The following is a 71,171-nucleotide window of genomic DNA, read 5'->3' as shown; positions in this document are numbered from 1 at the left end:
CATGAAAAATTACGGAAAATTAAAAAAACGGTATATGTTGGCAACAAATATGAAATTTGATCGTAATAGTTTTTTAAAATTTTTAAAAAACTAAAATTTAATAATATCACAAAATGGCAAAAATTAATAGCGACCACCCATTTTTAGTGAAATTTAGATTTTTTAACGTTCCGGGACAAAAAATATTAAAATATTAAAAATTTTCATAACCTTTAAAAATGGCTTAAAATAAATGTGGTCACCCATTGTGAGGGAAATTTTTATTTTTTTTTGGGTGAAAAAAAAATTAAAAAAATATAAAATTTCAAAACTGCAAAGAATTGCCTAGAAAACATGTGGCCATCAACTTGCAGTGAAATTTAAATTTTTTTAGGTGGCCAAAAAAATTAGAATTTAAAAATTTTCGAAACTTCACGGAATGGCTTATAATACTGTGGCTACCCACTTTTAGTTATATTTAATTTTTTTAACATGCCCTAAAAATTATTAAAATAAAGAAGGACAATAATTTTGGAAACTTTACCTAATAGCTTAGACTACCTGTGTCCACCCAATTTTAGTATGGAAAAAAAATTTTATTTCACGGAAAAAATTTTATATTAAAAAATAATAATTTAAAATTTCTAAAAATTTTTAAATTTCAAAACTTTACAGAATGTCTTAGAATATCGGTGGCCACCAACTTTTAGTGAAATTTTTTTTTTTAGGTCCCAAAAAAAATTTAACAATAATAACAAATTTTCTCTTACAAAACTTTACAGAATGACTTAGAATACCTGTGGCCACCCACTTTCAGTGAAATTTAAATTTTTGTACGTGGTCAAAAAAAATTTATTCAAAATGAATGCGATTCATATAGTGATGTTTGATACCTGTGGCCACCCATATCGTGCTCATATATTGATGTTTCATATCAAAATGAATGGGATTCATAGTATATTTGTTCGTAGGAAATTGCACGTCATAAGCACTCGACATTGGCTCATTTCAAGGAAACATTTTCTCAGTCTTTCCATCAAAATAGTAAGCTTCGTCATGTACATCATTATGTGTCCGTAATACGTGTCAATAGTTCTTTACATATTCGCATAACCTTCCTACTTGTCAGTATAAACGTGGAGGTCATTCATATAGAAGACAAGCCTCTTCCTCGTCTTCGTCCCCGGCCCTTTCCTCTTCCCCTGTCCCGTCATCTAACCCTCAACCACAATATGGTCCGTCACAATATGGACACGTTGGCCCTTCCTCCAACACTCAACAACATGTTACGGAACTTGGCCACATGCGAACTGAATCTCCTCCAGTTCAATCTCCTTTAGCTCCCTCTCCTTCCGTTCCACCCCATTATTCGGCGGAACAATCGAATATTGACGGAAACACAGGTCAAGAAGATAATCGATTCTTCATATGCCCATTTGGAGATTCGTAAGTACTTCATTTTTATTTTAGTATATGTAATATTTAGGGCTTTAGATATTGATGTCAACTGAATTGTCGATATTGCACAATATCCGTATGATTGCAGATTCACGGATGCTCCGTCTGTTGTGAGAGAATTGAACAAAATAGTAAGAAACTTTTGGATGGGAGAGTATATTACTTACAGAAGTGTTCCACAAGAAGTGAAAGAAATGTGGTGGAATGAGTTCAAGGTAAGTTTTACATATTTTATTTTCTCACCAATTAAGTTTGGTGTAGTATATTCATGGTCAAGAATGATGTAAAGGGAGCAGAACAACTCTGTAGTTTTCGATACCTAAAGGACCAGATATTTTCCCCGACATGAACTTTACAAAATCTGTCTATATTTGTCTGGTGCATGGTTATGGATATGTGATCATCATAATAACTTTCAATTTGTGTTTTTATTCATTGCAGCGGAAGTTCAAGTGGGAGGAAGCGGAAGACAATGAAGTGAGAAGAATTTTCTATAAGAAAAACGGTGATTTTATGCGAAATGTCATGAATAGAGCGAAGATCAAGCAAGTGAAGCCGTCTTTCTTTACAGCTGACAATTGGGCGGCAATTAATAGATTTTGGGCATCTGAACAAAGTCGGCAACTCTGTGAGCAGAATAAGAAAAATCGATCTTCTAGTTCTAGTGATGGGTCAGCCATATATGCTGGGGGCTCTATCAACATTGCGGAGCATCGCAAATGACTGGTAAATCTGTTAAATGAGTTATAAGTTAATTTAATTCAATTACTCATGTTTACATTTTGTAGGCACAAGAATTGGGGACGGAACCGACATTTGCAGCTACATTTGAATGCACATTTCAAAAGAAAGATAAGATATGGACTGGCGATCGAGCAAAAGCCGTTAAGGTATTTAAGGTTATACTTTGGCTTATATGTAAACTATAATGAAAACCGTGAATGCTTTCAATATTTATGGTAGATATATATATAGTGATTTTATTTTCATCTACATTGTTAATGTAGGAAAAATATGATGAACTTTTAATGAGCAGTGCTAGTGGTAGTGATGATTATCCTGAGTCCGGGCCATCAGTTGATAATATGGCATTATGGATGGAGGCAACGGGTGGGGTGAAAAAAGGGAAAATATTTGGGATGGGATCGTTGTCAAGGATATACATGCCGAATAATCCTGGAAGTTCATCATCCACTTTAGATCTGGTCGAAGGAAGTCACGACAAGACGAGCAATTGACCCAAGAAGTGCATCGTCTGAATAATTTACTTGTTCAGAAGGACGAACAAATAAATAACTTGGAACAACAAATGAGACTCGTTATGCGACACCTTAACCTCAATCGCTATGACGATCCTTCTGTACCTCCGGCCAATCCAATAGGTGATGGGCACAATGATGACCAACACATTGATGCCGAGAATGATGATGATGATGATGATGATGATGATGATTTTCTCCAGACTTTCTAGTTAAAATTCTCAAAATCGGGGGTAAGCTTGCTTCGTAATCTTGGTTTTTCATAATTTCACTCATATTCATATATATAAGAACATTTATATTCGTCCTGAAACGTATTTTTGTTAACCCTCTTGTTATTTTACACCTAGTTCTACATCCATGCATAAACGCTTCTTTTATATTATGGACTGATTTATGTATCGACATTTCCTCAGGTCTCGACAAAAGTGACTACTTTTGGTGTCCTGCCATCGTACCAAAGCTGCGTCTTCTTGTGTATGGTTTTTCTTAGTCTTCTATGGTTGTCCCGTCTCTTAGTTCATGTTTTGAATGTATTGTAAGATTGGATATCAAATAGCATCATGTCAGACTCTGCAACTTTCCTTCAGTTATTTGTTTCAATTATATGTCATTATGGCTTGTTTGTCAGAATCTATGATTTGTTCGTTTTTCTGTTTCAATTATATGTCATTGTCTCCTTTGTTTGATATGGACAAGAATTTATGGCCGAAATGATGTAAAAATAGCGACGAATATTTTAAGCCGAATTTTGCGATCATTACAGTTCGTCGCTAATTTGCGACGAATACATTTTGCAATGAATTTTGCAACGAAATTTGCGACGAATTTTGCGACGAAATTAGCGACGAAATTTGCGACGGTTCGTCGCAAATTTGCGACGAAATATTTGCAACGGATTGTATTCGTGGCTAATTTGCAACTAATTTTGCGACGAATTTTGCGACGAATCTGCGACGAATTTGAGACGAATTTGCGACGAATTTTGCGACGAAATTTGCGACGAATTTGCGACGAATTTTGCGACGGATAGCGTTCGTCGCAAATTTGCGACGAAATATCTGCGACGAATTTTGCGACGGATTGTATTCGTGGCTAATTTGCGACTAATTTTGCGACAAATTTTGCGACGAATTTATTTTCGTTGCAATTTTGCGACGAACTTTTAAATTTTCCGTCGCAAAATTTTGCGACGACCTAGTAGCGACGGAATTTTTTCCGTCGCAAAATTCGTCGCAAATTCGATTTGCGACGGATTTTTGCAAATTTTCCGTCGCAAATTTCGTCGCTAATCCGGTGTTTTTTTGTAGTGAGCTGGCACCACCATTCTATGCTTGGCGTCTCTCTCTCCCCCCCTCCCTCGAGCCTCTATCAAGCTCGCTCTCTCTCTCTCTCTCTCTCTCTCTCTCTCTCTCTCAAGGCAGAGGTTGTGACCTCCAATTGAAGACCTTCACCGCAAATCACAAGTCGTCTGCCTCAAGCTACCCAAATAGAAGGTTCCCTGAGGCCTAGCAACCTTCTGAAGAGAGAGACAGAAGCGACTTGATGAAGAAGGCGAGCCATGGAAGGCGGTACGGTGACGTAGAGGCGCAGAGACTTGAGGGATAGAAAGGAGTTGGCGTTTGGACTTTTTTGAGTAAATCCATCTTACATTAAGGACGTATATTAATCTTTCTAAGGTAATGGGCAACATGCATGCAATTGCTCCCTAATTTAGACTCCGTTTATTTCACGAAATATGAATAATTTAAAAAATATTTTTCGAAAAACGATCCCTTATATCGCTTATGAAAATTAAATAACACAAAATATTTTCATTGTCTATGAAAATAGTTACATATAAATTATCATCGATAATGAAAACATTTTTCATTGCCTAATTATTTCAAGTGATCATTTTTGTGGAAAATGTTTTTGAAATCATTTATTTTCCGCAAACCAAATGGAGCCTTATAAAATCTTTATCCTTCTATTATAAAAGGTGGTGGGTATCAAAACATAAAAGTTGGCAAACTATTCAAACTAGATTTGGTGACTACACACGAATTGGTAACTTACTCGAAGAAGATGTTAGTGAGTCGCTCAAAAGAACGTTTTGGGTGAGCTTGTAAACAAATTGAATAAGAGTTAGTTAACTCGATACTGAATTTGCTGCACTGATCCCCTAAACACATCATAAAAGCTATGAATACTCCCAGTAGTTTCAAAGGCGTGCTCAAGCCAAAGGTTCAAAGAAGGGGCAATAGCTATAAGTAGTCATATGAGAATTTCATGCTTAATTAATGTTGTGGGAACACACACTCTAATTCAAGCCAAGCTAGTAACATTGGCATCTCACATCATATAAAAAGGACCTTGCTTTCTGAATTTTATGTACACTATATGTCAAGTTTACCTTAGGAGCGTGGGACCATGTAAGAGAACAAACAACAGAATACAAACAGCACCTCGAAAATGCTATGGCAAGAATGACACTGTACAACAAGCATTCTTCACTGTACATTCTTATCATGAACTCCTGTTGTTTTTAGCGGTTCCAGATAAGCGCGATAAAATGTCAGCCTCCAAGACTGTACGAACGACGACAACTTTGGTTATAATAATGATCTTTGACTTGATCAATGGATCCAAGCAAATTGACCTGCACAAGAGCCGATCTCCGATACCATAACATCGAAATATCTTCTTCCACCTGCTGTGAGACGTAACTCTCACCATTGGTCACTATGCTTAAATAATTTCTACAATTTTCCATATTATTCGCCTTTGGCAATCACCATAGATCCACGGGTCTTGCACGAAAACTTGTTGATGGTGAAAATAATGCTAGCATTTGTCATAATTCCAACAGAAATAAGATTCTTGGTAAGACCAGGAATATGCATCACATCTAGAAATTCTTGTTTGTACCATTTTTCATCTCTGGGAAAAGTGCCAAAAAAGTCCTAAACCATTTGCATTAGTGCTAATTTAGTCCTAAACCTTTTTTTTGTGCCAATTCAGTCCTAAATCTTTTGCATTGGTGCCAATTTAGTCCTAAACCTTTTTTTGGTGCCAATTAAGTCCTAAACCTTTTAAATTGGTGCCAATTCAGTCATAAACCTTTTGTTTTTGTGCCAATTTAGTCATTCCGGTCAATTTTGATCGAAATTTACCGACGTGGACGCCTGCTGGCCGACGGCCGGTCACTGGCGCCGACATGGCGCCGACGTGGACAACTTTAATAATATTTTTAATATTTTTTTGAATTTTTATTTTTTTTTCCATTTTTTTCTTTTTTTCCACTTTTTTTTTTTTGGTCTCTCTCCCTCCTTCGGCGACCGGCCAAAGGCCGGCGAGCTCGACCTCGCCGGCCACTGGCGAGGACGGCCTCGCCGCGGCCTCCAGCGAGGTCGCTAGGCGAGGCTCAACCTCGTCGGATCTGGCGATGTCGAGCCTCGCCCGACCAAGGCGAGGCTCGAGCCCTCGCCGGAGGCCGCGGCGAGGGCGAGCCTCGCCATGGTCGGGCAAGGCCCGACCTCGCCGGATCTGGCGAGGTCGGGCCTCGCCTAGCGACCTCGCCGAATCTCGGCGAGGTTGAGCCTCGCCCGACCAAGGCGAGGCTCGCCCTCGCGCGCCTCCGGCGAGGTCGCGGGTGAGGCCCGACCTCGCCGGATCCAGCGAGGTCGGGCCTCGCCCGACCATGGCGAGGCTCGCCCTCGCCCGACCAAGGCGAGGCTCGCCTCGCTGCGGCCTCTGGCGAGGTCGCCGGGCGAGGCTCGCCCTCGCCGCGGCCTCCAACGAGGTCGGCCCGGCGAGCTCGACCTCGCCGGATCCGGTGAGGTCGGCCCTCGCCCGACCATGGCAAGGCTCGCCCTCGCCGCGGCCTCCGGCGAGGGCTCGAGCCTCGTCCGCCGACCTCGCCGAGGGCCGCGGCGAGGCCGCCCTCGCCGGTGGCCGGCGAGGTCGAGCTCGCCCGGCCTCGGCCTCACGGCCGGCCGCCGACCTCGCGGCCTCGGCCTCGGCCGGTCGCCGGACCGGCAACCGGCCAGAGGAAGGAGGGAGAGAGACCAAAAAAAAAAGTTAAAAAAGGAAATAAAAATAAAAATTCAAAAAAATATTAAAATATTATTAAAGTTGTCCACGTCGACGCCGGTGACCGACCGCCGGCCGGCGGGCGTCCACGTTGGCAAATTCCGGTCAAAATTGACCGGAAGAACTAAATTGGCACAAAAACAAAAGGTTTAGGACTGAATTGGCACCAATTTAAAAGGTTTAGGACTAAATTGGCACAAAAACAAAAGATTTAAGACTGAATTGGCATCAATTTAAAAGGTTTAGGACTAAATTAGCACCAATGCAAAAGGTTTAGGACTGAATTGGCACCAAAAAAAGGTTTAGGACTAAATCGACACTAATGCAAAAGGTTTAGGACTTTTTTGGCACTTTTCCCTTCATCTCTAGAATCACCTTTCCGCGGCCAACAATATCAAGCGTTGTGTCATCTCACATTCGCACTGTATCTCCCTGATGTGGCTCATAATAATAGAACCAATCTTTATGAGGCATCATGTGAAAAGATGCTTCAGTATCAATTATCCATGCACTGCAGTCACCATGAGCTGAATTGCAGACGAGATACATGTCTCCCGTGCTACTGTCAACATCCTTCTTTGTACTAGAGAATGGTGCCCCATCTCGCTTCTTTGGACTTATACTTTTTCTTCAGCAATCCTTCTTCAAGTGTCCAACCTTTTTGCTCTTCTAATACTTTATTTCCGATCGATCTCAGCTTTGAGATCTTCCTCTAGACTTATCCATGTCACAAAATATGGATTTGGATCATTCATTGTTCATTCCTCTAATGAAAAGAGTCTCATTCATTACACTATCAGAACCTACTCTCCTCATCTCCCAGACAATAGAGCAACTACAACGCTCTCAAAGGATAGTGCACTAACATCAGTATGCCAATCAAAACAATTATACGTTCCCATGAATTCAACAGTGAACACAACAAGGTACATGCTTTATCTTCCCCATCAAGATTAACATCAATAGATGTAAGTTGCCCACAAATAGTATTAAACTCATTTAAGTATGCAGAAAAGGAATCACCTTCACTCATCCGAAGGTTGTACAATCGCTTCCACAGAAAGAACCTGTTCACGAGTGACTTGCTCTGATAAAGGCTTCCCAACTTCATTTAAAGATCCTTCGGCATCTTCTCATAAGTCACATTCACTGGGACATTATCAGCAAGACATAGCCAGATCAGGTATTGCACCTTCCGATCGCTGCTAATCCACTCCTTCAATTCAGTGGATGTCGACTCCTTCATCTTCTCCTTGGGACTCTCGTCAAGTTTATCATCTTCGATTACATGTCACAAATCTCTGTCCACAACCAAGGCCTCTATCTTCAATTTTCGTAACTCAAAACCCTTTTCTCCGAACTTCCGTACTTCAATCCGTGATTGATTAGTCAACATCTTTCCAAAATTCGATTTTTTGAATCTCTCTTCGGCAGGAAACCCTAATCTCAAACATTGCTCCGATATCAAATGTTAAGATTAGGAGCACAAACATAATGAAATAAAGAATAAAGGCATGAAAGAGAAATCGAGATACAAGGTTTATCCTGGTCCACCCTTAAACTAAGGCTACATCCAGTAGAGGATTCCATTATAATTATCTCAATTACAAGAGAAAGAGATTATATATATATAGGCGGCACAATAGTTATTCATGGGTCCAAGCTCAAACTATCAATAAAATACGGGCCCAAACTACAAAACCCCCCGTGCCTTCCTTTTTATGGGGAGTAGGAACCACAACTCAACAGTCGCACCCCGTGCCCATCCCTAATTCCACCGTCGTGATTCGTTGGAAGCCCGCGCCGAGTCAAGAGACATGGAAGTTATATTGCAAGTACGTCCAAACATTTGCGTGGAATAATCTTGAAATACCATTCTTATCAAGATATTGAACATGTGACTAATATTGTCTTAGACTCATTTTACTAAAAAAATTTCTCCCGGATCTCGGCTCCATCTCATCTATTGGTTATGTGAGTCCAACACGAATCAAACTGACACGGTTAAGGGGTGTTTGGTTCAGCTTTGGGAAGGGGCTTTGAGCCTCGAAAGCCCCTTCCCAAAATGCTGGAGTGTTTGGTTCAGCATTTGGCCTAGCATTGGCCAAATGCTAGCATTCCACGAATGCTACTGTTCACCCTTTTTTTTTTTTTTTGAGTTGAAGCTGTTCTTCACAGGCAGCCTGGCGAGGGTGGCCGGCGAGGAGAAGGGCCGGCGAGGTCGCCCGGGGTCGGGCGACCGCCCGGCAGCGACGCCGTCCCAGGCGACGGCCTCCTGGGTCGCGCGACCTCGGGCGGCCGTCGCCCGGGTCGCGCGACCCAGGCGGCCGTCGCTCGAGGTCGCGCGACCCAGCGGCCGTCGCCCGAGGTCGCACAACCCCCGCCGAGGGTCGCCCGGCCTCGGCGACCGCCGGCGGCGGCAGATCTGGCTCGCCTGGGGTCGCCCAACCCTAGGCGACGGCCGCCGGCGGCCGGAGGCCCTCGCCGGCGGCCGTAGACCCTCGCCGGCGGCCGTAGGCCCTCACTGGCGGCCAACTCCGGCGATGGTAGGTTTTGTTTTTTTTTTTTAATAAATAAAATAATTCTCAAAGTCCATTTGCAAAAAAAAATTCACCAAACACAATATTTTGGCCAAAGTAGCTTTACAAAATATTTTTACCAAACACCATTTGCATTTTCCCAATGGACTTTCACCCAAAGGTATTTGCATTCCCCCAAGTAGCATTTTCAAAGTTGAACCAAACAGGGTGTGGGCAAGAATTTCTTGTTTACTAAGTTAAACCACATCTCATATCAAGAACATCGAGTTAAAGACTGAGATAATTGTTGCAGAGTTTGTAATGTGAATGAGGAAAAAAAAGGTCCCACGAATGAAAAATATAAGGAAACTATTTGGTTTAAATATGAGAATTTCTATGCAACTGTTGTTTGAAGTCGTAGGGTCTCAAGTGGATAGTGCGTATTGGATAGGCATGATTATATGTAATCTTGACATCCCACTTGGATGTATGGGCTTCACTTGTCTCAAAAATATTTTATTTGCAAAAACATCGAAATTCACGAAAAGTTATGGTTAACAAATTTCGAAATTGCATTTAAATAAATAGTAACTTTTTGGACAAACATGACCATTGGAAATTCAATGGTTTTGTTGATTCATGAGACACATTGCTTCGATGTTCTTTTCCTCCATTCAAATACTATTTCAATTTTTGTGTGTTTATGTTGAGGGAGTTTGGAAAGTTGGTTCCAGACTCTTTCGTATTTCAATTTGCTTCTTTATGTAATAAGAAAAACAATACACAATGCAACATGGTAACATGATGATCTCATCAAGTCAACAGCAAGATAGCTAAGCTAAGCTTCTTCTTTTTTTGAATTTCACTAATGTATTTTCTTCTCCAAAAGCAATGTGGGGTTTTTTTTTTTTGCAATCAATGCACCGCGTAAGGCATGCATGTACAAACACAACTTTGATATATAAACTAATTATCTATGATGCGAAATCACTGGTGTTCTTGTGAAATTTGAATTTCTAGCGATCATATCTCTCTTGTCTCGTTATGGCCTTCTCGAAACTTGTGGGCTACAAACCCATTGACGACTAGAGACCCAACAACGATAACGAAAGCATGTGAATCGGAGCTCATTGATCTCTCCATGTCAATCGATGCCTATCGTGACTGACCTTAAGAAATTGGAGGCCACAGACCTTTCCAAGAGCGAGCTAGAAATTTCACTGGCCATGATGCATTGGCTAGATTGATCACATCACGAGTTTATTCGTCAATTCTAGCAGCTTTAGTGGGTTATAGTTGCGTATTGTATGCTTTTGCTTGGTGTGAAACGAATCCCACGGTACGTGGGAGTATTTCATTTTCTTGACTCAAGAGACTTCATCAACCAAGAGCTAAGCCATCTGGATACACTCGAAACTTTTTAAAACAATTGAAAATTGGCTGTGTCCTCGATCGGAAAAAATTTCTTCTAACCGATTTGTTATTGATAGGATTCTGATATGCCCCACGTATAATAAATAAGAAGAATCGAAACGTGGGCTCACCATCAAGAAGACCGACCTAGTGGTAAAAGGAGTCACCCGTTTTCTATGAGATTATGACCCATGATTTCGATTCGCGTCAAAAGTGAACTTCTGAATGGCTCGTGTTGCGCTGCCTAACCACGACATATCAAGTGTGGACAGACCTTCCGGCTACTAGTATCTTGGTTGAGCTGTAACGACGAACGTGGCAACCTCAATTTTTCGAGTCGCGGGTGGTGCGAAGTAGTAATAACTCAAATCTCGCGGCTGTGTGACCTTAGGTAACCATTAGAGGGAGTTGTTAAGCCGGACAATTCGTCAACCACAAATTCGAGCATCTCTCTATTTCTTGCTCTTCATTCGTGTTGCATCCGAGCAATTAGAGATATTATTCATGCGACCGTTTCTGCAGGACTTTTCTCCATCTATTGGAAATACAAAAATTAATAAATAAATAAGGGAAATATTGCAATTGAACGATGCAAATGTTCATACAAAATACTTTATAGCATAATTATTTATGTTCCATAAAAATTCTTTTTAAAACTTTTTCTTAGAAAGGCCGAATGTTCTGCTCATGAAAAACCCCAAAATACTTCGAATTAGGAATGTTAACATAGCGACATATAGGCACACATATATAGGGTCCGAAGGCAATTAAATCGAACTCCATCAAATTGTACATGAGAGAGAATCTACTCTGCATACCCTCACGGTTACCTCGGCAAAGGCCGTTCACCCTTTCCGTGGGGGCAAGTCGGTTTGGCGGCCCCGTACCGCGATTTCTTTTTTTTTTTTTTGGTCAGAAAAGGAAGCCATTTCATTCACGTTAAACAATTGATAAGTACACCCAAAGAGCTTCTGAGCATAACAAATCTCAAAGGGCTTATGGTGGATTGAAAATTCAGTTGAGTGGGAGGATATTATGGACTTGAGCTTTAACGATCTAGTCCGCCACCTTGTTCTGGGTCCGTGCACAGTGGGCCAACCGGAGGCCTTTTACTCTGATAAGCAAGTCTTTACTCTCTCTGATCAACGCGTGGACTTCCCAAGAAACCTGATCTGTGCCTTGAAGCATTCTAACTAAAAAGAGATTGTCTGACTCCAACTCTATCTCTTTACATTCTATCTCTTCAAAGCCACATGAGTTTAGCCACTTCAATGCTTCCAACAGAGCTAATGTTTCGGCATGGAGGGGAGATCGAACCTGCACAGAGCTCGCGAATCCGTCAATCAGCATTCCGGAGGAGTCTCGGCACACCCACGACACCGCACCAGCCCCTTCTCTCTTCAGAAACGCTCCATCTACATTTATTTTCAGCGATCCCGAGCGTGGTGGAATCCAAGAAATCTGTGAGTTCTCCTTTCTTTTCCCTTTTCCTATGGGTTTAGAGCTCCAACGAGTAATTTTGTCGTTCATTGCGCAAGCATCCGCGACAAACTCCTCGGATCTGGTTTGGTGCCCCTGAATATGAAATTGTTACGAGATTTCCATATGTGCCAAAGAATAGCTGTGACAAGCTCTAGGTTTGGCTCATCCCTTTTGGTGCTTCGGTAATTTAGTAACCATTGATCAATTCGATTGAGTCCATGACTCGAAATCCTGACTTGTACCCGCGAATCTGACCAGATTTCTTGAGTCCATGAACAGAGGAGGAACAAGTGCTCAAGAGTTTCTCGATTCTGCTGGCAAAGAGGGCAAATTGGGTCAGGGATTATGTTTCTTTTGAGAAGGTTATCCTTTGTAGGCAAGGCGTTTTGGCAAATACTCCATAAAAACATCTTGAGTTTTGGTGGGACATCTAGTTTCCATAATTTATTCCAAAGTTCTGATGGGGGCTGGTAGGAAGAGGAGGGTTGTTGTATGCATGATAACGGATCGTCTTGTCTGAGTTGGTTATACCCATTTTTCACTGAATACAACCCCGATTTAGTCCCTGTCCAGACCACTCTATCCGCCTCATTTTCCTTCGGTAAAGGAATAGATGTTATCTCCTTCACTACTCTGTCATCAAACAGTCGCCTAAGTGTCTGCTCATCCCAATTGGGCACATTCTTGTCTATAAGATCAGCAACAAACACTGGGTCATTGCAATTCGCTGGGCCTCCAATAACCCCTTATGGTAACCACTTATCCTCCCTCACGCTAATGGATTCACCATTCCCTACAGACTACATAGTCGACTTCGTAATGGCATCCCTACCCATGATCAAGCTCTGCCAGCCCCACGATGGTCTAGTTCCCTTCCCCGCATGCCAGAAATCGGTATTAGGAAAATAAATTCCTTTTAAAAGTTTGCTCCATAATGCGGATGGAGACTGAATGATCCTCCAGGCTTGCTTCCCCAACATGGCCTTATTGAAGGTGATCAAATCCCTGAAACCCAAGCCTCCTTTGTCCTTTCTTGTTTTAAGTAACTCCCATTTTTTCCAATGTATACCAGCTTTTGATTCCCCATTCCTCCACCAAAAGGCAGCAATTTTTCGCTGCAATGCACGACAAATAGATAAGGGAATTTTGAAAATGGACATCGCATATTGTGGTATCGCTTGAATCACAGCCTTTAGAAGCACTTCTTTCCCTGCCTTTGAATCAAATTTTCCTTCCGCCCTTCCAGTTTCATATTGACCCTAGCCAGAATCCATGCAAACATGTCTTTCTTTGAATTTCCCCAATCCGACGGTATTCCCAAATATTTTCCTGTTTTTTCTATTTTCGGGACACGCAATTCTTGGGCCATATTCTGTCTTAATCTCAAAGGGCAACCGGAGCTAAAGAAAATACCTTATTTATTTAGGTTAATAGTTTGGCCAGTAGCATAACAATATTGGTTTAAAACCGTAGCCACATTTTGACATTCGCTCACTGTACCATCAAAAAAAAAGATAGAGTCATCAGCAAAAAGCAAATGAGTGAGTGTTGGGCAAAATCTATTTAATCTGATCCCTCTTATAATATTTGCCTTTGATGCTTGTTTCATGAGCAAAGAGAGTACGTTTGCTATGATAATGAACAAGTATGGGGAGAGAGGGTCACCTTGCCTAATTCCTCTCGATGGCTGAAAGTATGGTAAAGATTCGCCATTGAATTTGACGCTAAAGGATACTGTAGTAACACATTGCATAATCCACGATACCCATTTCCTGTAAAACCCCATCTTTAACATACAAGCTTCGAGAAAATCCCATTCTATTCTGTCATAGGCTTTTTGCATGTCTGGTTTTAGAATTGCCTGGAATTTCTTCTTCCTCTTTCTAATTCGGAGCTGATGAAGTACCTCTTGGACTACCAGGATATTATCCTGAATCTGCCGGCCACCAATGAAAGCACTCTGTTCTATCTCGATCAATTGGGGAAGCCAAGGTTTCAAGCGATTTGCCAAAACCTTTGATATAATCTTGTACACAAAGTTGCAGAGGCTAATAGGTCTATATTGGCTGAGATTGTCTGGATTAGGAACTTTTGGTATAAGAGAAATTAGAGTTCTGTTAATGGATGGGCCAACACTCCGCTACTCATGAAATCTCTCACCATTCTGACGATATCAGCATGAATATCCCCCCAATGATGTTGATAAAACTGTGCATTAAGTCCATCGGCCCCGGCGCTTTCAATGCTCCCATTTGGAAAACAGCATCCTTGACTTCTTGTAAAGTTATGTCCGCTATTAATGCTTCATTAATCTCTTCCCCAACAAGACTAGGACACTGCTCAAGAACTGGTTGAAAATCATGAGGGCCTACTAATTTGTACAGATCCTTGAAAAAATCTGTTGTTACTTGTTTAAGAATGTGGGGATCCCTACTCCATTCCCCTTCTGATATCATCAGCATCGAAATTTTATTTCTCTGTCTTCTCTGAATTGTGGCAGCATGAAAGTATTTGGTGTTTTTGTCTCCCCATTTCAGCCACGAGATTCGAGATCTCAATCCTCAGTACATTTCTTCTTGTCTCCATAAGTCATGAATTCTTTCTTTAATCTGTTTCACTCTCTCGTTATCATTCTGGGTATTAGTGCCATTTGTGATAATCTGGAGTTCCATCTTCAACTGGGTGATTTGCTTTTGTGCATTAGAGAACTTTTTCTTGCTCCAACTTGTCAAAGCCGTTGTCGCCTCTTTTAATTTTCGCAAAAGGCTCTGATTCAGCATATTTGAGGATGTCCAGGCCTTTTTAACAACATCTCCATACTCCTCATCTTCAACCCAGAATGTCTCATATTTAAACTCCTTCCGGCGTTTCACTCTTTCAGCTTCCAAAGACAATAGAATCGGGCTGTGGTCTGACCCAATCGCAGGCAATGCATAGGCTTCTGCATTTGGAAATAATATCCTCCAATCGATATTGCACAGGACCCGATCCAATCTTTCCTTCACATAGGCTTCCCCTTCACGATTGTTAGCCCAAGTAAATGTGCGCATCCTTTGCATTCAAGATCCATTAAAGAACAGTTATTCAGGAACTCCTGAAATGCATTCAATCTATAATGTTCAGCCATTCTTCTACCCACCTTTTCCCAATGATAAAGGATTTCATTAAAGTCCCCTAAACAAATCCAAGGAAGGTTATTAAGAGAACTCAAACCTTTCAATTCCTCCCACAATCTCAGCCTCTCTGGGAACGTGTTTGGTGCATGTACCAATGTGATTCTCATTCTCGTCTTGCATTCATCATCTTCATAAATGATATTGACAAACTCATCGGAATATGACTCCACGGTGACCGACACCCCACTACTCCACATCATTGCCATCCCACCTACAATACCTCTGGGATTTACCACAAAACAATGCTAGAAATTAAGCCTACGTTTCAGCCGGAGCACCACTGGTTGTTGGTTTTTAGTTTCCATAAGAAATAGTAACCTGGGCCTTTCTTGAGTCACTAGGACTCTTAAAGCTCGAATTGTCAGAGGTGTGCCCAACCCCTGACAATTCCAACATAGAAGCTTTATATGTACCCCGGTGGCTTATTAGGGCTAGCCACCAAAGCCTAATTTCTAGAATTCTCAGAGACTTGTATCGGAGTGTCCAATAACCTAGTTTCATCCAGTGACGTAGAGTTCTTCACCTGAGTATCATAAGGATTATACCTCCTCGCCTTTTTGTTACCTGGTAGTTTGCTCCCAATCAACTTTTTCTTTTGAGTTCCTGCCAAGGGCAGATCTGGGACAGGAATAGGGATCTCCCTGGTTGAGTTAGGTCCCTAGCTTTGCTGATTGACATGGCCGTGGGAGTTAGTTACTGGAACATAGGTAATAACTTGTGTCACATCAGCAGGAATTTCTGGTATAATTTCGTCATCCATATCCTCATCCCCCTTTTCATCGTTAAAGAGCTTCCAGAAAGGGCTGAACTCATTAGCTTCAGCTTTGAGCCAATGGCCAAAGCGCACATCTATTCCTGCTTCAAATTTTTCCTCATCGAAAGGGAGTATCTCACAATGCTTAGCATAATGCCCAATTCTGTCACAAGAATAGCAGAAATGTGGTAACCTTTCGTACTTGAAATCCACCCAATGTTTCTTGCCTTTATAGTTCACAATAGTTCCTGGCATCAAAGGTTCCAGTAGATGAATATTCACCCTCGCCTTACCCATTTTCGACGTAGCAAAGCTCCTGCCATCAACCTTCACTGCGTCTACATATCCCAGAGTTAGTGCTGTTTTTCGGATAGCTTTCTCGGAAAGAAGCTCGAAAGGTAGCCCATAAATATGAACCCAAAAGGTACAATGTGTAAAGACATAACGGTTTGACGAGGCAAGAATTCCTTTATTTTCTTCGATTTTGCTTGGGTTGCGAAAGTAGGTGTTGTGTTTTGCCGTGCGTAAAAAGAATAAAAAGGCAGCAACCATCCCATTAACCAAATCTAGTTGCACAAAAAGAAAGCTAGAGGATCAAAATTTGCACAAATAAACGAGTTAGATGGCAAAATGTTGGCATATCCAATAATATAAACCCCCACACGAATGTTAGGTCAAGGACATCATCCACAATGTGAATGCTCCTTTTTTCTCTAGCTCGCTGACAAACAACTAGGTTGACAAACCAGCGACGGAACCAGGTTTGAATCCGTCATTACTTTTGATTGAGCGTGAACTTGATTTTGCCTTGATTTTCTCTCGACGGTACTTCCCTCGTCCTATTATTCCTTCTAGTAGGTCGTCGTCGTCGTCGTCTGCTCACGCCATTGACTTCACATTCTCAAGTCACCGAGAGAGAGAAGTGATGATGGCGGTGATGGCAATGATCATTGGAGTCTTTGGCTGGTAAGGATCAACTTGAGGGACCTTTTCTGGAGACAAGACCTTCCTATTGAACTCCAATTAGTGACAAAAAATTAATCAATTGGACTAATCACAAGTGTTAATCGATCGAATTTTGATGGATTTTTTCGTGTTCGGAGTTGAATTTATATACGTAGTTGTTTATTTGGTTAACTCCATTGTATGAATGAAATTTTGCTACCAAGTCCTATACTTAACAGCAATAATCTCTGGAGCATATGTCATCCTTTATGTAAGGAAAATAGATGGTGGGGACAGAGAGGGGACATAATGTATCTAACTACAATAACAAGAATAGAGCTAAAATCCAAAGACTCGATGTTCAAAAGTTTGACTCTTGACTATCATATGAATAGGACATGTCCAGCCTTTGTATAAGTTGTTGAATCTTCTACCAAGTAGATGCTATAAATAGAGAGTGGTACCTCAGTTCTTCCTCAGCCCTCCAAAATTTTCTCAGAATTCTTCGAGCAAATTGAAGAATTTCGAATTCCCCAAGTTCCTAATCGAAGCAAGCACCATGAAGGTAATAAATTGTTGAGAAAATCATGAGTTGATTCATCGAATTCACCTTCTTGATTTTCTCTTAACTTCTCTCTTTTTTTTTCTTTTTTTTTCTTTTTGCGGCAAAAGGTCATGATTAAGGTGTCTATGAACGACCACGCCTCCGGTTTTTATTGTTTCGGCCCCCAAAACCCTCACTCCAAAGCTTTGAGACTTACGAGTGGCTTTCCAGGTGATTGTTTTAGGTGTTTCGAGATTGAGAACAGCAGAAGGAAAAGAAATAGCCCACCATTTGAGTCGAAACTGAGCCTGTTTCCTTTGTTAAATTCTCTCCAGGAGTTCAATCCGTGGCGCTGGTGGGTGACCAGGATCAGATCGAGGTAACCGGGGAGATCGATGCAGTCAAGCACACCACTTTGCTCAGGAAGAAAGTCGGGTTCGCAGAGATAGTGTCCGTGGGTGAGGTCAAGAAAGAAGGCGAGAAGAAAGACAAATCCGACGAAAAGAAGGACTCACAGCCTGTCGTATGGTCGTACCCGCACCTTGAAGTGCTCTACCTCGGGGATTCATACGCACCGTTCTGGCCCCTGTAGGATCGACAATGATACTCATATAAATGTACAACATCGATGTGATAAGCTATTTATATGAGCAGTTTTGAGATGTGAATTGCGGATTTTCACCTAGATTGAAAATATGTGACCGTGCTATGGCCGAGACTACTCTCTGATTTTGACTAGATGGGGTCTCCAAGATTCAGATTAGTGAAACCATGACCAATACTTTTTCACATCTATTATAATTTCAACATCGAGCGGATCCTCATGCCTTCATGTCGATAGAGAGTATGAACCACAACGCCACCGATTGATGTCTGAAACTTATCCAAGGCCGCAATCTTTGCCAGCCCGACACACCAGGTCAAGAGCCTTAGCAGCTAGCACCACCATTCTATGCTTTGGCATCTCTCTTCCCTCCCTCGAGCCTCTATCAAGCTCTTTCTCTCTTCACTTTCAAGGCAGAGGTTGTGAGCTCTAATTGGAGACCTTCACCGCAAATCACAAGTCGTCTGCCTCAGGCTACCCAAATAGAAGGTTCCCTAAGGCTGAGCAACCTTCTAGAGAGAGAGACAGAGAGAGAGCGAGAGGACTTGATGAAGAAGGCCAGCCATGGAAGGCGGTACAGTGACGTAGCTACACAGAGAGTGAGGGATAGAAAGGAGTTGGCGTTTGGACTTTTTGAGGGAATCCATCTAAATTAAGGACGTATATTAGTTTTTCTAAGGTAATGTGGGCAATGTACGTGCAACTGCTCCCTAATTTAGAACATCTTTATCCTTCTGTTATAAAAGGTGGCGTGTATCAAAAAATAAGAGCCGGCAAACAATTCGAAGTAGATTTGGTGACAACAGGCGAATTGGTAACTTACTCGAAGACGTTGGTAAGTCGCTCAAATGAACGTTCTGGGCAAGCTTGTAAACAAATCGAATTAGAGTTAGATAACTCGATAATGAATTTGCTGCACTGATCCCCTAAACACATCATAAAAGCTATGAATAATCCTGGTAGTTTCAAAGGCGTGCTCGAGCTAAAGGTTCATAGAACGGGGGCAATAGCTATAACGAGTCATATGAGAATTTCATGCTTCATTGATGTTGTGGGAACACACACTCTAATTCAAGCCAAGCTAGTAACTTCGGCATCTCACATCATATAAAAAGGACCTTGCTTTCTGAATTTTATGTACACTACATGTCAAGTTTACCTTCGGAGCGTGGGACCATGTAAGAGAACAAACAACAGAATACAAACAGCACCTCGATAATGATATAGCAAGAATAGCAAGAATGACACTATACAACAAGCATTCTTCACTGTACATTCTTATCATGAACTCCTGTTGTTTTTAGCGGTTCCAGATAAGCACAACAAAATATCAGCCTCCAAGACTGTACGCAGGACGAAAACTTTGGTTATAAGGATGATCTTTGACTTGATCAATGGATGCAAGCAAATTGACCTGCATAAGAACCATAACTTAACTTTAACTATGAAAAGTCAAATGCATTTCTTCTTTTCCCAAAAGTGATATGGTTTAAAGAAAAGGAAGCACTAAGGCTGCTCGGTGAGCAAGCACCGTAATTACCATCATGATCTCGCACTTTGAGCTGGACCGTGTCGAAGCTGCCAAAACACTGAAATGGAAGTCCTGTAATGGAATAAGCACATGATTAGCATCTAAGCAAATTAAATAGTAACTCGTCCACGTGCAAAGTTCATGTTGTAGAGACGGACAAATTACTTTGCAACCAATTTAACTATGGTTGAATAATCAAACAACAAGAAAATCAGTCTAGCAAAGGCCATAGCCTGCAATGAACCCTGTCAAAGGAGTTCCCTGAAAATCATTCCAACTTTGGTTTTCAAATGCATATTCGATAGAGTTTAGCAAACTATAAGAATTAGCAACTATCTTTTCACCAATCATTCAAAAACCTAAACAAGAATAGGAATATTTCATGGCCGCCACCTGCATTCAGAGAAATCTGACAGACATCCCCTACATACGATTGAATCTCCTTGGCAGCCCATCCAAGGTGGAAATTCGAGCCCTCCAAGAGAATCAAACCCCTAAGAACTACAGGAGTCCTGAGAAAAAGAAGACGGCGCCTCATGTACAAAAATAGACCCCTTTGTTTTGAGAAGCCAATCTAGGACTCTTGAATCTCAGGAAATCGATCCCTTCAACAAAGGAGGTCAACCCATCATCTGTCATTGTATGGGACTGACAAATACACATGATCCTACAGACAATTTACTCAATACGAGTGGACAAAACATACGTATCCCCACTCAAAAAAATAATAAAACTAACAGTTTCAAACTCAATTTTGGCACATGAAAATTGACTTCAAGTCTAAAATCACCATAGTCAAATTAATAACCAAATGTACTTCAAGTTGAACCCGTCCAATTCCTATGGATAACAAACTAGGTGATGGAAGTAATATAGGAATATTTCTAGAAGTATTACTTTGGGCATGTTGTTGTTGAAACTCCTCCTATCCACATTGCCAACAGTATTGACATCCAAATATTACTTGATTCTTTGTTTAATAGAGAAATCATCTTGACTAGGGGATCAACACTCTCGACAAGAGCAATAAACATGGGTTTGAGCTCTTTCTCTTACTCTGGGAGTTATTGACACAAAAAGAAATCCGACCATCTTGAAAAAGGGGCTAGAACATCCCGTCCCATTTCGATGGGTCCTTTCTCTTAGGACTTTGTTCAGTAAAAATTGATGAAAGCGAAGGAGTGTCATAATCCGACCAAAAAAAAATAAAGGTGTCATAACATTTTCTCCAGGAAGTTTAATAGCAAATATTAGGGGACAAGACACAGTCAGCAAAACTGTTTTTACAATGTTTCTCTATCATTACTAACCCATGTTCCTTGTGATTGATGGACGTCGTAGACTAGTGGCAGGACTCAAATATAGGTGAACCGATTGCTATTATTTAAAGGAATTGGGAAACATTTTCAGTCTACAAGTTAATGTGCTTCTTACACAGCTTATGCAACAAGAACACTTACCCTAAAGGGATCGCCTCTTAAAGACTGCACATACATAGAATTTCCAGAGTTCCCATCCTGCAAAGAATAGATTAGCGCACACGAACACCAATATCTTGCAAACCTTTTATACAAAGGAGTCTTATAACAATTATTGATGTGTACCTCCAAGAAGACATCCCTCAGTCGCCTTCCAGTTTGAGCACAGCAGATGCGGACTACATGCTCATCACAACTTCCACTGATGACGTAATCCCTTCCATTCATGTAATATGAACGTGTGTAATTATGAGCACTTCCAGTTGAAGCTATCTCAAATTTCATTTGGATCCTTCCATCACCAGCTAAAAGCTGCTTGACCTGTAGCAGTCAACAATTAGCCTCCGCTGTTTTTCTATGGAGTTAAAGGACACCAAAACTTCATGATTCTCAAGGATAACTGCTCAACCATTTCAATTTTTTTTTTTTTTTGGCTGGAAAAGGGGGCTCAGTGGGGGTTTCAAGAGGTTTTAAACACTGTAATTTACCCAACATCACAATCTTCACTACATTCTCCTGAAAATCCTGAATAACCAAAAACATACACCTCCATCAAGCACATTCATGCAAACAAATGTGCAACATATCAAAACTTCAATGGGCTATTGAGGATTAGGACTAACCCTAATCAAAAGGGTAATGTCAGCAAAGTGTATGCAATAATGACTTTACAAGATTCAAGCATATCAACCTCGAGAATTTCAGTCTGTTGTGCTATATGAAATATTAGATATGAGAAGGGTCTGGTCTGCTCATTGCCAAAATCCTCTGCCCATTCCACATGTTTATTGGTGTCAACAGCTGAGAAATGAAAAACCGCAAAAAAATGGGACACGTGTCTATGTGAAATACCTCGTTATCAACAGCGGAGACCAGTAGATAGTGGTCATCAGGGGAGAAGCAAACCATTACATTTTCTCTGGAGCTTGAAACTGTATAGCAAGGTCGCACCGGAGTCTCTCTCAGATCCCACATCTTGACATCACGGTCGAATGATGAAGTAGCAAACAAGAACGGAGAGTGATTTGCAAATTTAGCAACATTTATAGGTTCGCGGTGCAAATCCCTGAACAACTCCATGCGTCCACCAGTGGCAATGTCATAAAGAGCAATGTTTCTTGTGTATCCACTAACAAGAAGCCTATCGTCCATTGAATTAACATGTACGGAGGTCAACTGCTCAAAATCATCAAAAGCAACGGCATCATAACTGAATGAGAAGTCTGGAACTTTCGGTGGTATACAGTTGATGTCAAACAACTTCAACGACCCGTTGTCAGAACCTGCAATAAGCTACTTGTTCGAAAAACAGAAGACCATCAGTCACCACAATTCATCAAATGGCGAAAGAAAAAGAGTACTATGAAACTAAGAAGCTGTGAAGTAATATTAAACCTCTTGCTAGATGAAATATCTAACCTTGTCAATACAAGGTTGTTTTATATCTACACATATCCATCCAAGCCAAGTGCTAAGCAGATAGAGTTTAGCGGAGTGGGCTATGACTATTGACTGTACATGAAACCAGTATAGAAAGAGCACATGTTCAAGTTCAATGTTTTACCTCAAGAAAATGTCCCAGATGAATTGTGCTATGCAAGCCTTAAAGAGAGCAGTTTAACCAGCATCCCAATATATGTTTGCTTTTTCTTTATACAGATTGATGTTTTTAAATTGTACACGTCGGAACAAATGCTTATAAATTCATATATGCTATATCATTCGCTACTCCTTAGGATCGAGTTATATAGATACCTTGGATGGATATTTCTTGAGCCAACAGAGACCCAAAATACTATTTTCCACTCCTGTTGATGGGACATAACCGACAATTCTTCCACCTTCATGGTTGGTAATAATTATTTCGCCATCCAAAGTTCCAAAAGCCATAAGAGAAGGGTCTGACGGATTGTACTCAAACTGCCTTGGTCGAAGTTGTGTACCTTCTTCTTTGATAAGATGGCTAATTTGTGAAACTGGTTGTATGACAGGCCACATGGACGATCCAAGTTTTGCTGCACTCAGAGATCTTGAGAAAAAATGTTGGCCTGTCCTAGGAGAAACTGAATGCTTTAATTTAATTGATTTTGGGTGGTAGAAGCTGACTTTTCCCATTTCACGTTGATGTAGGACTGCAATGACACTTTCTTTGTGCTGTCGCCCATAGGGTAAGTTCTCATAGTGGCTCGAGAAGACATTTTTTGCTACTTCTTTGTCCACCTCCTGGACAGGAAGGTTGTCCAATACTTCCAAATGAGGCAGACAAACAATCATATATTCTCTGTAGTATTTCTCATAGCATATAGGTGAGCAATGATGCGAGACATACTTTTTGAATGTTGCACTACCATTCCTTAACTTCTGCTTTTGAGCGCACATAAAAACCGATTCTTTGTCAATGATCTACAATCCGCCAAAAGAACCCTGTTATCAATCTAACACTTTCATCATCTACAAACAGAAACAATAATCCACTCCCCAAAATCCTATAGGTATATTGATGTAAAGCATACCCCTGTCTTACCCCATTTTGCAGCCTTCCCTCTCCATTTGTACGCAAACACGTACTAGATGATAGTTAAAATAGATTCATTCTTTTATAGTGATTGACATTTATCATCAGTATCATTAAACGAACCATTATTTCTGCCCCAGAATTCATTGGCTATAGACAAATGCATGAGAGGAAGTAAGCTGCTTACTTGCTCAACTTCATCAAGAACTTTGTGTGTGGTGCTGCCATGAGAAACAGATTGTACAGCTTTGTAGGAAGGATAGTTCGGTAGAACTGAACCAGTTTCCTCACCAACAAGAAGATTTGCCTTTTCACTGTAGAGGGAAGCACACGGCCCAGTGTCATGGCAACATAAGCATTTCTGGAATCGTAGTTCCACTAAAGAAGGAAGCTTAGACAATACAGCAGTTGTAGTCCAGAGATTAGCCACTCTTGTCTCGCACATTGATAAACGCATCAGATTTGGCATGCCAGAAAAACAGTCCTTGTGGAAGCTAGTGACTGAAGTACAGAAATCCAGGTTAAGGGTATGCAACTGTGTAAATCTACCAACCATGTTGAGCTTCTGAATTTGGAGGGACCAGAAACAGAAGACTTCACAAGAAACTCCCCTCTTGCTCAGATTGCTGTAAAGAGAGCAAAATAACTAAGACCAGCTAAAATGTCAATTGTCACTGAAAAGTGCATAGCATAACCGGTACTTAGGAAACTTGGTAAAGAAACCTAAAATTAACAAAAGTCTCACAAACGGTGGTAGGGGGGTTAATTGTCATTTTAAGCACTATAGGGGACCTTTTGCTGATAAAATTTTACGAGAGGTCAAGTTTCAACAGACCCAAAAAAAAAGGAAGTGTTGAAAACAATTTATCTTCTTTTGTTAGAGGGAGGGTGTGATAAACTGAATTTCTTGGCAAAGCATGAAATAAGCTCAAAGCGATATTAATACTAACCTTAGAAAGTCCTCCCCAAGGGATGAATCCTGGAGATTGACAGCATGTAGCTTATCACCAATCGCAAGCATCAAACCAATGAGATGTTCCGAGTTCAAGAGACGAGGTGCGTTATGAACAACGTCAACTGTGTCAACATCAAAAGAGTGGATTTCCATGAAAACATCAATTAGGAGGAGGAGATCAGTGTCCTGTAGATGATCCAGTGTGATAACAAGGTGACATTCTCCACAGGAAGTCATCTCAGTCTTAGCCTGTGTAACAAAGATATTACAAAACCGCGACATAAATTCTTTCAGACATCCAAGGAAAAATATGAAAAAGAACAGTGCAGTATTAACTCCAAATTCTGGATATTCGAGCTACATGAAGGTATAAATAATTCAAGTTGACCTTGTTTCAAGAAGAACCTAACAAGTCTCTTAGGTGCCAAATATTGCTCATCTAGTTATGATTAATACACCAAAAACAGCAAAAAGTGAGTGCGACCTTCATATGCTTTAGTATAAAGCTTTGGCTTTTTTGCAACATAATGCTCAATTTCTATTTTAAGAGAAACCTAACCAAAAAGCTTTAGTTGTAGGTGCACCCGAGTGCATTTTCGTATATAGCCAACCTAGACCTCGTGAGTGAGCAATATGCTAAATGAATGCAAGCCCCCGTTTCAAATCGAAACAATGTAGCAGGATAGGGTTCTTTGCATGTAAAGCAAAAGCAAAGCACAAGATCAAAGCAAAGTGCAAACCATTACTATGTAAAACACCATCCAAGTGTCACATTATAAGAGAAGAAAAGAACAAGGACATGGGGGCAATACAAATTTTGCACTTAAGCAATGTGGCATATCTAGGCTCAGTGAACATGAAATATCAGTGGCAAAAACTGCTATGACCTCCAATCCTTTCATTCTAACTGAAAACTTGCCATTCCATATTCCACTTCAAGCATCCAAAGTGTAAATTTGATACAGTTCTCCATTCTTCCATTTGGACCACAACGTTGAACCTTCCCATCAAGGACACAAGGTTTAATTGAGGGCCAATTGCTCCAAATTAAACAGAAGATTTTTTTTCTGAATAGATAAATGTCTTTACATAGATAGGTATGTCCTTAATCAAAACACATACACAAGTTGAGGAAACACAATTTATGTGCTTTCAAGAGACAATACCAATCATATCGCAAGACAGATTCTGTTCTGAGACTAATAATTTGATTATCCCCCTACATTTATTATAATCAGGTATCAAAAGCCTACAACACATCAGCATTAGGTGCATCATACAATATACAAGCAATGCAGCCATTTTTTAGATTAATCTTTCAACAAAGAAAACTACGCCTTTCTATGCAAGTAATTCTAGCACTCGGGAAATGGAATCCCTGACTGTCTTACGGTTATAAGGCTTTCCTCGATAGCAGAATAACAAAAAAAGGGCATTCATGCAAAGCCACAGTAGACAGTTCATCCAAGTCCGATATGTCTGCGATAAACTTGAGCAACAAGATGGTTATGATGTGAGATTCTTTCATGATATGCAGCATTAAGCACTTGGACATATCATTGAGTAAAGGAATCCCATTACATCACAAGTCAAAGTCGGGACCTTTGAAAACCACGATACGACTTCAGCATTGGGTTGCGTCCGATGCCTCTTGCAAGAATCCAGATACCTGACAGTATAAACCAAGGACTAACCAAGATCAGAAAGTAATTATCATCCGATGGCCAATCACTTTACCCGGTTAGCGTACTTATAACAGCAGCCGGTTAGCGAACTGGTCACAGCCAATGAATGTAAAAAAGCAGGCAACAAAGAAAAAGCACAGCAAGAATCATTTTAAGTCATTCAATTAAACATCCAACAGAAACAGGAGATACATTATACACAAACTCGCAAATACTTCATTTCTGAGTACATATTAGCTGCCAATTAACCCAACTCCAAGAGACAGATCTATGGTGCTCTGTTTTCCGATAGTGCTCGCCCCAAAATTCGTTCTTTAAGCATAAAAAAATTTCAGCAAAAAAGAAAACGGCTAAAAATCCAGTCTTCGGCGTGATGACAACTGAACATGTAAAGCAAGACATCAAGCACGCTAATTCACTCGAGCAAACTCGTTTCCTTCAACCATTTCAAGCAAATTTCACTCATTACGCAACGCACTCGCAACCCGACACCGCAACACAAGCCGTCCTCCGACTTCATCGGAACACAGAATTCTGCAATCGCAGCGACAACGACAAGAGAACAAAACCCAGTTCACGTGAAGGGGAAAAGAATCGCAGGGAGGCCAAAGAGAACGAAGACCAGGACAGAGCGCGCGTACCGAGCTTCCAAGCCTGGTGTCCCCATGAAGAAGGCAGGTTCGTGTTCCCTGGTCATTCAGCTCCTGCGCAAATGGGAAAGTGGGGAGCGGGTAAGCAGTGCACAAGCAGAGGAGCGTTTCAACGGGAACACACGGGCGAAACTACAGAAGGGATAAAGCACAGGTGGCGGTGGCACCAGCTGAAAATTTGTACGGACTTTTGTGGGGACAGAGACGCGACTTGATGTTTGAGTAAGAGAGAGACAGAGAGAGGAGACAGCGATTTTTGCAGGTACCCTAAGTATGGCGGGACCCGCCGTATTACAAGGACAGGAAATTTTTTACCAAACAAAAGAAAGTGTTGCGGCGAAGATACAGGTCCCAGGAGGTTTCCTCGCACCTTCTTCCGATTTTTGCTGTTTTGTTTCTTCAACAGAAAAATCTAATGTTGTAGTTTCTTCAACAAAAATTATATGATTTTTTTGTAAATGGAAAAAAATGAATTGAGAGATTAAGGAACTCGTTTTGTGGGATAAGTGAATAAAAGAATGTTTACTGGAAACAGTTGATAGAAAGCTTTTAAATGGACGTATACGAGTGAAAAATAAAATTGGGACAAATGAACCTTCATTACTAAGGTATAAATGAACATGCCACCGGTCAAGAATAAAGAACATGACTTCGTAAAAAAGATGAAGTTAATCACCCAAGCCTAAAATGAATACCACCAGACTCTTTTATACAGTCAAAAATAAAGAAATTTTGGTTCACCACAAATAGAAATTGGATAGAGAACCGAAAATAGATATTCACTCACTTGAGTTAATTCTCGTGCATAGATTAAATTCAAGTCTTGTGTCATACAAATGGGATTGCACCTCTATTGGTAAAGGGACTCTTCTAAGCAAACAAAAATGACTCTTAGAATTCTATAACCGTAATGACTCTTGGATTGTCAACACACTTTAAGACTCATAAAATTAAGACTTGAAACCGACAAAATGCAATTAAGACAAGTGATAACAAGGACTAAATGTATTTAAATAAGACCAAATGCATAGTAACTTACATTAGACCCTCCAAATTCGTCTGCCAGCCTTGGAAGCTGAATAGCCACTTTGAAAGATCAACAACAGAGATGAAAATCAATTAGAACAGCCTCCAATTACTAAATAATTTATTAGAAGCCTCTAAGTCGACAATTAGTCTTGTAAATCAATAACTAGGCAGTCAATCGGTAATCAGAAAATCGATAACTTTTAACTTTGAACCAAGGAAGGCATTGTAATTGTAAGGACAAAATAGGAGTCGTGTCTATTAGGTATTCATCCCCATCCACGCATGGTCCCAACCAGCGGTCCTTGAGGCATGATGCACTTGAGGAGGACCGGGATCAAGCGAGAAGCACAAAGACACGTGACAGAGATAGCGACAAAGACAGAAAGACAAAAGATTTAGATAATGTTCTTCACCAAATCTAAGAAAGTGGAACAAAAGATCTTACATGAAAAAGACTAGCAGAAGATAGCAGCATCTTCCCTCTATATGGAATTACAGGTCGCCACATGATTCATCATTTTAATCGGCACGATCCACGATAGATGATTGAGGTTACTGCGGCCGGCGGGGGGGGGGGGGGGGGGGTGGTGTGGGGCGGGGGCGGGGGAGAAGGAGGGAGAACATAGCTTGTCTAAAATGCTTTCACTAAGTATTTATTTTGTGGTTAGTCTAGTGAATTTTTCAAAGATATACCCAAACTGTGGGCTTAATTAGTTCTACCAAAGCAAGAGAAGATTTTAAATCAATTATCTTTTTTTCTTCGTGAGACGGTGAGACTACTTTAAATCATCTTGACTATTAATATGAAACAGTTAACTCTCGGACTTATCAAATATCTCACTAATCACATAAGCCTAAGACACAGGAAGACTCGAGCTGAAACTCCGGTGAAAATATCTCAAAAAAGTTTATTATTTACCCTTTATTATTGGAGGAGCCGAACATGTCACATTACATGGGTCGGTTCCGTTAACTATACATAAAACTCATTTTTTTACTAGTGGGCCAATTTGCGACCTATCAATATACGTATAGGTTTTAAGTATAGGTTTCGACCGCTTAGAACATACATGTCAAAACCTTTTAACCCTTTTACACATTTGGCAATATAAAAAAAGATGATCCGACATAGGTTCCGAATTTTTAGTCTCGATCAGAAAGATTTTTTAAGGCTTTTTCCGAGCCACGGGGGCTCTAAGATTTTGAGCCTTGTAATGGAAGGTCTACCTCAACAGATCAGTAGCATTTTCAAACTGAAGGATAAGTAATGGAGAGAGATAAACCCTAGTGCACATAAGTATCTGCATGTACAAGTTATTTACTGGAACAAGGATTTTCATGGAGGTGCAACCCATCTGGACTCTCTCCATAGATATGTTCCATCCCCTGTCCAGGTATATACTGCAACCAGCAATTTGTGTTCGGTTGGCACTAGGGCAATAATTGATATATAAAGTAGATATTACATAATGAAAAATAAGGTCCATACCGTACATAATGACTCCTTAATAAATTCAAAATCGCTACCGCAAGAAAGATAGACAGGAACTGCATGATTTATAAAACATCAAACCAATTGATGCTAGGACCCACATGCACCCAGATAAAGATAATGTTTTTAATGTAATTATATAACAATTGGTTAAAAATATATCATTTAAATGCAAAATGTCATTGTCTGTAAAACCCATTCAAATTCTTCCCAAATTCTCATAAATACAATATCTTTAGCTAAAGCCTGAAGCCAATCGTTGTATTGATCGACAACTCGATGATCCAGCCAATTAAGGCATCCTTTAAAAAAATTCATTAACAGGCACGCGATACAGGCATGCTTAAGATGTGTGATAACTACGATTGGAAAGATAATTTAAGGGATTGTGTGAAAACGGACGTGTTTGAAATTGGCATGATAAGCAATTAGTGGTTGCTAAGAGAAGCAAAGGAGACATGTTTCATGCATGCAAGTCTTTATCTTCTTCCAACTGGATGGCTGCTCGAGAGTCACTGTCCAACCAAACACATATAAATTATCATTTAATCTTCAATTATTCCATGATATATAGGTAATGAACATGGATATTTATTTTCTTTTTTGGGTCAACTTCTTGTTCCGCGGGGATTATGACAAGCCCCAAAATCAAAATCGGCCCTGAGAATTCAGAAGCCTTCTCGAGGAGATTCAACTCGTTAGGTAAGATTCCTTAGAAAGCAACAATGTTTGGTATGTATAGAGGACTCAGATAAGATATATCTCCCGTTATGTTGACCTTATTAAAAAGGCGAAGTTATCTTACTGGTAAGAGAGATGGCCAAGAGACAATCTTTATGATAAGAGAAAATAGGGCATTGGAAAGAGACATTTTGCAATGCAAAATCAAGAGGAAAATGAAAGACTATGGGTGCATTTGGGAAGGGCATCCAAAGCCCCTTGAGCCAAAATGTGGGTGTTTGGGAACAATTTTAAAAACTCCATTCAACAAAAGTCACCCTCGTGAAGTCTGAAAGCCCAAGGCATCCTAAGACCTGCCTTGGGCTTTCAGCTTTCTCGGCATGTAAGACTTCCGGGTAAGTAAAAAAAATTTCTTCCAAAACTACCATAATCTATTTTTTGATGTTCCGATTTTGCCCTCGTTTATCACGTCTTCTCCGCTTAGCTCGAGCGACGTGGCTATGAGGGGATAGCGATTGGCCAGAGAGAGGCCGACATGGTCACACAACCTAACGACCATCGCCTGGGTCGCACGACCGCTATGAAGGGCCACGCGTCCCAGGCGAGGGCCGCCTGAGGTCGCGCGAGTTCCCGGCAAGGTCACGTGACCTAGATGGCCTTCGCTGGGAACTCCCGTGACCTCGGAGAGGCATCGCGTGATTCAAGCGAGGGCCGGTTGAGATCATGCTACCCAGAAGACCCTCAAGGGCCGCCGGCGACCCAGATCTAGCGCCGCGTGGCCGTCGTCTGAGGTCAAACGACCTCAAGCAAGTTTCGCAACCCTCGTCGGGGGTCGCGCGACCCCAAGCGGCCCTCATCGGTGGTTGCCGAGGCTACCTGAGGTTGTTTGACCTCAGACGACGACTGCCGACCCTCGCCTAGTTTTCGCAACCCTCATCGGGGGTTGCTTGACCCCAGGCAGCCCTCATCGGTGGTCTCTGGGGGTTGCCTAAGGTCGTTTGACCTCATATGACGGCTGTCGACGCCAAATCTAGGTCGCCAGCGGCCGCCAGCCCTTCGCCTGCTCCGACAAGGGTTTGAACTTTTCTTTATTAAAAAATAAAAAAGTACCTTGCAAAAATAATTTTTCCAAATACTATTTTACCCAAAGTTACTTTGCAATGGAATTTTAAATTACAATTTAACAAACACAATTTGCATTTTGGAAAAATCTATTAACTTAAAGCCCCTTGTATTTTTCCAAAGACTTTCGCCCATAGTGTTCCCAAACGTAGCCTACGTACCTCAGCATTACAACATCCAACGCGCAAATTGCTAAACAACAAACAAATGGTGCGTTTATTTTCCTGAAAACTTCGTGATAAAGAAAAACATTTTCCATGAAAATCATTTTCAAAGAAAGCAATTAATTTTTGTTTATTTGATGGTTTAGAGAAAGTGAATTCCTTCATACCAAAAGAGGAAGTTGTTTTCCCCGATCTAAGCTTGTTGTTTTCAATTCGTAGAAAATATTTTTCGTAAATCAATTAGTTTTCTGTCATTCAAACATCAAAAAGTTGAAAAATAATTTTCCTTCAAACAAACAAATCCCAAGATTCTGTTCAATACGGATTCAACTGTAAAAAGAGGTGTTGTGATTTTTATAAGGATTTTGGCAAGCACTTCACTAATCCGGTTATTTCAAAGTTACATCAACTTTCAGAAGACTCCCTCGCCCCACATTGAGGTGCCGCATTTTTTAAAATTTGTAATTACAAAAGACATCTACAACTCAGCATAGCTAGAGTTTAGCTTGAGCTATACCAAACAGGTTCTAAGTGATGTTTTAATAGGTTTGTTTTCCCTTTTTCAGCCACTTGGTGTTTCATAAGTTGAAATATGTTAAAAGATTTATAGTGTATACATCTAAACTATCTTGCCCCAATTCCTCGAAGGCCTCTATGTCCAAACCATCATTTTGATTAGTATACATCTCATCCGATAGGTTTTAAAATTTTCAAATAACCTTCTTTTTCCTGTATGAACATAAATTCGTTTTCCAAAATAAAGTTAATTAGATTCCTTTGTTCCTTTAAATTTTCTTTTTTTTATTGCACCTGCGTACGTGTGTATAAGCTTTTAGTCTAACGAAGACTTTTTACTGGCGGGTTGGCAAGAAGATGGATAATTAATCCATTGGTTTATTTTTATTTTCTCATCTTACGACTCTTTACACATAAGTATCTACATGTACAAGTTAATTATTGGCGCAACAATTTTAAAGGAGGTGCAACCCATCTATAAAAAATTTTATGTTTGGTGGGCACTAGGGTGGGTTGGTACTAGGGCAATAATTGATCGATTATGTAATTACTGTTTATTGGAGAATGAATAAGGTCCACACCGTACGATAATAACTCATAAATAAACTTGAAATTGCTATCGCAAGAAAAATAGCCAGGAGAAGCCTCATTTATAAGACATCAAACCAATTGATGATTGACCCGCACGCACTCAAATTAAGATAATGTTCTTATTGTATTTTAACAATAATTGATTGAAGATATATCTTCTAAATTCATAATGCCATTATCTCTAGAACCCATTCATATTTTTCACTAGCTCTCAGACACTCAATCTTTTTGCTTGAGTCTCAAATCAATTGATGTATCGGTCGACAACTCCATGACCCCCGGCACACAACCTTTAATGATCCCGCTTGCTTAAGCAAATTTCTTTAAAATTCACTAGCATCCGAGCACGCGACACGTGCTTGAAATGCGTGATGGAAAATTATCAAAATTGGCATGATAAGCAAATTGGTGGTCGCTAAGAGACTTGAATAGAACTCGCGATGCACCTTGTTTCGTACAGAAAAGCGAAAGAGACTTTTTTTTTTGCTAAATACAGAAAAGCGAAAGAGATTTGTTTCATCTATGCAAAGTTCTTATCTTCTTCCAAATTGGATGGCTGCTCAAGAGTCGCCGTCCAACCAAACACTTATAAATTAGTATTTATTTCTCAATTATTCGATGTGTTGCGTTGTAGGTAATAAACATGGATATTCTATTTCTTTTTTCGGGTCAAACTTCTTGTTCCACGTAGATTATGACCAAGTCCCGAGATCAAAATCGGATCCCAGAATGCAGACGCCTTCTTGAGGGAGATTCAACACGTCGGGTCAGATTTCATAGAGGAAGCAACAATCATTGGGCATGAGAACTCAGACGAGATATCTCACGTTGCGTTTGACCCATTCAAGAAGGCGAAATCCTCTTTGTGATAAGAGAGGTGGCCATGAGAAAATCGTTGTGATAAGAGAAGAAGAAAAACACATTGGGAAAAGAGACGATGCAATGGAAAATCAACAGGTGTCACTACCCAATAATTGTTCAATTGTTGATTTGACCTTTGATCTACTCATATCGGGAGATGAGTGCGAGAATTACAAAATAAAATATTGAAAAAATTCATACATGCTCTTGGTTTCTTTTTAATCAAGAAATTAAGCTTGAGAGCACAAGATGATTCCCTGGTTGAATGAAAGACTCTGTAACTTAGGATTATAACACCCAACATGCAAATGGCTATATAGCATATTAAGAGAAGCCAATAATTTCGGCTACGAAAAAGGAATGTTGCGTTTCATAAGGTGTTTGGTAATTACTCTGCTGATGTATCTATTTCAAACTTACAGCTGCCTATAGCGGCTTAAGGAAACTGCATCACCTAGTTTTGAGGTTTTGCAGCTTTAAATTAGGGGTGTGCATGGTCCGAGTGGGCGGTTCCCACTCCGGAACCGTGGACCGCCCGCTACAAGACCGGTTCCAAAAATTGGAATCGAGAACCGCCCGTCGGTTCCATGGACCCGCTTAAGAATCGGACTGCCGGTCCGGTCCGGTTCTTGGGCGGGTCCGTGGAACCAGTCTCAACAAGTTTTCCTAGACAAATAAAAAAAAAAATCTGTGGACCAACATCGGATCAACAGAACAAAAGGAAAAGAACATAACTTTTCATACAATTCCTACACTATGATCGATTATATTAACCACATTATCCATAAATCAAGTGGGTACCCATTAATTATTGGGAAAAATGACCAAGATATCCCAACTACACAAGAGTTTCAGACATGATAACAAATTTTCTTTTTTTTAAAATTTTTTTGGGTCAGATTTTTTTAATTAAAAATTTAAAATATATATATTATTATTATATTACCGGTCCGGTCCGGGTGGCCGGTCCGGGTGGGCGGGTGGGCGGTTCCACACCGAGAACCGGGAACCGGTCCAAACAGTACCGGTTCCAAAAAATTGGAACCGGGAACCAGACCGGTTCCCTTGGGAACCACCTGTTCCAGTCCGGTTCCGGGCGGTTCCGGGCGGGTCCCGGTTCTTTTACACACCCCTACTTTAAATTATGTATCACCAACCATCAAAGTTACAATACTTCACGGCACAAACACTGCACAACATAGCTAGAGTTTAGCTACGATTATACCAAACAGGCTATGAGGGGTGTTGCATAAGTTTTTTTCCTTTATTTGGCCACTTGTTGTTTAATAAGACGAAATGTTTTAAAGATTTAGAGTGCATATTCCTAAGCTATCTTGCCCCAATTCTTCGAAGCCTCTACATTTAATCTTAAATTTGGTTTTTTCGGAATCACCATTGTCAAAACCATGATGCATGGTTAGTAAATAAACTAATTTTGGTGGATTGATTGAAAATATAGTGATATTTATACTACATTGTATGTATTCTTTTTTGGCCTTTTTTTATCTCAGTAAGTCAACGAAACGGGCAACATGATTATATGGTATTCATTCTTTATTTTTCCTTTGGAGGGACTATGATCTAAATATATTGCAATATGTCTAGCTGATCACATTTCATAAATCATGTGAAATTTGTCTCTTCTTCTCCACACCTTGTTTAAGTTGTTCATGTTAGAAAGGATTTTGTTTGGGGCTATGGTGACCAAGGAAGTCAGGCCCATCCATCTTCTAGAGGTACAGGAAGCACGGTCCAAAAGCCCAACTGTAAATGGGCCACAAGGCCCAGAACCAAATAAATACATATGCATAGAACATACAGTATATTTGTGGTCTTATTAACAAATGCCCTCGATGCACTCGTTAACACGTGCTTAACGGGAAAATATTTAATTGTCAAGATATTAATAGTGTATATCACGAGAATAGACATCGTATCAAAAATTGCAATACTTTTCATAAGCAGTTGCTTAACAATTGCAACATAGTTCAATGTAACCATTCGTTACTTTTACTTTAAAATAACATAAACTCAAAAACAAAGGAGTTGAACTATTGTTACACTAAGGGTCCGTTTGGCAACGTGCCAAACAGTGAAAATTTCTGTTCTTTTATTCCAAGAAATAGTTTGGGAACAGAAATGCGTTTGGTAAACTTTTTGTTCCTGGGCATATTTTTGCAAAAATTTGTGCCGAGAAACAGTTTTGGAAGAGAAATAAGATGTAAAAAAAAGTTGCTTCTTATTTCTCGGCACAATTTTGAGAATCAGTTTTTTTTCTTCTTTTTCTTTTTTTTCTTTTCTTATTTTTGTGTTGTTCTTCCCTGGGCTGGGCCGGCCGCCGGCGACCGGCCACGACCCAAGGGTCCGAGCGAGGGCGTCACGGTCCTCGCCGGCGCCGGCGGAGGCGAGGGCGAGGCGCCCTCGCCCAGAGATGGCGAGGGTCTAGCCCTCGCCCTCGCCGGCCCTGGGCTGTGGCCGGTCGCCGACCGCCGGTCACCAGCTACCGGCCATGGCCAAAGAAGAAAATGGTAGAAAGAAAAAAAAAATTTTAATAATTCAAAATATTATTAAAATATTATTTGAGAACAGAAATTTTGTGTAGTTACCAAACGCATTTCTGTTCTTTTCTACTCTAGGAATAGAAATTTTGGACAGTTTATCAAACGCCTTCAAATACTCAGAAATTATTTCCGGGCACAGAATAAAAAAAAATCATTTCTGTTCAGAAATAGTTCCCGGACACAGAATGGTATTCATGCGCACCCTAAGCGACATAAGTATGCTTATTGCAAGTCATTCCTATTGAAGAGTGCTTCGATATGTCCATATTTATTAGAATTTTCCTCAGTTACTAAAATTACGTACACATTTCTTAGTTAGTTTAGAAAATCGGCCTAATACCCTAAAAAACCTCGCACTTTAGCTTTTGTCCCAATTTTACCTTTGAAAAACTTCCAACTTTAGGTCATGTCCTAAGTTTACCCTAAACTTTTTTTTGTCCAAAAAAATACCCCAATTTTAGGTTCAGTTCCAATTCTACCATAAAATTTTTTTCTCATAAAAAACTTTCAACTTTGGACCCAATAACAATTCTACCCTAGACTTATTTTTGTCTCATAAAAAAATTACAGCTTCAGGTCCAATTTCAATTTCACTCTAATTTTTTTTTGTCTCATAAAAGATCGTCAACTTTTACTTGAGTCCCAAATCTACTCTCCATTAACCCTCCATCAAAATCGCCCTTAGTAATTTTGCGCTCGTCAATCTTTCATGCTTGGAAATGTTCCATCTCTCACATTCAAAGAGCTTGTGCTCGGGACGCTTGAACAGCTCATACTTGGGAGTTTTTCTATTTCTCGATTGTCAACGAGAAATTTTGGACTGAGGGTTAATGGGGCAATATTTGTGACTCAAATAAAAGTTTATGATTTTTTATGAGACTGTAAAAATTTTAGAGTAAAATTGGGACAAGACCCAAAGTTTGAGGTTTTTCATAGGAGAAAAAAGTTTGTAGTAGAATTGGGATAATACCTAAAGTTAATGATTTTTTATGAGATAAAAAAAGTTTATGGTAGAATTGAAACATGACCTAAAGTTGGAGGTTTTTTATAAGACAAAAAGTTTAATTGGGACAGAAGCTAAAGTTTAAGGTTTTTTAGGATGTTAGGCCTTATAAAATCAGCCCATCAATCAATACTTCTGAATTTAAAGAAAATTTGGAAAATATTGAGGTGACACCAAGGATTTTATTATTTACTAAATTAAATATAATTAGAAGACCTTTTGATTGTGACACCAACGATTTTATTAAGCTCCTTGTAATTTTAGCCGCCTCACAATGTTTCTAATAATATCATTTGAATTTTTATCGCATCTTACAAGATCCATGAGGCTTATTGGGGGCACTCCAAGAGTCAAGGAAGGGTTTAGTTATCTGAAGTAGGCTCCTTCGTTGTTAAAAAAGAAAAGACAAAAAAAAAAAGGGATCTACTTGAGAATAGTATTTAAGTGATCGCAAATAAAAATTATCAGGTTAGAAATCAGAAACCAGAAATAATAAATAGTTAGAAATGACTAAGCTGTAATGACAAAAGAGTTGGTGTTATTTAGAGACAAAATCAAGCAAGTGGTATGTTTTATTATAAGTGAAAAGGACGATCATCGTCGACCATCCTTTTGAATTTTCTTTAAATAACATGTTACATGTTTTTAAAATGGAAAATGATATTTTTTTATGCTTGCGGTTTGATAGTCAATAATGAGAGGTGGTAGCAAGTTGAGATTTATTATTTATTGAAAAAGAATTAAGGAATAAAAATGAGAGGTGGGTGCAAAAATTTTGATTAAAAAGTAAACTCTCGCAATGCTTTTTAATTAAAGAGACTCTAGTGCTACCTTCACTATTTTAGCATGTCTATTAAGTGTTGTTTCAAACCAATTTGAGTTTTAATAAATAGTTGGGATTGGACCTAAGCATGTTTTTAAAAGATTTTATCCGGATCTTGGGATGTCAAAATAAGAGAGCATTCCAGACCTCCCTCTGGAAGAAAAACACACATAGGGGAGGGACAAGGGGTAAACAGGTAAACCAGCCGCTAGGTCGTTAAACAAGGCGTTATAGCCTGTTCAAGTGGAAACGCTTGTCTTTGGTGAGGTAAACCTGATCAAACACCAAGGATCCAAGGACGCCTCCAGTAGTGCTACCTTAATAATTTAGCATGTCTATTAAATGTTTGTTTCATACTGGTTTGAGTTTTCAATAAACAGTTGGGATTATTCAAAGGATTGATGATCAATTACTTTAATAAGTACCAAAAACTGTAATCCTTGCTCAATTAATTACTCAAATAAGCATACAAAAGACACCGAAGACTATAATCTCCCTAGTAGGGGTGTGCAAAGAAATCAAAAACCACCTGGAATCGAATCGAACCTGGAATCAACGGTTTCCATGGGACCAATTTGGTGCCCGGTTCCAATTTACTAGAATCAGTGGATACCGATTTAAAGTGTGGAACTATCCACCCGAACTAGACCGTTATATTCGACCAAAAAAAAAAAAGAACTAGACCTTTATAAGCCTTAAAAGGCTTGTAGTAGAGGTTCCTTGTGACACTCTGTTCAAGGTGTATTACACAGATTTAGGTGGTTTGTAGTGAATACGAGAAGACAGTAGATTAAAGACCATCCCTAGAACTGTAGTGGTCATCCATGTCATATTTACTTTATCTTCAATTTTTTTTTTTATGTGTGAAAACAGGTCTCAATATATCGACGGGGACTTTGTTCTTTGTGTCTATAAGCGCTTGTTGTAATATGTGAAGATCATCCTTCCTCTTCCTTTGGTGCTTTGGGAATTCTGTAGTGAGTACAGTGATATCAATTGATGCATACAATTTTATAGGGATTAGGGACCGATTTGGTTCCTGAAACCAGACCAAACCGATGGTTCAATTTCTAGGTGAAACCATAGAGAACTAACGGGTAATTTCCAATTCTAATTTTTCATATAGCTAAAAATCAACCGTTGATTTAGAAGGGTCCATGAGATGATTGGAAGGAAAGATGGCATATCGAATTCAAGAAACACATGTAGGAATAAAATAATAAGGACTTAAGAAAGTTCCCCAAGCAAATTTAATAACATAACACAGCTGTAAAAAAGAGAATTATTACTACCCAAGAGGGGTCCCTTAAAAAAGTTCTTTAGACCGAATAACAAATGAGGCTAGACAGAGCCAGCTTCCCTCAAGAAGCTCCCCCACAAAAGAATTACAAATGAAAAAGTCCCGAATCCCACCGTCACCAGTCAAGATACAGATCATGGTTTTTGCACTGGGGGTAAAGCACACAATTGAATATATCAATGAACAACAGATGCAGCCCGTCATATGATGAAGATAACATGGCCCGAGGGATTAAAAAAAAGATTAAATGAATTCAAATGAACAGACAACAATCTCTCTCTCAGTCGTGTTTCTCTCTCTCTCTCTCTCTCTCTCTCTAGAGGATCAATCCGAGGACAGCCCATCCTAATGCTAGGCCTGAGGCTATCTTCTGCACGCTTCTCATGGCTTCTGCTCCACTCTGCAAAGCAATTTCCACCAAAAGATTCGAAAAGCTCAGAACCCCAGGACAAATCTAATGGCCAGAAGTTATATTAAATCCAATTTCCATCTTTCTGCAATATGTTCATGGGAGCAATTATGGTGAGCCGGCAAAGCACGTGCCCAGAGATCAGACATCAATGTTTTGTGTCTCGATGCATGCCTCGGGTTCTCGAATCTTCACGAGGGAACTTTCTTGGACAGTGAAGAATGCCAACTTTAATAGGATATGAAAGCCCACAAAGAAAACAAAACTACAGTGCAGATTGTTCGTCGAACGATTTGATTAACTGGGTTGAGTCTTACTGTGATGAACGAGTTGCGAGAGGATCCAGTTCTCGAAGTACAGAGTGAGTGCCAGCTATAAATGGAAGTAAAAAGTGCATGATACTTGCTGTTTTTTCTCGAAGAACAAAGCTTTACTTCACTTGAAAGAGCCACTGGTGAGGAACTACAGCATGCATCAGTATCGTCGGATCTCTGAAGGAACCAGTCAGATCTGAACTCGCAGTGCACATCTCAACCAAATATTTGATTTTGTCGTGAGTCATCTAAGTGAAGACTGTATATTTAAATGCAATGTAGGTTGATTTACTGCCGTGATCCGACGAGAAAGTACCATTTTTTTTTTATCTATAGCGGCGCAAATAATCAACTAGATGAGAGAAGAAAAGTGCCGAGTGAGAACTTACCTGATCGTTCAATGAAGGTCCAGGAGACGATGCCTCATCCCGGCTCGCCCCAGGCGCCTCAGCAGGCGGTGCAGGTGGGCTGAGCAACGACGGCGACGGAGCTGCCGCGCTCTTCTTCGACTTCTTCTTGCTGGGCGCCGGCGCCGGAGCCTCTACGGCAGCCGGGGGAGAGCTCTCCGGAGCAGTCACCGGCGCGGGCGAGGGAGGCGACTTCGCGGGAGCCGGAACCGGGGGGGAGCTCGCCGGCGCTGGGACCGGGGGGGAGGAGGTCGCCGGAGGCGGGGACGCGGGGGCGACGGCGGGAGCGGGCGCCGCGGCCTTGGAGGGGAGTCGAGGCCGGAGCGGAGGCGGCGGCGGCGGGGTGGAGGCGGCGGGGGCGAGGCGGCGGGGGCGGGCGTCGTGGGCGCGGCGGGGGCGGCGACGGGGAGGAGGCGGCGGGGGCCGGGGCGGCGGGGACTTGGTGGGGGCGGCGGCGGGGGACTGGCCTCCGACGCCGGCGACGACGAGGCAGAGCAACGCGAGGGAGAGGACGTTCTTGCGATCCATGGCGAAGAAGAAGAAGAAGCAGCAGCTTCGATGTGGAGAGAGAGAGAGACAAGAGAAACGCGAGAACAGGACGCAGGCAAGTGAAAGAGAGAGAGAGAGGGAGTGAGGTTGGCAAGCTTGGTTGGCAGAGGTGGGAGGTGATTATATAAGGGCGAGCGCACGGTGAGGTGGGGACCACAGGGAGTGTGGTCCCCAGGAAGTAGCCGTTGGATCGGCAACGTTTGGGGCAAACGACGGAGGAGGGGAGGGGGAGGGGAGGATCCGGCCAGCGTGGCGTTCGGTCGGACACAGACAGTCTGGCCCCGGGGGCCCCGACCCGGCACTGTCGGTGCATGTGAGGAGTGTTAGCTAAGCAAGGCGAGGATTCTATTATTGTGACAAAAAAGAATTAGGGAAATTCTATTTATAAAATTAAATTGTCTTTAAGATATTATAAATGTTATTACTAGTACGTTTTTTTTTTTGGTCGGAAAGTGGAATCACTACTTGAGGAGTTGATTTGGGTTCAAAGAATGCTATTCTCTCTTGATTGATCATACTCTCTAGCTTTCACTTATGCAAACAAAATTCATTTTATGATTGAAATTCTCTATAAAAGCTGAATTCTTGTAATTTGAAAAGAGAGGGGATGATTAGGGGTGATCGGTTCTTGGTCCGGTTTAAGTCCAATCCCTCTTAGGAATTGGAAATTGGACCACCTAGTTCTGGAACCGGACCAAACCGAGCCTGGGGTGGTCCAATGGAACCGGTCACTGATGGAGAGGGATAGAGTGTGAACAACGAAGCTCAAGAAGCAGAAGGTCAGAGAGATAGAGTTGACGTAGCTAGCAAGGATCACCTAGAGGGGGGTGAATAGGTGATCTAAAACAATTTTTGATAATCTATGCGGAAACAAAATAAATCACAGTAGAGTCTGAATAAAATTCAGATTCAAGACAGATTCTTACAGCCTACCGGCTGGATTTCACTATGTAATCAGGAGGAATTACAACTTCTAAGTGTTAACACTCTTGTGTATGATAGAACTCTCTATCTCACACAATCACTCTTACAAAGTGTCCCTCGAGATCTTAATGTTTTGCTCAGAATGACAAGAGAAATGATTGGAGTATGCTCAGACTTTGGACTTGTTGATTCTTGATTCTGTTCTACCTTCTGCTACTCATTGATCTCCTTAAATACTCCGCTACTTCCAAAACTAGCCGTTGGACAGCATTCAGAGGATCATCTTCCAATCTTCACCTTGGACGATTTGTATAGAAAAGATTGAGTAGCCGTTGGATGACGGATTACGAATCCCGTGATTACATTCGCACCATACAATCGAATCTTGATTTCCATAAGTAGAGCTTTGTCCGTTGTAATGCATTCTTGTCGTGATGTTTGATTGTCAATCAATTTGATTTAGATTGAGACAATCAGAACATTCCTTTTGTGAAATCCATGCCAGATCACTAGCTGTTGTGATATGTTCTGAATTCTGCGTCTGAATAATTTCTTCGTCTGCATCTGCATCTGAATAACTTCTGCGTTTGAATCTCAGAACTTCGATTATGTGGGTCTTCAAAAATATACTTGACAGTTGTAAAGTCCGAATAACTTTCTTCCGAGTTTCAGGAATATCTGGACTGGAATAGATTAGTTCGAGAATAAGTATCGATTTACAATAACATAGAAGGTTTTGTCAACTTCAAAATCAATAGGAGTTTTCCTCAACAAGAGTGACTGGCAGCAAATGAAGAGGGATAGAGTGCGAGCGAGAGGAAATTGGAAAGAGAGGAGAAAAAGCGTGAGAGGGCCATTGGAAAGAGGGACGGCAGGAGAAAGAGCTGTGAGGGAAGACTGAAGAGAGGGAAAGGCTTGACTCGTGAGAGGGGAAAGGGAAACTGTAAAGTGGAAAGGCTAAAGAGCATCAGGCTTTCTTTCTTTAAAGATTTTAAGAAAAAAGTAATAATAATAACCGGTCCGGTCAAAGTGAGCAGTTCACCCTGGAATCAGGAACCGGACTATCATTGGTTCCAATTTTTTAGAACTGGGAACCTGACCGGTAGCCCCAGAAATCGCCCAGAATCGGCCGATCCGGTCTAGTCAATGTGGTTCCCAATCTAATCGATTCCCATTGCTCACCCCTAGAGATGATAGTGTTGTAAGAGGTACTTGTGTTTGTAGAATCACCTATTGAGCTTCATATAGAAGCAATATCATCTAGAAACTGTAAGATTACTCAGAGGATTCGAGCTTTGTTTGTAGCTGTTAATATTGGGAGAGTGGACATGGCCAAATGGAAGGCCAAATTTTTATAGATCCGTCTTGCAATATCTTCTATCCCTCTAACTTATATATTATATGTTTGATAGAAGCTATTGCATCTACATAATTGTGTTTCTTCGACTCTCTCGCGACCTTTCCATAAAGTTTAATTTTCTTCTAGCAACTCATTCACTCCTTCTCTTGGTTAGTATGTTAGTCATTTCAATTGGTTAGTATCATAGCAAGTTGCTCAAGTATTTGAAGGGCTATATTTCAAGGGCATGTTTCTCAAGTATAATGATCAATGGTCTCTCATTTTTTCAAATATCTGTCCAAGTGATATTCTCAGACGTTCTAAGTCTGATTTGAAAAGTTATATTCGAAAAATTCAATTTGTAGAAATATTAGTTTGGAGTGAGGAAAAACATGTTCTTTCATTCAAGAGATGTGATGATTGTAAAGGAAAAGAAAGAGTGTTTTGATCACACTTAGTAACATAGCATGTAATTATCATATATCTCTTCGTAGGTTCTTTAAACCTATCATGAAATCCAAGAGAAGTTCAAAGAGAATCGCGAGTATATTGCTTTCTTATTTAGTGACGTTGTCTCAATTCCAGAATAACATAATGGATGCAAATATCACTTTAAGGAAAGTGATCACACGCCTTAAAGCCATTAGTTTTCATTCACCCCACCTTTTTGTTCGTGATTCTCATTCTCTCTCTCGGGCATGGTCATGGGCACCCGTGTTCATTTTCATAAATCATTTTTATTATTGACCCGGCACCTATCAAGTGTTGCATGTGAAATTAGGCCAATCAACAAAAGACTAACAATGAACTCTTTTCGCAAAATACACATGACTATTTTCAACTCATGGAAGGATTAGCAGTTGCTGTCACTCAAAACACATATGCCCGTCCGATAAATGTAACAATTTCTCAACATAGAAAGATGATATTCGCTGGTAACGTCCTGTTCGTTTTGTCTTTCTCTCTTTTGCAAAGAAAGAGGGAAGCGAACAAAGTAATCTTGATGTGCTGACTGGCGTTCTGATCCGTTGTTAAGGCTGTACTCCCGCGTTCACACACAGCTGTATCATTTCATGTGGGACTCTGCTGGCTGATGCCGCAATGATTTTCGGCCACGATGACTTTTATCGAGACAGGACAGTTTTCAAATCATTGCGGTGGCTAAGTTCGCTCAAAGCGAGTTTTGCTTTAAGGCCCCACCACATGGAACCTGGTCGAAAGACTCCAACAGGATCCATGCTCTCTAGACAAAGAGAGAACGTTCGAGGATGGATCTGGGTTTGAAATTTGGTCCCTCGTTTTGTATGATTTTTACTGTGCTCTGCGATTTTTCTTTCCGTTTCACAGCCGTACCTTATCAATCGGCAATGTATTTCCACTTGCCTGTGCCGCTTGTTGCAAAGGGTGTACACGAAATTAGATCAGAAAGGCTAGGAAGTTGCGCGACAGATTGAGGACAGGAAGAATCAAAATTGGCGATCGACTGGAAGGCAGGCAAATCGGCTAAAAGATTGCAACGGGGAAAACAACGGGTTGATTCCTAAAATATAGTAAAGTAAAGCAGGCTCGTACAATTAATTGTGGGTCAATGGCATGTGCTCACACTTAAAAGAAATTGAACTCTTTTGAAGAGTAATTGACATGTTTGACCATCCATGTTGGACGCAAGGAAGATATGTACATATACCTAAACGAACATATACACGACCTTCTTTGTTTCCAGCAATAAGATTTCTAGTCCCAATTTACTGGCCTGGTTTCATGAAAATACTCCCACGGACATTGGAGATCAAGAAACGATTCAATGTTAACCATGTAGAATGGATTCTTCGCAGAAAAGGATCTATTTATTTCATGGAAAATGATGTAATTGTGATGTATATGATTGTCCTTTACAAATAAAATAGAAGCCATTTGTTCATATTTATTGCCAAAAAATTATAAAATACAGTCTTGAGAAAAGGACTCGAGTATAATTTCGGGAACCTAGGTCGGAGTCCCAAGTTCTGAGGTTTGAGCAATCGTGGTCTCGAGTCTGGGCCATCGGGTCATGAGCTGGTGCAACGAGGATCCTAAGTCCAGGCGATAGAGACTGAATGTGCTATAATGAGGACCTAGTTCGACGTGGTTGGTCCTAGGTCAATGCCATTGGGGACCCAAGTCTCGTTCGTCGAGACCCTGGTTCGTGTGCCGAGGTCCTGGGCTTGTTAGCTAGGCATCTCGGCTTGAGCACTTGGAACAACCTTTTTATGACGATAAATGTCAAGTTGTATTTTGGAAAAAATGATTACTAATTTTCAAACGAAAAAGTCACCTTCCAGAATTTAAGTATGATTTTTTGTTGCTATGAAAAGGTTTCTTATTTACTTATTCCCTTGGGCGATCCAAACTGATGTTGGTATTTGTTATTGAGAAATTCTGAAAATTTTGAAATGAAAAGACTCGAGTTTATCAGGCAAACCCAGGTCAAGGTGTTGAGTCTCAGATTAGGTCAAGGTCGAGTTTTATCACACGAACCCAGGTCGGGGTCTCGAGTCTCAGATCAGGGCTGTTGCTGTTAGGGGTCCATTCCACGGGACTTGCATCTAGCCACTAGGACTCAGTTTCGGGGAGTCGAACTTAGTCAGGTTTGAGCACTCGAGATGATTTTGTGATAGCGGAGGTCAAGCTGTATTATGAAAAATGATATCTGGTTTTCAAGCAAAGAACGAATTCAAGCATAGATTGTAGGATGATCATGGAAGGGATTTACGTGGACTCATTTTTCCAAGCAATTCGAACACCGGAAAATGACGATAATACTTTTCAACGGTCAATTTTCCGAGAAATGAAGGAACCTTGTAGAATTCTCCTTCGATGGGAGAACACGTGTATGGCTTTTGATATGCAAGCTTAGCCCATTATTGACCTGGCCCAGTCATTCTGTTTTTGACTCGATGGGCCACTGCCCAATCTGATTATGATTGGGCCTACTCCGTTGCGAGCCATCCGATCTTCGATCAAAATCCTAAGCTGCGCAAAAGCAACTATATAACAAAAAAAGAAATTGCTCTTTTAATTTCTTCTTCATTTTCCTTTTTTGTGTTCTTAACATTCGTGTGGTTTAGGAGCTATCCCGCGCGACAAGCTAAATCTGCCTCTTTAGTCTTGTCAAAGATAGGCCATTCACATCGGGGGCTCCCTTGGATCCTTGGTGTTTTGGTAAGGGTTACCTTACCAAGGAAGGGTGTCGCCACCTCCCTGGGCTACAATGCCTTGTTTAATGACCCGGTGGCCGGTCTATCCAGGGACCCCCTGTTGCTAGGGATACAATTTTCCTGTCTTCGTAATAGGCAGTATCCCCTTTAGAGTTTCACAACCCTGAAAATTTAAGGGAGAGACCTTAGGGTTGGAGCCTTTTAAGAACATGCTCAGGTCCAAGCAAAAGCAAAAATATAACAAAAAGAAATTGCTCATTTAATTTTTTTTCTTGTTTTTTCTTTTTTGTGCTCTTAACATTCATATAGTTTTGAAGCTATCCCGCGCGACAAGCTAGATCTGCCTCTTTAGTCTTGTCAAAGATAGGCCATTCACAACGGCTTTAGAAGTTTCGCGAGGGATTACTTTCTCATGACCTGATCTTAGACGACCCTGGCGAATAATAATCAAACCTAAAACCTCATTTTTCACGTGGGTTCATCCACAGATCCAAATTATGACGTCGAGCAAGATCGCACTAGAGAATATCGAGGGACGCGTGGACGATGAGGAGGAAGCTAGGTCGTTTCTTGAAATATCGCAAGCTTTGATGTGGATTGGCCATTTTATTATGCTTTCAATGGATTATGCAGTGATGCTCATACAGTGGTTTATCCTCGATTTGATGAAATGACCCGTATAAAATAAGGAGAGTGAATTTCTTTTCTAGATAACTCTGAAGAATATCATTATATACAACAATTCTTTTTACATGATGAAACAAAAACAATCAACTTTATTATCTCTGAAGAAAGATGATCCTAGTTCACATAAATTGTCGTATATGTCCATGTTCATTAGCTATTGGATCCGGTTTTTGCCTACTTTACTTGGTCACCTTAAGTTTATTTCCCGGAATGATGGTTACTAAGATTAGAAAGAGTGCACCGGCACATGACACATATTTGCTAATCATATTGGTACATTACTATACTTTACAATAAAAGGACTTTATAACATATAGAATTTAAGATTTGAACTGAGTAAGTGTTGGAATCGACAAGTTTTAGATATTGTAATGCGTTTTGCCGCCACGAGCAATTGCCTAATGCACGCGTCTGAAAACCCTAAAGATGAAGACCGGAACCGAACCTTGAGTAACGAAAAATCTAAACAGGAGTGCACGGAGTTATTTCTGGAAAAAAAACGCTCAACATATTAAACGTAAGTTCTAACATTTTTCCCATGCATATTGCAAAATTATTGAACCTTTTACCATTGAAAATAAGCAGACTTTGCCAAATTCTATTTTCTATCGAATTCATAACTTTGGGAAATCAGAGAAATACCAATTATTTTTCCGGAATTTCATAGAAATCAGGAAATGTAGAAATCTTTATGACGATGCCAACTGTGAGAAATGACACCGGAAAGGGCCACTGGGGTCGTAACACCATAAATCATTAGACCCGCCGTTGAGCCTCTGCCGCCGTTGAGCCTCTAATGCTATACGACTTTCTAATTTTTTGCTTTCGACTAGATTAGTATAGAATTCGAGGGAATCAAATATAATCCCGCAATGTTCAAACACATTCATTACTTTCTTGATGCCTGTCTAAAATCAAATAAATTCGTGCTAAATTTCCAAACTTACCTAATTAAATTTTAGAAGCAGAATTAGTGCATGATTGTGTTTTGGAGCTTGGACAAGCTAAGCAAGGTCTGAGCTAGCCAACAATCTCTCCCTCTCCGCTTGATTTGCCCACAACATACAAACACTCAACCTCTGCAATTGCATAGATTCATTGGTCAAACCCTTTCGCTTGCAAAGCTAAGAGATTGCACAATGATTACCAGCAAATCCGCTGCCATAATCTCTGTAAATCTCTGACATTATCATTAAAAATTCTTCGCACAACTATGCAAATCCCCTAAGCTCACCATATGCACCCGCCACTCAAGCTCTCTCTCATCATGTTTGGTCATTTCCCAAGTCAACAGGCCTGGGATTCACTCGAACATGTGGCCTCCAAGCAGACCTTACGTGACTTGAACAAGCAAAAACCTTCATATAATTCACTTTCCCTCTGCATAAGCTGGGGCTCACAGTCACAGCACACTCCCTCTCCCCTCACTCATTTCACTTGTTGGAGCTCACTCTAGAGTGAAAAGCTGTCTCAGATCACTCTACTGTCATTGCAGTCCCTTTCGCTCCCGTTTCAAGCTTTCTTCAAGGTAAGCAACTAAGGGGATGCAACGGTCCAGCTAAGGAATAGAAGGAGGTAGCGTGAAGACCGGGTTCAAGGAGCTCCAAGATAACCTAGTTCGTGGCCACCAACAGGGAGGAGAGCCAGGTCGAATTTGGGCTAAGGGAAACCTCGTGGGGTTGAGTGCGGATGGATATCTTTCGTCTCTAAACTTGTAAAGTAACTATGTCTAAAAACCTTTGTATAGAAAGATCATAGGATAATATGTTAGCATGGGTGCAATGTAAAGCGCCGATAATGCACGAATCTAGATCTATTAGAAGGGTTAGAATCTCCATTTTGCACGTTTTTTTTGTAAGATCCTAATGTCTTGGAGATGGTAGGAAACCATGTTTTTTTTTTTGGGTAATGATCGGAAACCATGTTTGCATGTCGAAATTGTTAAAATCTCTGTTTCAGCTTTGAAATGTGATCATGCAAGCCCACGTCATTCTCTGAGCTTTCCTATATGTTTTTTGTTTATCAAGAACTAGATTGGAAAAAAAATTCGTGCAATTTCAGGACCATTTGCAATCTATGGAAAGGAACAATTCATGGACACTAGTAGCAGACACGATCATGCGCCAAGCCAGAAAATTTTGACCGGGGTTTACCTTACCAAATCAGTCTTAAATTTATTGTACGCATGCTAATTTAGTCCTAAACTTTTCAAACCTTTGTGCAAAATTCTAATGTAATTCTTTCGGCTAATTGCCATCGAAAATCGCTAATGCAGCAATCCACGCAGGACGAAGCTCAGAGTAAAGCTGTCCACGCCAATGCGCCATGCATGACGATCGTCAATGACTGTACGCCGTCATGTCGGCAAATTTCCGACGGTAATTAGCCGAAATTACTACGTTTGGCATTTCAAGCAAAAGTTTAGAACTATATTTCCAAAATTGACAAGTTTTTTAGGGTTGAATTGATATCCAACAAATTAAGACAGGCTCGATGAATTATCTCCAAATGGGTCCTTTTTGGTTCGTGTTCCTTGACAGTGCAGCGGATCACGTGTCGACATTAACTCTTCGAAAAAGACTTAACGAGGACTAGACGTTGCTCCAAATTGCAAGAAACAAGACGGGGACATGGAGGAGTAGGTGTTAAAAGAAGTAGATATGGATGGATTCCGTCGCACCACCCAACTTCATGCTTCGACAAAGACTTGAAAGAGGACTATACGTCAATAGGCTCGAGAAATAATCATAGAAATTATTTGAAAATTTCTTTGACAATTTATACATATATATTATAATGCGAAAAATTAGTAATTTTTTTGTTCTTTGTCCTCTCAAACAAATTATAATTTCTGCAAGATATGTGGAACGTCATGTAAGAAAGTTGCATACACATATAGAACGAACGTCTCGATAATGACTTCTTATTGATAGCCTTGGATCTCAAAGATGGTCGGGAAAAAAAAAGGTTGAAAAGGAATACTAAAAACAAAAAACGAAAGAGCAATAGGTATCAAAGCGACAGATGATTGATGGATGACTATAGATGCATTCTCTTTATATGTATTCGTATGTACAAGGCAATGATGCGTCATAAGAGGCAAGAAATTTTTCTAATGCCGATTGATTTTTACCCAACAATATGAAATTGTGGATTTAACGGGAGAAAGAAACATAAAGTCAATATTCAAACTTAACAATTAAGTAAATAATTTATTTTTGCTAAGGTGACATCTAGGTGGTGGTTACTTTTGTGGAGAAAGTACTTGGATATTTACTTGTAACAAGGAGAAGGCTATTCTAACAATATACCATCCTAAGGAGAGCACTTACACGCAATATTTAAAGGAGATTATGATAATATATTTATGTAGAGGATCAAAGTTAATAACCCTTCATATAACAAAAAGTGAAAATGCCATATTTTCAAATATCGAATTCATTAACATTGTGAACTTGTATACATAATGATATATATGCTGTTAACCCTATCCGATGAGGTGAGTTTTATGGATATATTCATTATTTTAACGTGTCGATATCTGTACGCTTCGCATCCTCAATTATTTTTTATAAGAGAGACGAAATACATTTCGAAAATTTTTCATATCGGTGATGATAACTATCTTCCCAAACCACTTGTTTCTGAGCGCAGACCAAGGCGGACAACGTGTTCAGGAAGGCTAACTGCCGTGCGGATACGGCAGCAGGAAGAAACGACAAACGTCAGACGTCAGTCGTCTTCCTCGTTTATCTACGTAGTTTCTCGTTTCATCAATGAACATCTTCTCTTTACCAGGAAGAAAAAACCAGAGAGTCAAACGCCGGTTCCTCTCAATGGTGTGTTCTTGACTCTTGAGACTGTCCAAGGGACAGGATCCCATGTCTTTCGACCTTCACGTGTTGACTGTATTATCCCCAGGTTGTCATGTGTGCGGTACTTGCTTTTATTTCTTTCATTTGGGTTTCTTTAAGCAGAAGATGTTTAGGTGTAGACTTCAATACGAGCCTTGTATGTCCCGGTGGGTCATTTTCCTGTATGACTCCGTCGACGAGCTCGAGGTTCCTATCGATTCGCCCCCTCGAAACCCGATTCTTGGGTTCGTAGAGTTGGTCCTTGCGGATAGCCCAAACTTACGGCTGCAAACTAAGTACAGTAACCCTAGCAAACAAGCCGTGTAACCCCGACGAGCAAGGTGTGGCATGAGCAACGAGCAAGATCTTCGCCGCAATCATCTTGACGCTAGCTAGATCTCGCGATCACCCGTGTCGCATGGTGTCGTGCGACCCTAACATCACGCCGGGGTCGCGCAACCCCAACATCATGACATGTCTAGGTTGCAAAGTTCTTGAAGATAGGTCTCCTCGCCGTTGCAAATGATCTATGTTTTCAATTAAACTTTTAGACGTAGAATTATTTCTGTTTAGCTCAAATCAACTTGTATCATGCAAGTCCAGCCTAATTAAGGTTCCACCACCCGTGCTAATTAGATTTTAAAAAAGAGTTGCCTTGCCTTGCCTTAATGGGTTAATTAGACTCATATGGGGAAGAGAACTTAGAGAACTTCCTTTCTTCTTCCATTTCCCATCCCTAGCACGTGGGTTGAGGTCCAACCTCTGTCAAAAGGGTCGCTAAGAAAACGATTTTTTTTAAATTACTACGAAGCAATAATTGAATTATAATATGATTCACTGAAATAATTATCAAATTATGTCACTTTCAGTTTTTTAAGTGCAAAGTTTATATTTGAAAAATTATGGGATTCCCCATTACACTTTGTCGTGAGGACACACATACAAAAACAATATTTTTTTTTCTGCTCCTTTGAAAATTGAAACTGAACACTTGAAAATTGAAACTGAACATCAAGTGCCCTACAGATGAGCAAAGAGATCATCTATAAAACAAAAGAAGAGACATTAGAATAAAGCGAGATAGCAGAAGAAAGCAGAAGGCGAAAAAATAAAATGGAAGGTGGAAGAAAGGCTATTCTATTCTATTCGATTCCTTCATTAATGCTTTTCTGTAACCGGGACAGACCATTCCACGGCCGACACGTAACATCTCCCGTCACATCCCGATCGCCACCAGTCGCCGTCCATTCCTCCACCGCCCAACGAACCCCCGCCCCCCGTCCGATTCCATCTCCCCGTTCAACCCCAATCGACACTTTCTCCTTTCTTTTTGGGAAACGCCACAAAAAGGGAAAAAACTTCAAATTGCCCACTGGGACTTTTTCTGGTAATATAAAAACAACACAAACTCATTTCTTTCTATTAAGATTCCGTTAAATAATTTTTAAACCAAAATAATGTCAATTTTATTTTACTTAAGCCACATGTAATGTCAATACCGTTTGCTTCTTGACATTCCTGTTGGAAGAATTTTAATAATTCTTATTGATAGAACTTTGTATCACGGTACTACGAATTTGTGACTTATGGTGTCATGAAAAAAGATTTAGGATAAATGTATTATCGTAGATATAATTTATAATTTTTGGCGGTATTTGCACTTTTGATTTTTGTTAAATTGGTGATCTAGAGAGATGGACAAAACGGGAGTCACACAAACGAAACTTAACTACAGCTCTTATTCTAGTCCACATGACATAGAATCACGGGGGCAACACTGCAATTTACACTTGCACAACGAAGACCAAAGCTAATGAAACTAAGGATAGATAATAACCTGCTAAAAGCATCCCCGATAATCGAGGAAGGCGGATCCTCCATCCCCTTAACATGTCCCGACTTGTGTCGTGCATATAGGATCTGGACACTTATCTCTAGAATGTACGTTTGGACATGCTTATCGAACAGTGACACGCGTCGTTCTCCTATACCCTACATAGAACTAGTCACCGTTGTGAGATAGAGGGACTTTATGCACTGTTAGGTAGCAATGTCGTAGTGGATGTGGCGGAGGACGACGGGGATGACGGTGTCGGGGGAGCTGAGCTGGGGCAGGTGGCCGTCGGATTGCATGACCTCCACTATGGAGTCGCCGCCGAGGTGCTGGTGCAGGTACTCAGAGACGACGACGGGGACAGCGAGGTCCTTCATGCTCTGGACGATGTGGCACGGGACGGTGACGAGGCCGAGGATGGAGCGCATGTCGCTGTTGAAGATGGTCTGGGCGACACTGAGGGCGATGTCGGGCCTCATGTTGAAGAGCGTGCGGCTGAACTCCTGGACCGCCACCGAGTCCATGTCGCCGCCGACAGCCAGGGGCGCGAAGCCGGAGCACCACGCCTTGTAGTTCTCGCGCATCGCCTCGAAGAGCTGGTCCAGGTCCTCCTGCTCGAACCCTCCAAAGTACTCCGGGTCATTCACGTACCTAAAAATCGATCACATAAGTTACATTCATCAAGCCGTGCTTGTCATAATCGAGAATTACTAGGTACTTTTAACACTAATTAGTAAGATTTTTTAATGGTAAATCAAGATATCATCGTTATTTCTTGTAAAATTAAGTTCGAATAAATAAATAAATAAAAGTTGTCCTGGAAGAGAGAGCTTCGTCGTGGCAAAGGCTCAGCCGCACTTAGTTGTGGCGCAATAAATGAGGGAAGATATGAAATGTTGAATGTTTGGTACAAGACTTCTAATGAAAACACGAAAGGTCATCATTTTCTTTCCCACGATCCTTAAAACCCTAAGTTATGTTTTTTTTTTTTTTGGTAAGGGACCCTAAGTTTTGTTTGTTTGCCTTTAAACGGAAGAAATTTTCTTTTCCTCTTTCTTACTAAATTTCGAAAAACTACAATAATTATATGGGCACTTAATTTGGATAGATCCTTCATTTAGTCAAAAAAAATATAACCCGAAAATATTCAAGAAAAATAGTTAAAAACATCACCACGGTTCCAATGAAGTTCTATAACTTGTTTCGCTTATTTCATAATTGATTGCATTGCATGTTTTCCACATTTCACCGGCTTCTATTTTTGGAAAGTGATGAAACATTTCCCCGCAGTAACGGGTCGCGGATCGATTCCCATCAAATTTCATGTTAAACAATGGAGAACTAATCACTATTCTCGGCAAAAAAAATTCCTTTGTTTCGATGCCTCGAGAAACCTAGATCTACCATCTATTCATTTATTTTTCTAAAATAATGAGAAGGTCCACTTTACATAGATAGAATTTCGAATTAATTCACCTGGGGGAGCCGGAGAGCATGACGATCTTGGTGAAGAGGTCGGGGCGGCTGATGGAGGCGATGGCGCCGACCATGGCGGAGACGGAGTGGCCGACGAAGACGCAGGTGTCGATGAGGAGCTCCTCCAGGATGGCGAGGAGGTCGTAGGCGTAGCCCTCCAGGGTGGTGTACCGCTCGAAGTCGAAGTAGTCCGGGTTGGTGGTGCCCGCCCCCATGTTGTCGTAGACCACCACCCGGTACGAGTCCACCAGGTGCGGCACCAGGTGCTTCCACACCGACTGGTCCGTCCCGAACCCGTGCGCCAGCACGATCGTCCGCTCCCCCGACCCCAGGACCTTCACGTTGTGCGCCTCCTCCACGATCCCCATGGCTCCCCGACTCCTCGGTTTCGGATTCGGATCGAACGTCGCCGGCTACGTTCCGGTTCCGGCTGTTTTTTGGGGTTCGTTCCTTTGTTTTTTGCAATGTGAACGTGAGCGTGAATTGGTGAAGTGAGAAAGGGAGAGAGATGTTGGGGAGACTCTCGTGTGTGGACATAAGATATAACAAGCACCACATGTGGCAATTTCGTGATAAGATTATCTGGGAGCGGTTTCGGGTGTGGGTGCGGCTCATGGGGCCCCTCTGAGTGGTCGCGGTCGTGGCCGTTGGATTTGGATCTGGTGGTTGGTGCTTGCTTGATCATCATCAATGGGAGAGAGCAGGAGTATCTGATCCGAGGACCCGGCACTCGCGGAGGAAGGTATTTCGCGTGTCGGGCGAGTGCCGTGACGACCCACTTATCGACGTGCATACCCGTCATCAAGTAGACACGACATGCGGTCATGTGGATGTCGCGGGAGACTCGCCGAGATCAAAGGTTGGGATGCACTGACGATGTGATCTCGATGAGTATTGATATTCTATGGCCAATGATGGTCAATGAAGAGAGTGTGATTAGGGGTGATCGATTCCAGGGGTGGGTCGGTTCCTGACCTGGAACCTGAAATCGACCCTGTTATAATCGGTTCCTAGTTTTTTGGAATCTGGAACCTACTTTGTTTGCCCTGGATTCTATTTTGGAACCTACCTTGTTTTTTTCGATCCGATTCCAGAGTCTACCCGAGAACCTTTTTTTTTTTTTGTTTCTTTTTCTGGTTTCATTTTTTCCATGTAGCAAATCGGAAAACTTATAACTCAAATAAAAGGTTATAAGTTTGATTGTGCAAACAATCTTAAGTATTCATACAAAAGTAGATTATCTAAGTCCCAATAATTTAATAGACGTGATAAAACAACATAGGTTCCTGTTAGATATGTAGTTTCTTCGTTACAGAATAAAAATTTTAAGAAAAATGAAATTGCTCCCTATAATGCTTACAAGCTCTTGAATTAGACTATCCTTAAATAATGATTACCTTCATCATCCTTCCTGATATAATGCTTTGAATTCTGGTTATATAAAATTGCAAGATCACCTCCATATAAAACCAGTTCTAAAACCGGTCCGGTTCCCGGGTGGGTTTTCATTTGGAACCGAGAACCGGAAACCGGACCGGTTTTAACTAGTTCCCAAAAAATGGAACTGATTCCCGGACCTATTTTTTGGGTGGGCCGGTCTGGTTTCCGGGTAAATCCGGCCCCGGTTGCACACCCCCAAGTGAGATCTCTATAGAAATGCAAACTAGAGTAATGGTATCACAATCCAAATCGAACCGAACTGATACCACACAGAATTAATGGTTTAAAATTTGAAAAGTTTGGAGTGAGTGAAGCGGGATGAGTGAATGAAATAACCCCATGCGAATTTTTGCATTGTGTGCAAATAAAGGAGACATATAAAATTACGAAAGAACGTGGAATTCGAAATTAAGAGCTCTGATCCCAGGACTATTCACCCTAAAAATTCTAATAAACTGATCTTCATATTGATTTATTTTTTAAATATTCTAATAAATTTTATGATTAGGTAACTCCGATATCAAGCAAGCAAGAAGAATTACCTCTATCCCATTTCATATTCCAATCAATCATTTGGATTTTGGCTCAGACGTGAAAGATAAGTTCGACTTTCGACGCTACGACTCTAGGAAACAAACATGCCAAACTCCATCATGGACTTTCCCTAAGACTAAACATACATGTCGATAATGATGGAATATATGAATAAAGGTTTTTTGGGTTTCGTTCAAATGTGTCGATTTTCTTTTGTGAAAGACCGAAATCTAAACGATAGCCGGATAAAGGTTTTTAATTGAAGATCGAGCCGATAGATCATCATACATTTCGATATATAATTTTGTGTGGCTCGATTCGATTTGGCTCGAAAGATCAGTTTCTTCTATATCATCCAACCCACGGCGGTCCCGCCGCCCACGTGGGGCGGTACTTTTTGATCCACATGGGTAGACGATGGATACTGACGGGTCATCATCTAGCTAGGGCCAAAGTAGATGCAGTGCGCTTTAGCTCCCGCGCACGGGTAAATATCAAATTGGAATCAGCGATTGGTCAGTCCCGCGGAAGACATCTAGTGGCCTTTGGGAATATCATTTCTTGCCCTCTTATTGAAGCATCGCAGGAGTCGGTATCGGCCAAGTTTGTGGAAGAAATCTCATTGCCTGTGGGAGAATCATTTCATTCGTGGTGGTGAAACTAGTTAGCTGCCTCCGAGTTTCGGGGAAATTTATCTGGTCGGTCCAAAATTTATTGTACAGATGCTCATTCAGTCCTAAACTTGCGCGAAATCTCAATGTAGTCGTTCCGGTCAATTTTCGCCGGAAATCGCTGACGTAGGATGGCCGGCGATGACTATACCGTCACGTCAGCGATTTTCTGAGAAAATTGATCGAAAGGACTATAATTGAATTTCGCGCAAAGGTTTAGTGCTAAATTGGCAAAATTGAAAAATTTAGGATTGAATTAGCGTTCGTACAATAGCTTTAGGACTGATAAGGTAATTTTTTCCTAGAGTTTAGTCACCGTGACTTCATTGATGTCATTTGATGTTGGCAAAATCCCAAACTTTGATGCCAATGCTTATATAGCGATTACACCTACTTTCACCAATAGTTACTGACGTAGGTGGAAATGAAAATAATCGTGAATTAATTCACAACAAGAGTAAAACTCGTAAACTTAAACGAAGCTTGCGCGATTCGGTAGTGATTTCTTCAAATTATACTGGTCGACAAAATGAATCATTGGCCAAAATTTTGCAGCTTCTGAATCCTCTTGAGAGAAGGCTAAAAACTCTTGAATGTTCTCTTGTGAACTAAGAATTGTCTCATCACATTTTCTGACTCTAGTTTCAACTTCACTGGCAATAAGATTGAAGGTTTTTTTTTTTTTATATCGCTCCTCTTTTCTATGTACATATGTGTGCAGTTCTCACGGAAACCGAACCCCAAACCTAGTACTCTCCGGCCCCACCATCTCAATTCCTTAACCAGTAGGGCCGCGCGCATGCATGTTGACATGAGCAAAATTGGAGAATTCACTTAGGATGTTTTGAAGATGACAAAATAATCAAAGGCTATTAATATATGTATATGAATATATTGAACGGACTATTTCTATTCACACGTCATACGCAGAGAGTGTCAACAACAGGACATCTAAAGCATAAAAAGGCTTTGGCTCTACAGAAGGAGAATAAACTATTGGATGGGGTGTCTAAGTCTAGATGGACTTTTATGGAAGGAGAACAAGCTACAGAACCAGGGTTTCTTAAAACTTGGATGGATCCATAGAAAGTGAACAATGTATAGAGCATCTATTCGTAGAAGGTGAACAGACCATACAGCGAAAATTCGCGAATGACCTGGAAGGAACGTTTTGCAAAAGTAGCTCATGTTACTTACAAAGTAGACAGCTCTATATATGAGCCTCTATGGTCTTGGTGGGAGACTGGGAACTTTATCAATTTAAATTGAACTCGAATTAGTGTTTGGCAACTGTCTTCAAGTGTTGGAATCCGCCAAAAGCAACTTGGACTTATCAATCAGACTAGCTCTTGCCATTTTTGCGAAAGCAGAAAAGACGTCAGGCATGGATGAAGATGCATTGGCATAGGTGAAAATCGGATTTTAAAAGACCGAGTTATGTGAGGCGTGTACTTTGGGTAAGCAAATCAAAAGTCCTTTCAAGTCAAAGAATGTTGTCCCTGCTAAAAGAGCTATGCAGCTTCTACACACGGATATGTTTGGATCGAGAAGAAGTAAGAGCCTTGGTGGTAAGAAATATTTTGGTGATTATGGATGATTACACTAGGCTTACTTGGGTAGTATCCCTTGTCCATACACACGAAGCATTCCATTCATTATTTAAGTTTGCAAAGCGAGTTCAAAATGAAAAAAAAAGGTGATAGCATTAGTTCTATACGACCTGATCATTGGGGAGAATTTGAAAAATCATGAGTCGTCGATTAGCAAGTTATGAGCGAATGAAAGGATCCATGAGAATTTACATCTGCCAATGAAGAAAGGAAACCTCTAAATGCATGAAAGGACATGAAAATCCAATTTAAGAGCTCCAATTCAGGACTCTTCACCCTAAAAATCCTAATAACTTTCACATTAATCAAATAATATGTGACGGTTTCAATCATTCATTTGACTTTTGGCCTGCATGCTGCTCGATTGCTATGATTATTAAGATATGTGTGACTTTGAATACTACGAGTCTACAAACGAAACATGGTAAACTCCATGATCGACTTTAAAGGACTCCCCATTGCCGCAACCCATAAGCTAACAAGAAGTGATTTTCAAGCTACAATGTGAAGTAAAACTAATATATGAATAAAGGTTTTTGGTTTTATTCAATGTATCGATTTTCTTTCGTCATATATCAGAGTCCGAACAATAAACAGATAAAAAAATTTCAGCCAAAGCTCATACAAATAGATCACCGTACTTTTCAATATAGAACTTTGTGCGGTTCGATTCGATTCGATTCGATTCGGCTCGAAAGATCAATGTCCTATAGTTTTCACCCCTAGCGACGACACCATCCACGGGCCATGTAACCTTTTGGTCCATATGGTGGTGAGTTGGTAGAAATTAAGATACTGAGGGGGGTCAGCAGCATCTACAAGGCCGAAGTAAGATGCAATGCGCTTTAGCTCCACGATTGGGTAAAAAAATCAAAGTGGAACCAACGATTGGTCAGTCTGTGGAAGAAATCTTATTGCCTTTCCGAGAATCATTTCCTCGCCTCTCGTCAAAAGCATCGGTACAGTCGTTCGAAAAGCGCAGGATAGGTTCTTCTTCGACCACGAAAATGGTACTTTTTGGCCATTCATATGTATGTGGTGGTGAGGTCCGACAACTAATTTGGATAAATGCCATGTGTTGGGACCGATAAACGTAAGAAAAGAGAGAAGAAATCGGAGAAGAAGACGGAATTTTTTTCCACGTCAATGATTATCGGGTTTGAAAGACTCCCGACAGCCGCAACCCATAAGTTTATTAGTGTAAAAGTAAAGTCTAAAACTAATATATCACTGAAAATTCTTGATTTCATTTAATGTATCGAATTTCTCGCCTCATGAATTGGAAGCTAAACGATAGGCTGATAAAAATACTTTTCAACTGAAGATCAACGCCGATAAATCATCGCACTTTTCAGTATAAAATTTTGTTTGGTTTGATTCGATTCGATTCGATTCGATGAAGCTAAAATGACATTTTTAGGTATTTTCACCTAGTGATGACCGCACTGCCCATATGTCATTTAACTTTGTGCTACACGTGATAGTGAGTTGGAGATACTGAGGAGTCAGCAGCATCTACTAGGGCCAAAGTGGATGCAATGCAGCTCAGCTTCACGTTCAAGTATATATCAAAATGGAATCACCGATTGGTCAGTTTGTGGAAGGAAATCTCACTGCCTTTCCGAGAATCATTTCCTTGCCTCTCGTCAAAAGGATACCAACACTCGTCCAAAACTGTAGGAGAGGTTCTTCTTCAACCACGAAAATGGAACTTTTTGGTCCTTCATTTGTGGTGGCGTGGTCCGACAATTAGTCGGACGGTCGTAAGTGTTCGGAATGTGTCTCGAATTTGAACCCATGAAGAAAAATGTTAAGGATCACATATACCCTTTTTCCTATCTTGTGGTGGTGCCATCTAATGCCTCTACAAATATAATGAAAGGCATACCCAGTGGAACTGTCATAGAAAGTCACTATTCTTTTCTTCTTTTCTTCTCTCGTATTTAGTCGACTCTTCTTTCTCTCGCCTGCGACCATGGAGCTCAAGGTCATCAATCATGGCCATAGAGGTGGCTGGATCCAGGCAACAATGGGCGATGACAAATGAGTGTCTGGAGGAGTTTTGGTAGAGCTATCACAAGCTTGAAGACAATGAAGAGTAACTCGTGCATAGAAAAAGAAGAAAAAAAAGAAAAAAGAAGGAAAATTAAAAAACATCAGAAAAACCAGAAGAAAAATAATGTTATCTCATCAACGTTACGTTGGTATTGTTAAACATGGGATAACCGGCAATTACTAGATTATCACGTTAGATAAATCTAGCGAGATTTCGTCGAGAGAACTTGGTTGTATGTTCCCTCAAAAGTTTAGGATTACATCGATTCAATCAAAAGATTTATGATTCAATTGGTCTCCGCTCAATAGGTTCAAGACAAGTTGTGCAATTATCCCTAAAAAAATACATATGACATGACAATCCGAATCATAATATTCGCCCAATTGGTGTCGAGCCGGCAACACAAAGCAGCAAAAAAACACGTGACATAATGGTCAGTCTATAACCAAGTACAATTATCAGCACAAAGCGTGGGCCGATGTCTAGTCCACAATCAACCCAAACGAGTGTCGATTGTCATTCCGTGCAACGCTACCAACTCCCACTGAAACTTAGAGCTAATTATCGACCTCCATCTCCACACACTCTGCCCTTCTCAAAAGTACATTATACCCCCAAAATTTAATCATCATCGATTTAATAACTTTGCGGCTGCTCCGAAACAATGCATCATGGTGTCGACAAACATGGGCAATGGGGTTTCCATCATTCGAGTTGTCAAAGAAGGCCGAAAGCACAGTTTGCCCAATGAAACCAACCGACCTTGGACGACAGCACGATGCTTAGCTGTCTCCTGAGTCTATGATTGGAACTTTGGTCTAATTACAGTAACTTTTGCCGTCGTGGCTCGTTGATGCCAGCCCATGGCGATGCAATTGGAGTGGAAACTGGGTGGGCGTTTGTCGTCTCTCATTAATAGTATTCACCGCGTCACCCTCCCACTCTTGCTAGTGACACTTGTTGTCATTCGTTATTTCGCAATTTGAATGATTCCTTCATTTCTATAAGAGAAAGTTGGCCACGTGAGCTTCCCCTAATTGGTCGTCCCCTGCCGTCAAATGAGATTTTTAATCGCGTGTTACACATCTTTGTCCTTTCCGAATTGTTTTTTTTTTCTGGGTATCTTTTGTTTTATCGTTTGCACTAAAACTCACATGACTAAACAATTTGTCAAGCATGCTACGTTGATTGTCGCTTCATCTCAATGAATTGAATAGGTATGATCGCATCGCTTCTGCTTTGATCATACGGCCGACAATGGAGAAAGGAATGCAAAACTTGGTCTCGAATCCTGAAATCGAGGTCAAGATCGGTTCCGATGCTCAATCTAGCTGTATGCTCATCCTCATTTTAACTAAGTGTCTCCTTTTAAGTAAAAAACCTTCCCACATGGATCTCCAGTAATGACCATTTCAAGAGAAATTGAAGCTACTAAAACTTTAGTTGTGGCCCAATGTGAGGCACAAATGTTGTCGATAATGAAAATATTTTTTATCAACTAATTATTTCAAGTGATACAAGCGATTATTTTTAGAAAAAAATTTTCCGAAATCATTTTATCTTTTACGAGACAAACAGTGGCTTAACATACTCGGATTCTCTATCACGTGAAAGCACCAAACGGGGACCAAACTGACAAAAGAAAATATATCTGGTTGAGCATCAAATGGAGGATGCTCTCTGTTGCTCCCAAACAAAATGATCTGCGAATAAAGAATAAAGAGCATAGCGAAATGAACACAAGTTGGCTTAATGGTCAAACATGAAAATGAAAGTGGATAAGGCCCTTTAGCAACTGTGAAAGATTCTTCAAGTTGGACTTAGTTCTTTCACTGTGCTAGTAAAGTAAAAAATGTCCCCTCAAGCGAGCTAAATTTCATAGTCTCGGAGTTCCTGATAGTCGGGAATCATAATCGGTTCCGGACACGCCGGAATTCAGAAATCAAAAGTTGTAGTTCTCATGATTAAAATAAATAATTGATGATCAAGAAAGGGGGGAAATGTACCAAAAAGGTCTTGAATCTATTGCACTGATGCCAATTCAGTCCTAAACCTTTCAATTGTACCAATTGAGTCTTAAATCTTTTGACATTTTGCCAATGTAGTCGATCCAGTCAATTTTGATCGGTAATCACTAACGAGACGTGGACAATTTCCACAGTTTAGGACTGAATTGACATGAGTGTAATGGATTTAAGAATTTTTGGTACTTTTTTCTCGAGAAAGGATATGAATTCATTCTCGAGTCTTGAGAAAGAAGTCTAGAAGGTGTGGTTCTCGCCTGTTCTCCGTTCCTTCGGGGTCATGACAAGAAAAAAACGGAGCAAAAAATTCCTGTGGCTATATGTCCACATTATTCTAGGCTGACTGGAAAGGTATTAAAGATGCAATAATTGGATCATATTCAGCATATCCATATGATACAGATTTTCAAGGCTAGTTATCAGCCTTTACATCCTAACAAAGGACAACAACAACTCTACAACTTATGCATTTTTTTCTTTTCGCCGGGAAAATGATTTCTATTCAGTTTGGAAACTATCGTACCCACTGCTAGAATGTTAGGTTTAAGTGCCAATAAAGCACCAATTGCCCATTAGGCGAGCTCGCCACCACGTCCCCACCGCGATATGAATGGGGAGCCCGAGACCGGCAATACACCTAAGAATGAAGAATTGAAATGGTGACCTCCGACTCACAAAGCAAGTCTTGGACCACTTGACCAACCAAATGTTGCGCTAATTCACCTCACGTAATCGGTACGTACGTTGCACGAAGTGATAAGAAAAACAAGTGCAGCAAAATAAAGAGGAGATCACAAATTTACGTGGTTCGACAGATAAGTCTGTCTACATCCACGGGGCAAGCACACGGAACTCACTTGTATAACATGAGAAATTACAACGCACACCCCTCAACCCGACAAACACCAAACAGTGGGTCGCACTCTTAACCGTGAATCTTTTCACAGTACAACTCTCACAATCACAGAGATACTGCACACCCAAGATTCCCTTACAAGAGATAACCCAGACCCCCAAGTTCTATTTCACCCACAACGTAGAGAAAAAAACAGAGGAATAACCCAAAGTACATTAACTCTTAACTGTTCCCTCTCTGTCTCTCTCTTCTTTACACGTTCCCAAAGAAGTAGAGGGGTGGTTGTACGCACTAAAGTAGTGGAGGAGTGGCATCGACAGTTACTCCCTATTTTTTAGGTGTCACACCAAATGCACAGTGACAACCGCAAGTTGTAATCGGAATAAAGAATTTGTTTGATGTTGCATGTGGTAGACCGATTGATTTTCTTAGGTGGTAAATTGATCAAAGAATTAGATAAATGTAACCGTAAGACACCTAATTTTTATTGAGATCTAACCAGCAGAAACCTCCATGAAATTTCAACCGAAGGATGCAATTGGGTTGTATTCTGCAAGACATTTTTGACAATACCCAATGCGCCCAAATTGAACGGTCGGATCACTAGATGTTACGGCTGTTAACTATAGCCGTCCGATCCCAATGGAGTCGGGAAAAGTGCCGTTTTCCGCATATTAAGTGATGAGATCATATAGATCTAGTCTTAAACTTTCCAACGCTAAGAACCGCCTCGATTGGGTTTACAAATGGAGATGTCACTGACCTTTCACTTCGGTCACCCAGGTTGGACCTATTCGCCAAAATCCACAAACCCTACAGTTTGCGGAAATCAAACCACATTTTTTGAAAGTTTGGTTTGCGAGCTTTCCGTGGACTCAAGAATCAGTTCTATCGGACACTGAAAATAAACATACCGCGTCGGGCTGCCCCCCTACGATTGCCGCGTCGCATTTGCGGGTTGGCCCACATTGGCCGCTGCATTTTCCCTTTCTGTTTTCTTTAAATTCATTTTCTTTCTACATTCGACCTAGTTATGATCATAAAAACCATCCAACCCAGAAGTCGAGTTGTTATTCCTTTCTCAACTAGCATCATCACATTGGTAAGCACAACGACTGCAGTGCAATTCGATAGATTGTCATAATAAGTCGGATGGATGTTATTGGCTTCTCAGTAGCAATTTTTGAGATAACAAGGTGCAAAGTGGTAAACGGGTGAAATGTGAACAAAGTATAAATTTCTCAAAGAATTCAAGCAAACCATTGTCACCATGTAACTTGTAGTCGTATGTTAATGACATTCATTTTGAAGGGGCCCAAAGATGAGGTAAGAAATGATGCTCTGCAAACCTTAGCCAAAACGCAAACCCATGTCAAACCAGATCAAAACAAGGACCTCTATTTTTTTTTTTGATAACCAAACAAGGACCTCTATTGATTCTTCCATTGATCTGTAACGAAGATAGGCATCTGTATGAGGCCATCAAGTACAAATAAAATGGCTTGAAAGCAAAAATGGTCGAGTAGCATCTCATTTGGTCCATCTCTGATGAGATTTTCATTGCCCTGTATGTGTAGCTTTATAACAAACCTCACAACAGAACATCCCTCAAAAGTCACAAGCATCTACTACCTACGACTAGCGGATTCTCCACGTCAGAACTTATGTACAACTGTCTAATCTATAGCGATTGTGTATGAGATGTATCGTCTTGGACACTCTCGTTATCGATACTGTACATCAGATTTATCTGATTTATACATCAGCAATCAGCTTCATCTGCATTATGTGAAAAAATATCGACAGGCACGGTTGTGCTGTCATAGTTGTCTCGACGCACGACTCTAGAATTACGAGAATCATGCGAGTGGTCGAAGAAAACCACGACCACCGATATATCGTCATGGAAATGCCGTCTTATGCCCTTCTTAATTTTCTTTATGTCATCAAATCGAATCTCTCTTTTCCTCGCGGCCTCCTGAAGGGCAGCTCTCACCAGTCGCTTGGCTATCCCCTGCAAATTTTGTTTCTCATGTCACACAACAAGATCATTTGCATCATGAATCGAGATGTCAAGCGGATGAATTTGATGGTCACAAATAGTTCATGACTACTCAATTGTTTGCGGGCAGACGTAAAATACTTTCCTTCTAGTTTGGGAAGCCAAAGATTAATAGGTATAATCACAGCTCATCTGCCCAAATAAGCACGTAGAAACAAGTAGGTCTTTGGATTGTTTGCATGCACACCATTACCAAGAAAGAAAGATCTATCCACAAGCAGTATTAATCGAGTGACAAATGGTGAAGTTCCAATAACTATTCTTTGATTAGGATTGTTCCTGGAGAATGTCATTAAAAAGTTTTCTGCCATGAAAGTTGGCCGCTGGAAGTATCTACTTATACATGATTCTACTTCTAGCATATGCATCAAACATTAACCGTAATTGCTCACATTAAGACGTGGAGAAGGCAGAATGAAAATCTAAAGAGAAAAAGGAAAAGATACTCACAGCTTGTGGATATTTTGAGACAATTTCAACGGCTGTTTCATCAGTCAAATGCTCCCAGAGACCATCTGAGGCGAATATTAAGAATAAGTCATTTTTCTTTAATTCTCGAATTACTATAGAGGGTTCCGCTGTCATTAAAGGCCTTCTTAATGGAATTGCTGGCCCCCATTGATTAAACTCGGGTCTCTTCAAGTAGAAATCTCCAATTGATCTTGACACCTATAAAGGAAAAAACATTAGGCAACTGGAAATCGTAAAGGCATTCGGTGATATAAATTACTGCTACAACAAAAACGCAAACAACTAAAACCAAAGTTCATGTATACACATAATAGTGCATCACTGCAAGTCTAGAAAACTAGATGTAACAGAACTCAAAAAACGTCCTTATCGCAACATCGCGCTCACAATAGCTTCATATTGCAAATTACATTCACTCTGCAGATGTCAAAGAATGGATTGACAGCTTAGTCGCTGAGAGAAATAAATAAACTACAATATCACGATCATGGCTCATCCAGATGAATGAACTCCGTCTGAATATGAAGATCATGTAATTTACACGTATCAAATAGTGAATTCTCTGAAAACTGAAGGAGAATTCTCTCACAAAGAGAGCAAAAACAGTAAGGTAGCCAGCAAATATTACATGGGCATCATGAAAGGGACACTTTCTGATTATGTTTACGAGCTTTTCAGCAGTACCACGGTAGTTCTTCTCCAACTAATTTTCTATACCTAACAGACATTTCCAAAATCGCCTACTTTAACATTTGTGAAGACTGAAGAGTCGATATTCAACATCACGCTCGACCATTATAGTTCATAGATCTCCTTTGAGAGTTACCTAACTTATCAAGGGCCGCACTAGATGTGAATTTACCTTGACTATCACATCGTTATGTTGATTAGTGTTACATGATTCAAGTTAAGAAGGCTTTCCATTTGTCATGGGTTACACCCAAGAATAAGGATCCAATAGCCTAATCCCCTGATTTTTCTTAACACGGTACATTTCCTGACTCGCTTCGGTTATGCCTGTCATGAGAGAGAGAGAGAGAGAGAGAGAGAGAGAGAGAGAGAGAGAGAGAGAGAGAGAGAGAGAGAGAACCCTTCTCGTCCAAACAATGTTAAAACTCATCTTGCTTTACATCCAAAGAATAACTGATTTGTAGTTTTCAACTAGTAAAGAGACTGAAGAATTACGCAAGATTTAAGAGAACCCTTCTCGTCCAAACAATGTTAAAACTCATCTTGCTTTACATCCAAAGAATAACTGATTTGTAGTTTTCAACTAGTAAAGAGACTGAAGAATTACGCAAGATTTTAAGACACGTGCTGCAAATTCTCTTTATAGATCAATCGTACACCGATTTGTAATAACTGATTAAGAGTTTTCAATCAGTAAAAAGGACTGAAGAATTATGTAAGATTCAAAGACACATGCTGCAAATTCTTTTTACAGATCAATCATACACCCAGTCGTATTATCTTTGGATTGTTAAACTGCCCAGTAAAGGAAGGTCATTTCAAAAGCAGAACTGCTTTAAAAGGGAAGTTTAATCAGTACCTGAATTATTCCCTTGATTCTCCAAACGCCGCGAGTATTCACAACAATACCTGAATCGTCCGGATGGAGGGCCTCCACCTCCTTCCTAATCTCCTCAGCACAAACATTATGATCAGTGGACAATCTCTCCGCCACCACCGCGCCACTTACATTTTTCTCCGATACTCTTCGGCCGAGCACTGCCCTCGAGTCACCAAGATTCGCCACATAGAGAGTATTGCTCGAAATCACTCCAACAAGACAACATGAACCCATGGACGCGATCTCCGGCCGGACGGGCCAAGATTGCCTCACAAAGTGCAAGAACTCTTCTTCTATAGTATCAAATGCCTTTTTGATGATTTCAGAGGATACTCCACCATGCTCCGACGCACACTCTGACCAAATACGTAAGGAAGCAAATTTAATGAGGAGGGTATTTCGGCACAAGCGACTTCGATCAAGGACTTGCACTATTATCACCGCTAAGTTTCCAGAGTTCAAAAGACACATCAAGCCGATCGATCAAGATTTATCTTTTATTCAATCTTCTTTGAAATTCACAAAAGACTTTCCCCAGCAGAGACCCAAAAGAACGGAGGGGACTTACTATGAAGGAAGGGAAACAGAGAGCGAGCGATGAAGCGGGACGCCTCGGGCCCGCCGTGGCCGTCGTAGACCCCGACGTACGTCGTCGACGAGGCCGTCCAGACCTGAGCTTGATCCTCCAGCGATGAATTCGCCTGCACGGCGGCGATCGAGTAATCCCCACAAGCGTGCGGCTTCAGATCGACGTGCCACGCGAGCTTGTCGCCGCCGCCCCAGCCGAAGCACCGCTCCAGGTGCCCGTAGCACGATCCAGACATCTCAAGCTCCGGTTTTTCCCACCCGGGCAGCGATCTTTCTTGGTGGGTATCCTCGATCTTGGCGCCAGAAACGATCGCCGTTCGTTGGGAAAGTGAAAGCAGCGAATGGGGGAAGGAAAGGGGAGAGAGACTCTATCTTGAGCTGGGTTTTGGGGGCATTAGAAAAACGGGATGCCGTGGGAATTGCGCGTCAAAGGAGAGAGACAGAGACAACAGCGGAATTGTCCAAGGCGTGATTGACGAGGTTTTGTTTGGGGGGGAGTCTCGGACGGAAGATTCCAATGCAAATTCCGGGAGGCCGACAAGAATCTGAGTGGAACAAACCGATATGACATGCTCTCCAAAGTTTTCTCGTTTTCATCTGTCAAAAATGGCTTTTTTTTCCGCATGACATTTTTCCTTTTCTCCCTTCCATCCTGGCATGCTCGCGAGGGACAAGAACAAGGAGGAGAAGAAAGAAGAGTGAGAGAAAAATCAATTCTTGTTTAGGGTCGGATTTTGTTCGGGACAGAACCGACATGGCGACAGTCGACAGCGTAGCATCGCGGGGGGGGGGGGGGGTGTTCGGGAGGGAGTAGAATCGAGAGAGAAATTAGCCCTTTTCTTTTCTTCTTAAAATAGGATATATGCGAGCGCAGGATTAATAGGTAGTTTCGGGGTTAATATCACTAAAAATCCTAAACTTGTACATTTATAATAATTTTATCTCGAACTATTTTTTTTATCACCAAAAACCCCAAACTGGTGCACTTATGATAATTTTACCCCGAACTATTTTTTTGACCACAAAAAACCTTAAACTGATACTCCTATGACAATTTTACCCCGAACTAATTTTTTTACCACTAAAAACCCCAAACTAGTACATTTGTTGACAAATTTACCCTCCGTTAGTGTCCGTTAAATTGGATTAATATCACGAAAAATCACAAATTGATAAACTTGTGACAAGCATAGGGGTAAAACTCCAAATCGGTACACCTGTCAATTACTACGTGTCGTTAAACTTAGCAATTTGACAGTAAAATTTAACGGAAACTAACGGAGGGTAAATTTGTCACAAATGTACCAGTTTGGGATTTTCGATGGTCAAAAAATTAGTTCGGAGTAAAATTGTCACATGTGTACTAGTGTGGAGTTTTTGGTGGTCAAAAAATAGTTCGAGATAAAATTATCATAAGTATATCAGTTTGAGATTTTTTATGGTCAAAAATATAATTTGGGATAAATTTGTCATAAATGTATTAGTTTGAGATTTTTCGTGGCATTAATCCTTTTTTTTTTAAATGTAGTCATTTGATTTTGTTTAAAATGGGGTGTGTTTTGATTTTCCTTACAAGTGAAGTAAACGTCAAACTCAGGCGTTGACGTGGACCAAGAAGCTCATTCTCAGTTTCCACCGGTCAAACTTGGGATCTTTTGGATTTCTCACCATTTCCAGCCTCTTCTGACGTGTCTCCACCGTGGAAAATCTATCATCTATGCCCTCTTTTCTTTTCCTTTTTCTGGCTTTTTTCTTTTTCTGAAGCTTAATTTACCAAGGAACGTGGATCCATGAATTAAACGATAACCCTTCTTTATACAGCCAACAAAAATTTATCGCCATCATTTAATATGAATTTTCGCGATATTTCTTATTATACGTAACGGTTTGGCTATTCGTACTTTATCATTGTCGTTCTATGAATTTTCCTAGATTACATATAGAATTTCAACGTCGCGTGATATCCGGACGTGAGCGTAGGGGTGTAATTGGGTCGAGCTATATTGGAGTTACATGAGCTTGGCTCGGTTCCTATTGAGTTCGAGTAATCGAGTGCTTAGTTGAATTTAGCTCCAGCTTAAACATGCTTTTACTCAAAGCATCCCAAGCATAATCAAGTGATTGATCTTTTCGTATGTTTTAGTTACACTCGTGCATTTTAAGTTTAATCGATAACTAGTTTAGTTAATATCGTACTGGAAAATCAGAGTTCGAATTCAATTTCAAGTTTAGCTGGAGGTTTAGACGAACATTTACTTGCCTGATCAAGTCGGGTCGAGCTCGAGAGTCGATTAAAAACTCAATTAGGTTGGATTGAACTTGAGTCGAGTATCGAGTTGTGGATATATACTAGTCTAAGATTAAAAACTCATTTGCTATTAGTGTCGCACATAGGGAAAAGTACCAAAAAAGTCTTAAACCTATTGTATTGGTACCAATTCAATTATAAACCTTTCAATTGAATCAATTTAGTTCTAAACATTTTCACATTAGTACCAATCTAGTCCATTCGGTCAATTTATGCCGGAAATCACTGATGTGGATGCTGGACGTCTGACGTGACACGGCCAGCGCTAACGTGGACAAATTTTAATAATTTTTTAATAATTTGTTGAATTTGTTAATAATTTTTTCTTTTTTTTTTCCCTTTTTTCTTTGTTTTTTTTTCCTCCCTTCTCCTTTGCCTGTGGCCGGTTGCCATGGCTAGCGACCGGCCACAAGCAAGGACCAGCAAGGTCGGTAAGGCCCTTGCCGGCCATAGGGGAGGGCGGCCGTCGCCGGCTCGGGCGAGGGTTAAACCCTCGCGACCTTGGCGAGGGCAGCAGTCGCCGGATCTGGTGAGGGTTAGACCCTTGCGACCTGGGGGAGGATCACCCTTGCCAGATCTCAGGTAACGGCCGTCGGCTCCAGATTTGACTCGCCTAGGGCCATAGCCCTTCCCCGGCTCAGGCAAAGGATTTGCTTCTTCTTTTTTTCATTAAAAAAATTCCTAGCCAAAGCCCTTTGCAAAATAAAATTCATTAAACACCACTTGTGTAACATCCCCAATTTGGACCAAGATGACCAAAGACAAATGGTAATGTAATTGGCGAGCGATCCGATCCGAGGGTCGGTAATCAAATAGATAGTACAGTT

The 71,171-nt window shown here is 40.8% G+C and overlaps 5 protein-coding genes across 7 annotated transcripts; 1 reads left to right on the top strand and 4 right to left on the bottom strand.

The window, feature by feature from the left end:
• The first annotated feature begins 17,677 nt into the window (after nucleotides 1-17,677).
• LOC115692811 (heavy metal-associated isoprenylated plant protein 46-like) lies at nucleotides 17,678-19,035 on the top strand. The gene is made up of 2 exons (XM_030619772.2): nucleotides 17,678-17,834; nucleotides 17,939-19,035. The coding sequence occupies exons 1-2, from the start codon at nucleotides 17,735-17,737 to the stop codon at nucleotides 18,193-18,195; spliced, it is 357 nt and encodes a 118-aa protein (XP_030475632.2). The 5' UTR covers nucleotides 17,678-17,734; the 3' UTR covers nucleotides 18,196-19,035.
• A 195-nt stretch (nucleotides 19,036-19,230) lies between these two features.
• Nucleotides 19,231-27,182, bottom strand: LOC115692813 (protein DWD HYPERSENSITIVE TO UV-B 1-like). 3 transcript variants are annotated; one of them, XM_030619775.2, is made up of 10 exons: nucleotides 27,013-27,182; nucleotides 26,268-26,355; nucleotides 24,682-24,935; nucleotides 23,919-24,357; nucleotides 22,972-23,619; nucleotides 22,069-22,509; nucleotides 21,343-21,537; nucleotides 21,199-21,255; nucleotides 19,748-19,810; nucleotides 19,231-19,621 (listed from the first exon to the last, which is right to left on the bottom strand). In XM_030619775.2, exons 1-10 carry the CDS (start codon nucleotides 27,066-27,068, stop codon nucleotides 19,538-19,540), a joined length of 2,325 nt encoding a protein of 774 aa, XP_030475635.1. In that variant the 5' UTR covers nucleotides 27,069-27,182; the 3' UTR covers nucleotides 19,231-19,537. The 3 variants fall into 3 exon arrangements, with proteins under 3 accessions (XP_030475635.1, XP_030475636.1, XP_030475639.1); XM_030619776.2 differs by having other exon boundaries at nucleotides 26,289-26,355; XM_030619779.2 differs by lacking the exons at nucleotides 26,268-26,355; nucleotides 27,013-27,182 and adding an exon at nucleotides 26,078-26,247.
• Nucleotides 27,183-39,070: 11,888 nt separating this feature from the next.
• Nucleotides 39,071-40,916, bottom strand: LOC115667748 (lysine-rich arabinogalactan protein 18-like). The gene is made up of 2 exons (XM_030589291.2): nucleotides 40,277-40,916; nucleotides 39,071-39,564 (listed from the first exon to the last, which is right to left on the bottom strand). Exons 1-2 carry the CDS (start codon nucleotides 40,820-40,822, stop codon nucleotides 39,481-39,483), a joined length of 630 nt encoding a protein of 209 aa, XP_030445151.2. The 5' UTR covers nucleotides 40,823-40,916; the 3' UTR covers nucleotides 39,071-39,480.
• Nucleotides 40,917-52,554: 11,638 nt separating this feature from the next.
• LOC115692816 (probable esterase KAI2) lies at nucleotides 52,555-54,672 on the bottom strand. The gene is made up of 2 exons (XM_056317441.1): nucleotides 54,155-54,672; nucleotides 52,555-53,329 (listed from the first exon to the last, which is right to left on the bottom strand). The coding sequence occupies exons 1-2, from the start codon at nucleotides 54,520-54,522 to the stop codon at nucleotides 52,885-52,887; spliced, it is 813 nt and encodes a 270-aa protein (XP_056173416.1). The 5' UTR covers nucleotides 54,523-54,672; the 3' UTR covers nucleotides 52,555-52,884.
• A 10,175-nt stretch (nucleotides 54,673-64,847) lies between these two features.
• On the bottom strand, nucleotides 64,848-68,509 carry LOC115692823 (probable protein phosphatase 2C 63). The gene is made up of 4 exons (XM_030619792.2): nucleotides 68,017-68,509; nucleotides 67,428-67,804; nucleotides 65,858-66,076; nucleotides 64,848-65,359 (listed from the first exon to the last, which is right to left on the bottom strand). Exons 1-4 carry the CDS (start codon nucleotides 68,270-68,272, stop codon nucleotides 65,108-65,110), a joined length of 1,104 nt encoding a protein of 367 aa, XP_030475652.1. The 5' UTR covers nucleotides 68,273-68,509; the 3' UTR covers nucleotides 64,848-65,107.
• Nucleotides 68,510-71,171: the final 2,662 nt, after the last annotated feature.

The sequence above is a fragment of the Syzygium oleosum genome, unplaced genomic scaffold, assembly GCF_021117445.2.
Source record: "Syzygium oleosum isolate NSW1041296 unplaced genomic scaffold, Sole_v2.1 Sole_v2.01, whole genome shotgun sequence".
In the NCBI taxonomy this organism is placed as follows: Eukaryota; Viridiplantae; Streptophyta; class Magnoliopsida; order Myrtales; family Myrtaceae; genus Syzygium; species Syzygium oleosum.
The sequence above is the reverse complement of the archived record's forward strand: the minus strand, read 5'-3'. Positions and strand labels throughout refer to the sequence as shown.

Bases quoted from the DNA above. Each gene is read 5' to 3' on its own strand.
- LOC115692813 (XM_030619775.2), bottom strand. From the start codon at position 27,068: ATGACCAGGGAACACGAACCTGCCTTCTTCATGGGGACACCAGGCTTG. The intron at 24,358-24,681 runs GTTAGTATTAAT...CTCTCTTTACAG, and splicing joins CTTGGGGAGGACTTTCTAAG to CAATCTGAGCAAGAGGGGAG. The intron at 23,620-23,918 runs GTAAGCAGCTTA...GGCGGATTGTAG, and splicing joins TTCTTGATGAAGTTGAGCAA to ATCATTGACAAAGAATCGGT.
- LOC115692823 (XM_030619792.2), bottom strand. From the start codon at position 68,272: ATGTCTGGATCGTGCTACGGGCACCTGGAGCGGTGCTTCGGCTGGGGC. The intron at 66,077-67,427 runs GTACTGATTAAA...TTTCCTTTATAG, and splicing joins GAATCAAGGGAATAATTCAG to GTGTCAAGATCAATTGGAGA. The intron at 65,360-65,857 runs GTGAGTATCTTT...CAAAATTTGCAG, and splicing joins TCTCAAAATATCCACAAGCT to GGGATAGCCAAGCGACTGGT.
- LOC115692811 (XM_030619772.2), top strand. From the start codon at position 17,735: ATGATTAAGGTGTCTATGAACGACCACGCCTCCGGTTTTTATTGTTTC. The intron at 17,835-17,938 runs GTGATTGTTTTA...AATTCTCTCCAG, and splicing joins ACTTACGAGTGGCTTTCCAG to GAGTTCAATCCGTGGCGCTG.
- LOC115692816 (XM_056317441.1), bottom strand. From the start codon at position 54,522: ATGGGGATCGTGGAGGAGGCGCACAACGTGAAGGTCCTGGGGTCGGGG. The intron at 53,330-54,154 runs GTGAATTAATTC...ATCGATTTTTAG, and splicing joins ATGCTCTCCGGCTCCCCCAG to GTACGTGAATGACCCGGAGT.
- LOC115667748 (XM_030589291.2), bottom strand. From the start codon at position 40,822: ATGGATCGCAAGAACGTCCTCTCCCTCGCGTTGCTCTGCCTCGTCGTC. The intron at 39,565-40,276 runs GTAAGTTCTCAC...ATTGCTTTGCAG, and splicing joins GACCTTCATTGAACGATCAG to AGTGGAGCAGAAGCCATGAG.